We start from the raw sequence: 68314 nt of genomic DNA on the forward strand, positions 1-68314 counted from the left end.
CAAGTGGCGTTTATTGTATGTACAGCGATAGTATTCCTTTTAAAAATGCATACACGTTTTAGTGATGTAACAAATCTGTACACCGTAGGCTTTGTGACTGTACCAACTGCATTTCTACGTACACACACACATAAAAACAAAGTGGAAAAAAAAAGCCACTGTGGAAGAAGTCACAGTTGTGTACTAGAACACAAAAGCGTTACCTCACCTGGAATATCAGAGCGTACTGCATTATTGGGAAATACAAAGCTACGGGATTGGAAACACCTCACACCCATCCTTCCCAGTTAACCTCCACACCATGCCAGCAGCACCTTGCATAGTAGCAGTTTGGATATCCTGAGTGAAATGACATTATTCACCCTCAACTTCAAGTACTCATCCCGCTGACGGAGTTAACTCTGAATTGTTTGTCACTGAGGCTGTGGCTCAGTGAGATGCTGAAGCACATGCTAACTCTAAACAAAGGAATAACTCCTCCTGCGGAGGTCAGAGCAGGAGGTTGGTTGTTCATTCTCACAGCAGGAATGCCTTAGCCTGGAGCCTGCTGGGCTTCGTTCTGTACCATGATAAGCACTTAGCTCTGACTTCAGCTCTGCAATTAAAATGCTGCAATAGAATAAAAAGAAATAGACTTTCACCTTGTATAGAGCTCTCGTGTCTTGTAACACCTAGAACTACCGGAGCTAAAAGAGATGTTAAAACAAGGTTTTTGTTTCCCTTTACAAATTTCACAGCATTTTATGTAGTCGTTGCCACTTTTTCCTACGAAATTTCACATACCAAGAACACCAAAGCATTACATGATGCTTCAGAAAGGAAAAAAGGAAGCTGTCACAACAAAGCTCTTAGGAAATACCCTGTCTGTTCTGCTCTACAGAGGATCCAGAAACACAAAAGCATAAGAAAAGAGGCAAAAAAGAAAGAAGGATTTCATAAATTGCTTCCCAACTGTTGCTCTGAGGTAATTAACTTGGAAGGCAGAAAACATGAAGCTTTCTATGTAACACCGTGCTGAGATTTGTTCTGCTCCTCAAAAACGCGTGGTTGTTTAAGTCACAAAGACTGCAAAAAGTAGAGCTACATGATTCTCTCCGGCAGCCTTCACACAACTGCATGGGACATAATCAGTGCCCAAGAGTGCACTTGCTGGCTCACAGATCCTGCCCTCCCTGCATGGAACAGAAGCTGCGCTCCCTCTGGTAGTCAGCACACAACTGACACAGCTGCTAAGTGACAAAACAAAAAATCACCTGCCCACATCTGATCTTAAAAGGCAACCTCATCATCTGGGTAGGGAAAATAGCACTGGATTCCATGAGCCCTTGGGTTTGGTAGTTTAGCTTGTTTTTACAATGCAACACAAAGTGTTTGTAGGAAGAGATGAGGAACAACCAGCCACTTGTGGAGTTCAAACATCAAACCAAATGCTATTTATTTTCCTGAGGAGTGAAGGCAATTAAAGACCAAGATTCCCTCTTAACACAAGTTGCCTTGCTTTCCTCATCTTAACGGTTAATTCTCTTAATATAGGTAAGCCCAAACCTTCACACAATTTGCAGTATGTTATACATATACACATACACATATATATACATATTGCAGTTCCCACCATCAAGACATGGGTTTAGGCAGCAACCAAGACCTTAACAAGGATCAACCGAAAAAGAAACCAACCCAAATCAACACTTCAGGGCCTGTCTGTTCTTCAGAGTAACGCACAAGCAAACCCTCCTCCTGCAGTCAGCACGTTGTTCAGTGTTATTTCCACCACATTCTACAGTAAATGATAAAACTTCTGTCCATTAAATCCCACTTCAGTAATGCGAACAGACCTCAAGTAGTGTTACGCGTTCCTTCTGCTCTTGAGATGATGCTACCCATGGAGCTCAGTCTCGCTTCGATTTCTTGAATTTGTGGTTAGATTTTTTTCCTTCAGTAAACAAAACTGACCATGTAATAAACTGGAAGGATCTCACCTACCCTGCCCCATCACACAAAGATGGCCTTCGCATGGAAAAAGTACGTGCTGAGGGAATAGAGATTCGGAGTTTTGAATGCTTGGATCAGGAGTCGCTGTAGTACAAATGAAGAGATCCACTTTGTGTTAAACTAACAACAAACAGAAGTGCTGAAGCACATTGAGGCAGGATAAACCCGTATTACTGAACTGGGATTTTGAAGCACGTTACAGCTCCGGGACAGTCGTTTGTAACAAATTCCCAAAACAAAATATACAAATGCCTTCAAGTGTTCTCATAATAAGCAGCATGCTCAGACATACAGCCGTTTGATAGGCTGGACTGCTGTTCTACAGTGATTTTTTCCATACAAGTGATACTTTTAAGCTGTAGACTCAGTTAAAAGATTCTGCCAGTACGTTTATTTACTAACCTGTTGGTAAAAAATAACCAATGAGCATCTAGATTTTCTCTGTAGAAGAATTCACCATGGAATCTGAAGTCCATCTCAAGTTTCAAAACGTGTTTCTGTTCCTCAGTAACTTTCTATTTTTGAAGAATAATTATGTTGAAAACCAAAATACCTGCAAAAGCTTCCTATCTCTTTTAAGGGGCGAGGTGGGGGGCTGAACCACTGTTGGCAAAGCAACATGAATCCATCATTCATTCATGTCAGTAGCTCTAATGGAATGGATGTTTTCCTTGGCTAAAGACAACGGGCTTGGTCCTTTGTCCTCAGAAGGAATGTACAGGAAGGCAAACTACAAGGTGGCACCCGTGAAATCCTGCCCTTCTGTTCTTCTCAGCAGCTCAAACAAGAACTATGCCTTTACTTTCACCAGATTTGCTTTCTAATTTAATGAGGAAAATAGAAAACTCAACCGACCACTCACCACGCGACAACACTGGTGGAGCTACAAACCAAAAGACTGAAGGGAATGCAATCATTATGTTTTAAAAAGCTCTCTTCACAACTGCGTTTTCTAAGATCTCAGTAAATATTTGGCAAGTAAAACAAGCTGTCTAATGAAAAGCTTATATAGGGTTAAATACGCTCTATTCAAGACTTATTGCTCCTAGCTTTGCATTTGATATGATGGTATATATATGCTTGTCTAACAAGTACTTGGGAGAAGGAAATAGAGCCCCTACGACAGGTTTTTATATTAGCAGCAACAGCTTCTCACACAGGGAAGAAAAGCTACAGAGAAGTTGTGAATGTTTGCAAGTAGATTCTTTAAAAAGTCCTGTTTTTTAGAGTATAACTTACGTACAGAACATTAAACAATATGCTAGTATAAGTATTTGCATAATTTATTGATTTATGGCTAATATAAAAAGGCCTCTCTCCACCTACATGGACTGAGCAGTGTTTATAGCAGGCTACAGTTATTACAGTAGGCTCTTCTCTTAATCAACGGTTTAGTTCTGTTTCTGAAAACTTACCCGTTTTCAAATCACAATACAAAGTGGGTCTGGGTCTCTTTTCCCTTTCAGCCTGACCAGAAACACAAGCTGAGACTTGCATTGCTACTGCTCCATGCCACAGCACGGAAGCACAGTGCTATCTTCTCTCCTGACAGTGGTTCAATCATAGAGCAGGTATGACTCTTCAGTTCTCAGCTCCCTGCTTCAGTCAACTAGGTGCTCATGTGCAGCTCCTCCCCACCCGCGCCGTTCTCTGCTCTCCCTCACCTCATATAACACCACCACGCAGTCCTCCAAAAGCTGTCACAATGCAAGTAGTGCTGCTTGTATTTGAAGCAGTAACTTCATAGTAATCAGAGAGAAAGCTGTTCTGGAAAAATAAACAGAAAATACAATCCTTCTGTTCACTCCTGGACCACTGCACTAGCAAGCATCACACTATGCAAGTCATCGGCTGTATTTGTGTTCTCTGGTACTGCTCTGTAAACAACTGATGTGCAAGTACCCCAGCAGAGAGCATTCATTCAACCTTATGCAAACGGTTCTGCCGAAGCACCATTCAATTTGCTCTTGCTTTTGTTCTTGGAAAGCAACTTTCTGTTAAGAATACGTGAAAGAGTGCCTCCCTTCTTGCGCGTTTCCTCTGACAGGGGCTGCTGCAGGTAGATGAGATCGTTGTGCGACTGACTCATTCCCGGATCCTTCTGATGGTGTCGTCGACGGAAAAAGAGCTTTGCACTCTTTCTCAAAATCCCACCTGCAAAAGGAAAGAGCAGAGGCACAGGCACTTTAGACTGACCAGGCTGCTTTCTTCTAGACTGCAGCTTTAGCTATAACTGCATCACTACAGAAAAAAAGCCTTTGTCTCAGCATTTCGAGCTTAAGCACCACTCTCATAACTTTAAACTACATTAAAAAGCTAAGAGAGTGGTGCATCCAGTGCCACAGTGTTGATGATCTGTAACTGAGTGGGCGCAAGGGTACGAGTCCCATGCTGGAATGAAGGGATTTCGGATATTGGCAAAGGCGAGCAGTCAGTGTGCTTTCAGGCACTCGCACACATACATTACATGCTGCTCAATCCGCCTTCCCCCATTCACTGGACCCAGCTCTTTACCAAGCAAACACCACCGAGAAATTCAGGCTTCATGAAATTATGCATTTTTCTGCTTCTCCACGTTCCATGCAAGTATCATGCAAACTGAATCGCTCAGATTCATGACAGACCACGGTAGTTCTCGATCTATGCATATGTCCATGCTCTTACAGTTAGCCAAAGAGTTCAGAAGAGAAGAGCAATAAAGAAAAGAAGTTTTTTCCTTCCATTCTCTCTGAAATGTTGCAGTTGCAAAGGAAGGAAAGCTGCCACGCAACTGCAAGGAATGAAGTGTTAATCCTCTGAATTCAACTTTGAATTCGCACGTCTCATGGAAGTCACCTTCTCTTCTCCTTTGTTTCTAATGCTCTTCTGAAAGCTACAATAGTGTTCACACGTACACATGCACAGCTCTTAGCGTGGGTTGTACGCTGGGTACTTAAATGTCAAACAGGCATATTTCATCCTTCTGGTGCAATAAATGTAATAAGTATTTTATTAAAAAAAGAGATAGAGGAAGAAATGTTCCTCTCTGTAGTTTCAGCAATCAACGAGTTGAAAAGATTAGCCCATTATACACAAAGTGAAGGAGGCATTTTGACATGGAGGATCCTGTTGGTGCCTGAGGTCAGTAGCTGTACGTCAGCCCACATGCAGCAGGCTCATACAGTCAGACTGCCCATCTTCTACCCGAATTCGTCAGCATCACCTACAGCAGCAATCACTTGCTGGTTTAAAATACTGTTGGGAATAACAATTCACCTCAAGCATATTAAAAATAGCATTACACCTGCTTCCAGTAGGCTCAGAAATTTGCCCGAGTCCCTTCTGCGGCAAATTAATCCAGATTCCTTTATTTTATCTTACCCTTCCTCTTGATTCCACATCAAACCTAGCTGCCATTGCCTTAGCTGCATAATGTCAACTCACTGTGGAGTCATATCGGCAACACAAGACACCAGTGGTTTTGCCCTGGTTGGTTTTGCAGCCAGCATCCTACCAGCTCCCACCTTCCCTTCTCCCACGCACTCCATGTGCCTGAGGCACAAGGAACACTGCCTGCTCTTGGTACAACAGCCCAATGTCAAAATAGCACAAGTTCAGTGCAGAACTGGGTAGTGCTGCTGTCTCAGTGAAACAAGCCAGTTTGAACAAAAGAGGATCCAGGTAGCAAGCCAGCAGAGGGAGCCTCCTAGCACTCAGGTACATGAGGACAGTCATCTTCCTGGTTAAGCTTCCACAACTTGTTTCCGCGCAACCATCAGCTTTCCTTACTCTTCCTTTGTTCAGCTCTTAGATCCTGTCACTGCACGGTCTCGGCTCTGCTTTTCTTCCCACTGCAAAGGGATACAAAAAGCAACACGCGGACTCATTCTTGCATGTGACCGCGCAACAGCGAGGATTACGTCACTGTCATCTAAGGACTGGGCACAGGCCGCGTGTCATTTTGCACAGCAACAGCTGCAGAATAGGCAATTCACAGCAGCCCTGGTTCACACAGCCAGAAGCTGTTCAGACTGGAACAGTTACAAACATGTGCTCAGCATTATTACTTTTTTATTTTAAGGACTGAGCGCTCAGCATCTGGGAAGATATTCTAGCGCATTTTGTCTTGCTGTGGCCAAGACATGGCTCACCGGGCACAACGGGATCAATGCAGGAGTCAGCTGAAGGCAACTGGAACGCAGACTTGAATCTTGTCTGCTCTCCCATCACCCCCTGACTGATCATTTTGGCAAGGCAGCACCACTTCAAGCTGTTGTCAACGGCATAAAAGAAACAGTGTTTTACCCTCTGATACTGACAGTTGTTAATATGCAGAGGCTGGGGGGGCTGCTGATGCACTGCTGCTGTGCGGCTTTTGTTTTAGCCCTCAGCTGCTGCTCTGCCCAGTAGCACTGGCAGCTGCGGCTGAAGCTGTGCCAGCAGGAGGAGCAGGATGGAGCTCATCTGTAAACAGCTATTTTGTCCTATCCATTCAGATTGATTTCCCACCCAGGGGAACAGAACCAAACCAAGAATGCTGCAAAACTTGTGCTGGTCACCTGGGACAACTTGTTGCAGCTGAAAAAAAAAAGCAGGCTGCCCCTTCCCTGAGAACAGCACAGCCTCATCAAAAGCAGCATCCCTTGAGGTGAAAGCTCCTTGTGTTTTCAGAAGTACTGAGATCACTGGTAGCTGGAAGCTTCTCACATCCCCACTGCTACCCATTGGTCTCCAGCCAGGTGGGTGCATGCTGCCTGACAGTAGCTCCAGCTTTGTGGAGGCATGCACCCCTGCTAGGAAGGCAGGCTATAGGGCAAATCACAAGCTCGGCAATGCTCGTGCTGTTTGCACACTTGCTTCTTGAGTTCAACAGGATCCACGTGCCAAACTCTGTCCCCAACACCAGGAGATAAGCAGAAAGTGCCTCAAGAATGCTGTACAGACTAGCTGGTCTTCACAGGCAACCTGAGGGCCAGCTCAGGCTGTTCTAACAGGCTGGTGGGGCTAAGGTCACTTCTGAGTCTCTTTTTTTTTTTTTATTGGAGGAAGACTTCCTTCCACATCTATGAGAACACAAATAGACACTGCTTCCCTCCATTCCTTCCTAACTCCAAAGCGGTTTTTAATTGAGGTGTCTGAAAGTACTTGTAGCTCTAGGAGTTCAGCTAAAAAGGAAATCTGAGCAACTGTAAGCAGCAGTGTTTAGAAGAAGTGTTCTGTGTGTGCATATCCAGTTATGAAGTCACACGTGTTTGCATGAGCAGATGTTCAACTGATAATCAGATACAACAGGAATGGGCATGATGGAGAGAGAGCAGGAGCACACAGCACCCCTCCGAGCCTTCCCTGAAGCCTGTTCTGCGTGACCCACTTGGACAGCACATCCACCAGTGGAATGATTTGTTGGGGCAGACAAAGCTGCTAAGGCATCTGAGCACAGGAAGGCAGTTTGGAGGAGGAAAGAAATGGATGAGGGAAGAAAACGGGTGCCAAACTACATTTTGCTCTGATTTTTACAATGAGCGCACCATTGTAAAGCTACGTTTTCTTTAAAAGATAAGACAAAAGCAACTTACTGTGTAGGTAATTAATTCTGGTTGGCACAGTGGTCCTCTTAAGTTTATAAAAGGGAACGGGTAAGAAACAGGAAGTCAGAAAAGTGAAAAACACAGGTATTCTAGAGTAGAAATTATAGTGAAAGACAATGCTAACTTTAAGACATTCATACCATTCAGGAAGCTTTTGGAAGCAGAAGGGTGGTTGTTTTTTGGTTGATTGCTGTTGTTGTCACTGCTCTTGTTTTTCAAAGGGAAAGGGAATTATTTTTGACCAAAAAAAAAAAATAAACTCAAGTACTCAAAGCTAACCAAGGGAAAGGAGGTTGAAATGTTTTCTTATCTCACTCCACTGAACTTACTCAGTTGTAAGCAGAGGTTCAAGACTTCCACAGAGAGATCTGTGTATAAGGGATTTTAGACAGCTTTAGAAAAGCTGAGACAACCGTCTCAATATTAGAGACAATCCATCCTTTCTAGCAGTCCTGCCCTACACTGCGCAAAGACAACTTTCAGAAGGCTGACTTCTGCACCACACTGCACATGGAAAAGCCAAAGTAAACAACAGTTCACCTGCAAACTTCCATTTGCTTGCTTTAGAGTAAAACATTAAACAGTCCAGAGGTTTTGCAGAATCTCATAGAGCTTCCTAAATTTCTCCAGACTCCAGAAAAGTCAGATCAATTAACGCTTAGTTACCTAAATTCATTCCAAACTGTCTAACACCTGATTGTCTGTGCCAAACTGATGGTTGCTGCGCTATCCTGAACTATCAGATGGAACAACAGAGCTGTGAAAAGACCAGAAGACATCAAGCCTTGGTGAAGAGGTCTAGTATATGGCTATGTGAGGTGCATTAGAATCATTAGGTTAGAAAAGACCTCTAAGATCACCCAGTCCAACCAACAGCCCACCCACCTCGTCCCTCAGTGCCACATCCACACAGCTCTTGAACACCACCAGGGATGGTGACTCCACCACCTCCCTGGGCAGCCACCTCACTGTAGTCTGGTACTGCACTAAGGTTTTATAGTATGCCACTTTATACTGTCCCTAAGTATAGAAGTCCCCAAGTGAGAAATGCACAGAAAAGCATAAAGTAAAAGAGGGATGGAGATGGGTGAGAAATACAACAATCTGTCCAACATCAACACGCATCCCATGTAACTGGTGTGCCACCTGTTTGGGGCACAGGTGGGTAACCACTGCACTGGGTTTTCTTCCAGACTTCCTAAAAGCCACATCACAGCCCTGAAGCAGCACAGCAGCCTCAGAGGTTACTGGGTTTATAAAGGAAACACAAAGAATCCTAAGGTATTTTCATGCTGAGGCTATCCAGGTGTGTAACTACACAAGCAAAATGATCTGATCCTTCATTTGCTTTACCCTCCCAGATACGAGTTGGGTTTAATGATCTGTCTTTTAACTTCTTAGGGTGAGTCCTTCCATTTACTGATGGAGAATAATCTAAGAGAGCCTGCCATGTCTCTGGCAACCAGAGAACTGTACTCCGTGACTTCTAGCAAGACAGCTTCCACCAACACCACAATTACAAAGAGTTTAAAGAGAAAAAGCAGTACCAGAGGATAAACTACTACACAGTGTTGCATGACACTGCCAATGATGTATAGACCACAGTTATTTCCTAATGGCAAGGTAAGGATCACATACCTTTAGACTTTTTCACGCTTCCAGTTTCTGAAACACTTAATGAGCTCCCAGACATTTCTTCACAGCTCTGGTCTAAGAGTGTGTTGGAGTCCCACTGCTGGCTGCCATTCTCCAAAGCCCAAGCCTTATGGGCACTCTGCTGTGGGTCAGTATCAGGTACTGTTTCTGAAGCACCTGCAGATAGTTTTTCATCAGAAGTTACTTTTGCAATCACTTCCTCTCCTGCAGGTGGGGGATCCGCTTCCTTGCAGGAACTGTCCATGGCTGCAGCGTAGCCCATCATCAGTGTGGCTTCACTGTCCTGAGATAAAGAGGTCTGCCCAGAGGAGATAAAGAGAAATAAAAACAAAGAGACAACGCTGACACAAAACCACTCTGCTGGAAAAAAGAAAAAAAAAACAACACAAAAAAAATAGAAACAAAACCAAAAACGAGCCTCCCTGCAAAAAATAGGTTCTTTTCTTCTCTTTACACTTCTATTTGCACTGCTCAGGGCTATCAGAAAACCATCATGAGGCTCTCTAAGCTCCACTAAAGGAGAGAAGCATATAACTAAGTTCTAATAAGAACTGATCACAATCTAATTGTCCTGTTGAAGCCAAGTGACTGGAAAAAAAAACCAACAAAAAACACTGTAGTATTTAATACTTAAATACTACACAGCACAGCAATGACAAGGCTCAGTGTCTCAACTTTCTCTCAGAGCTCATCAGGAAACCTGAGCAGAACGGCAAGACAACAGCAAATGTCCACAGAGTACCCTGCAGGGAAGGGACTGTAGGCAGGGACCAAGAGTCAGAGGGAGGCTATGGATAATGAAAGCCTGAAAGAATGCTGTATGCCAAGTGAGGAGCAGTCTTCTGTTTCCCTTCCTCGAGAATAAAGCCCAGAGTGAGGGCTTTCCCAGAGGGTTTTGTTTAAGCAAAATCAACACGTAAAAAAAAAAAATCACTGATATAATTTGTGTGCACGTTCCCTCCATCAGCAAAAACAGAGAAAGGCTAATTTTTGTCTTTACCTAGGCTAGTCTTCCCAAATGCCTGATCATCCCACTCCTGGCCAAGGACACCATGCACTTTTAGTTAAGCTTTCAAATCTAAGTTTTTAAAAAATAACCCACTCTCTAGCAAGCACACCCTGATTTGGTTCAACTTGAAGCAGTTATTGAAATAGGCAGACATAGGTCCTGATGAGCAGGACACTGGAGAATGCACATTCAGATCATGCTCAGTGGAACAAAGACTTTACAGTACCAAGAAGTAAACTTGTTGTTTTCTGCTGTACCTTGGACACCCCTGATATGATAATGGTGCTTTTCTTCCTGGGAGACTTCAGCTTCTGCTTGGCAGACTCACTTAACTGTCGAATGGCTGCTTCTGCAACAGGGTCACTGCCGTTCAGTATCAGCAGCTCTGAAAAGAAAGCATTATTTCAGAGCGAAGAAAGAAACAGAAAAAGCAAAGAGAGACAAAGCTTGTTCTAAACTCTAAAGAAATCAGAAGGAATGATATAAACACCATGTATAACAAAACATTTTCCAATCCACCACCAAGCTACTGAGTCTTGTCTTTCCATTCTTCTCAATCTGATGTACATTATCCATCCTACGCAGAAACAATACAGAAGTTACACTTACAAATCCATGCCCTTCACACTCATAAGACTTTGGAAACCCAGACCAAGCAGCCAATTACTTCAGTACACTGCTACACTGCGGTACATTCTGGCACAGCAAGCACACACTAATCAAATTCGTTGAGCTTAGAAAAACAAATCTAATGAAGTTTCACAGATTTAATTGTTGGAGGTGGGCTCTTCAATAAGAGATCTAACAACAAAGGAATACAACCAGGAAGAGCATGAATTAAACTGAGCAGTGTCTTTTGTCGTCGTGACATTAGTGGACTGAAGGATGAGGCCTGAATAACACCACACCAAGTACCTCAGATAGTTTTGGAACTTAGCAGTACACACACACAAGTAGTATGCACTCCCACATGCGTGCACACTCATTACAAACCCCACTTTTCCATCTTCAGAGCCACTACAAGGCCTCCCGAACTCCTGAGTGCCCAGCACTGCATCAGTGGCACTTGCTAATTCTTATTGTTGTCATTATTTAGAACCATGGAAAGGCCACAGGATCTTTTCCACAGAGCTCGTAGCTAGTCTGGCATGCTGTCTGCAATAACTACCACCAATGCTTCTTTGTATTTCTTCCATTTGCCTCAAGGTTTTGTTCTCATGAGTAATTCTTCCTGCAATAATGTATTAACATTTCACAGGAATTCCCCTGCACTCCCCGAGAAGGGAAAACATTGTCCATCTCAGTGTGCTCTGAGCTTAATTCAGACAAGTTTTCCAGTAAGTGCTTTGCATTTTCAATATCAGAACCAGTTATGATGGAAAACTCAGAAGCTTAGGGCTTTCCAAATTGGCTCAGTAATACCACCCTGCTTCATGGTATCATTGGTCTACCGCTCAAGGAAGAGTCAATAGTTATTGCTTCACTTTCTTGCCCAGATTTTTGCCTTCTGGCCAATGCATCTGTCTCTCAGCAAGATTTCCGACTGTTCCAGAAGCACTCTAGAACATCTCCAGATTGTCCCACCTGCACCAAAATCTATACAAAGCAAATAGAACTCCACATCATGTGCCATTTGCAGCTGCACTACACTGCATCTTTCTCCATTGCTGCCTACAGGTCTAAGGAGCAAATGGCAAAGCCACAAAGGACTGAAGAACGTGCTGAAGATTCAGAGCTGCATCTCAAAAAGGTAAAATGCCACAGAGTCAAAAACAAGCTTAATTCAAATTGAATTTGTAATTAAAGGTGTTACTGAAGCTACCTGGTGCTCTGAAGCCTCTTCAACTGTATGACAGCTCACTTAGGATAGCAGATAAACAGGCTCAGCCAGATTATGTATTTGCATCAGCACAAAAACACAACAACAACAACAGCAGAATAGCAGTGGCAGGGCTAGGAAGAGAATTCAGTCTGCCTTACCTAAAGGCAGCCTCATGCCTTTTCTTCAGACAGATTTCATAATGGCCTTAAGGTTAAATTTTGGAGAGTTTTCACCTTGTGCAGTGTACCACATGCCTTTATAAGGGAAGAGTTTTTCATTCAAAAGCAAGAGGAAAGCCAGCCTGGCTTTTCTGCAGTCACCTCCCCCTTCCAAACCACACTGCTGCTTTTTCAAAATCAGTAATTTTAATCACCAATTAAAAACAGATTCCTATTGCGAGACTGCTATACCCCTAACCACAGTGCTTGCTAATACAAACATCTCAGTGCCTGTTGAAAGCCAGTAGCGGGTTCACTGCTATTTTAGCAGGGTTACATTAATCCCACGCGCAGTCTAGAGAGATGTTTTCTAATGAGAAGCTTCAAAAGGTTTTATTACCTGTATCTGAAGACGATAAAGTTTTGCTGACTGGAGCACCGTGAGAATGGAGAGCTTGAACAGAAAAATCCTTTTCAACCACTTTGACTTTGAGTGGAGTTTTCACAGGAGAACCTGAAAACCAAACTTCTTTGTTACTTGAACTATTTAAGACACTTGCTGTGAAAACAACAAGGATCTCTTGTATCAATTCAAAAGGCTGTACAAATCATAACTGTTTGAGAAAGTTGTTTATAGAATTCCTCAGGGCGTGCTCTCTATAGTAACGTGATCTGAAAAGAACTACGAAACACAGGAAATTACTTCTAAACATCTTCTGCAATACATTCGACAATATATGCCTCAGTAAAAGATCTGCATTGACAGCTTGAAAGAATGCAGCTCTCTGTGAGACTGCACACAAAGACTGCGTAGAGGTTTTACTCTCATATTTATCCCAAGAGGAATCAGTCTGCTCCAGAAAGGTACACTGAAAAGACTGCCACAGGATGACACTCATTCTCATCTGAGATTATAATACACACTGAGGTTAGAAGGCACAGCACAAGACTGCCATCAGCAAGCACTCACGTTTCTGATACTTCTGTCATGTGGAAAGGCACCCACTCAAACCAAGCTGTTCTGCACTGGCACTCCAGCAAGAAATTTAAACGTAAGTGCAAAAAAGCAGCATTAACCATTCCTCTTGTAGCAACAAGGTTTCATGAAAATTAAAAACCTGATTTTGAAGAATCCAAAAAAAAAACCCATCACCATCAATGCCTCAGAGAAGCCTGGACGATGCCTCTCCGTCCATCCCTGTTCCTCCTTGCACCAACTTCTCTTATCTCCTCCCCCCTCCCCAGACAATCCTAAGGGTGAATACAGAACAAACCAGACTTCCTCACCTGTGCTCAATGGGGATGACCTCCCTTCTAGTCGAGGTTTGGTTTTCACAGCAGTTACAGTAGTGACCACAGTCCCACAGGGCATCACAGTTCGATCCTTTTCTACCTTAGTGCTTGGCACTGGAGAAGAAGCTTGCCAAGTCTTTAACTCGCTAGGCTCGATAAACAAGAACTAGGAAGACAAAAAAAAATATTTCAAGGATGTTAATATTTCTAACAAGTGCTCCTTCAACATTTTTATTAACATTCAAGGGCCAGCTAATGCTTTTGATACGCATAAATACAGCATGACGTGTTACCATAAATTATGAATGTGATACTGAAACTGGGCCACATGTTGCACTGTGAACTCACAGATGAGCACTCACAAGGATGTCCAGAACCAAAGGATCCACCATAAAATCATCTTTATGCCATACCTCTGCAGTAATGGATCCAAGCCCAGGCCTCAGCTCTGGCTCTGGGCTACCATCACTGGCCCTGCTGTTCAGTGCAAAGCTTTGGTGGCCAGAAGGTTGCTTCCTGAACAAGTCTAGAGGTACAGCTGCCCTTGCGCATGAAGAACCTAGAAGAAATAAAAAGGCTGAGAAAGCAGGAAAGGAAGCAAAATAACTACAGCAGCTAATTACAATACCTGGTTATACACCACAGGACAGCAAGAGCAGAAACATGGCAGCAGTAAGAGCCTTCTTTACATTTTACAACTACTCCTCAGCCTGGCTTAAATACTGAGCAACAGAAAAGAATAAGATGAAACCTTACTTACTTGCCACTATTTCCAGCCATTTTTCCCCTATGTATGCTGAATGCTTATAGGAGAAGAAAACACCTAGAAATATTACTACTACATTCTTGTACTATCTTCTTAATTGGTTACTTGTGTTTTTCTTTTCAGAGAACACTCCCCAGGCTCCTGGTAAATTGGAGCATCATTAAGAATATTCCTCCTTTATTTGATCTTCGTTGCAAGCTGAGCAGTTCTCTTGCTCTTCCTCTTACCTAATGTCTAATGTAAGCTACATTAGACTGGAGCAAACTACTAGCAAAATTACTGCAGGATTTCAGGGATTAAATCCCAGGGTTCTGCAAAATACAACGACAAATAGAGTTCTACATTATATTCTCATTGCTCGACTTCTCCCCCCACAAATGTGATTCTACTTGGAGTTTTCCATTTTGATTTTTGGGAGAACAGCTAAGACAGTGGCAGGGGAGAAGATGACCACCGGTGCAATCAACAGAGACTTCTTTCTTTTAAACCAGGCTGATAATTACACTCTTAGTAGGATGTGGAATTCTTCTGGTATTGTTTGAAAGACCTGTTATGAAAGGTGATTGAGAATTGGCAGGAACAGATGTTATGTAGGCAACAATATGCATTTGCAGGCTGCACATACGTCTCATTTGTCTCTCCTCTTTTTTTAATAGAAAAGCAGCATCCCTGGCAAAATTACTTCTTAGTATTTGCTTACATTTGACATCCGAATCCTTCACACTATCGTGGAACTTTTGTTTTCTGATTGCTTTGTATCTAAAATCTGGCATAAGAAGGAAAAAGCAAATGGAACCAAGAGGTGAAATAAAGTTACTACTTCCAGCTAAAGCAAAACTCTCTTATCAGCAAAAGGATAAGCACCACAGATGAGAAGAATCTTACAGAATCAAAGAATATCCCAAGTTGGAAGGGGCCCATAAGGATCACTGAGTCCAAATCCTGGCTTCACACAGGACCACCCAAAAATCAGACTATGATTTATGAAGTCATGGCATCACTTCACCAAATGCCAGGTAGTGAAGTATCTGGAACAAGTTTACACAGCTCATGCAAACAGCTCAATGTGCCTCAAAACCTGCTTATCCATTATCCCCACACCAATAAGGCAATAATTCTCCAAATAACCAACATACAATAGTTCAGTGGTGGGATTTTCTTTGCCACTGAAGGCTAATTAGAAATTGCAACAGAATAATTTACCAAAAAATATTATATTCCCCACATTTTATACGTAACGTATAAATGTAACCAGAATAAAGTGGCTTTATAGCTGGTAATTGCTAGGCAGCCTATGGGGCTGGGAACAGAAGGATATAGGATTAAAAAACATGATTCCCCTCAAAGACATGGAAAGCATAACTGAAACCAACAGTACTCGCATGATTTATGAGGAGTTTAAAAGGCCAAAAGATTTCTCCACAGCTGTCACAGCCCCTAAAGGAAAGGCGGACTTAAGGTTTCTTTGTAGCCTTAACTGTGAGGAGGTCACAGACTCTGTAACAGCCTATTTCTCCTCTGTCCAGTTTTATTGGTAGAAGTAACAAAGTACACGGGCAGCGGATGAACCAGGCAAACAAACCACTGCCATTTAAAAACTTCATAGTTTTCTATGAACTCTAGTAGCTAAATTTGAGGACAGACTTGCAGAGTTTTAAAACACAAAGTGAGCTTATGCATTTTCCCCAAACTGCCTGTTTCGTATACGCTTGGCTGGCTATTTTCAGATGATCTCCTTCCGCTGTTCTCCCTTGCAGGGCCATTCTGAAGATGGGACAACCAGGACAAAGCAGCGTCAGACAGCTACAACAGGTTCAGGAGTCAACTATGTTCTTACATGGCTACACTGCAGAACTGAAAGTGGACTTATGTCAACATCTAGCAGTATTCAAGGAGGTGATCAGGCCAAATATTTCAGCTTAAATACTTACTATCCAACTTTCCGTCTTCTACTATTTGCAGTAGCAGTGTTTTCGATTTGGCACTTAGTTCACTGTAAAATAAACAAAAGCGTGTTAGATCACTGCATGCAGGTGGGTTTTCATTCCCATGTGGGTTTTCCCTGCCCAGCCCCACTGCTTCCCCTCACCCCACACTGAGCACAACCCCATGTGGCTGACCTGACAGGGTGAGTGGCTTCTTTTTGACCTGTGAGAGCAACTAAAGGAATCTCAGCCAGAAAACTGTGGTTTGGCTCTCCCCCAGCTCCCATTTCAGCTGCCTAAAATTTCAGAGGCTTTTCTTCTCCCCAGCAGTTTGCAAACAGTGCCTTTTCAGGGTGATGTTGGTCCCTAGACTGACTGCTAACAGCAGCACTGAGAAACCATTTCTTCCCTTGCAGGATCAGCAGTGAACATTGTTGACATTTTTAAGTTAAGATGCTGGAACAGGTCCAGTGCACTGCATCTTCAGAGCTGCTCAGTGTCCTGTCTAAGCAGGAGCGTGCCCTGTAAGGCAGGAGAGAAGCAAGCAAAGAGTCACAGGCTCAAATCAGAAGGGTCAGTATGACTTTTTCAAAACAAGGCTCGAGGATGCTGCAAAATAAGAACTAGTTTCTCTGTGACAAACTTAGGTGCACTATTAGCAGAATTACTGGCATTTGTAATAGTCTGTAAGATGTACCAGACAAGAGATGCAAAACCATCTCTCCAGTGAAATAAGCTGGGTATCTACTGAAGAATCTTCCAGTTCAACTTGTGCATTTTTCCACGTATCCTCTTCAGGACGGTGTTATCTTGGCTGCAGATGCTCCATTTCAATCAGACACTCTGGGACATTATTTCTACAGCAAGTTTAAGTCTTTGCTCTGCCATTATCATTCCCTATCTTGCACCTCCAAAACTTGTGAGCATGCACCTTGAGGCTGCCTATTGCTGCTCTTCCTGTGAAGCTAAAGCAAAGCCTGACACAGTGGTCAGTAATCTGCCGCTCTGAAGAGCAGCGATTTTTGTTTTTTTAATTTTAATATAATGCCTTAATTTAGAAAAGGCAGGAGGGAATGAATTTAAAAGAAAATACGCAGACAAATCCGGACAGCTTGTCTTTCAAAGTTCCCAAGCTCACCTCATGCACTTCTGAATAACAGCGCAGTGGAAAACCCAGCATTATCCCTAGCATCCAGGCTAAATTCCAGTCCACTTAATCACATCCTGCCTACACTCCTTCTGCGCTTTCAGTTCAAAAGGGACTTATTCTTGTAAACTTCCTATCCAAAAGTACTGGGTACGTGTCTGTTCTGCAACAGCATTGGTGCTGTTCCCCCAATAGATGGCTGAAGTGGTTTGTGTACACAAGGAGTAAAGTATTTTGAGATGCTCCAGAAAAGAAGGTTGCTACAGAATTGCATTGTTTCTCTTGCTGCAGAGAAGAAATCATATCACTTTAATTCCTAAGCTGCAATAGCAACACAGTGCGCCGTCACATAAGAATGCTGCCTGCTCCGTGGCTTCCCAAAAGCTGGAGCTCCTCCAACTAAAACCAGACTTTAAAAGACAAAATGTCTTGAGCCATTCATGTCTCAAGGAAGAGAGTTTCCTAGCTGGTTGTCCAGTTGCCAGCAGGATGAGACACAGACTGTATTTCCCCATAAGAATGCAAAAGAAGATGGGACTTTTCAGTGCTGTTCTACGTCACAATTTTTTCTGACTATGGCCACTTCTCATCTCCATCCCCATGCACTGAGAGGCCCAGTGTTCCACACATCCCATCCAGCTTTTGATGAAATTTACATCACAACCCCCGTTTCTTTTTCCTTCAATACTCCTGCTTCTGTGGAGCACGATCCTATAGAACACATGGACACCGCACACTCCCTGCCCCTTGGAGGCAGGGAAACACACAGAAGCACACAAACCACTCCTCAAAGGAGACAGCACTCAGTGCTTACAGGTGCAAGTCTGAACACTCACTCAGTTCCCTGCAAGCCAAGCTTCTGCTGCTTTCCAAAGAGAAAAAGTGGATGGTAGGCTGACTAGACAATGAAGAAAAATGTCACGAAAAACAGGTGGACGTTATCTTGATGATCTTGAAGGTCTTTTCCAACCTACATGATTCTATGAATGAAACTGAGGTGGGACTGGAAAGCTACATCGAGAACCACTACGCACCAAGTGCCTCTCATATTACTAAGCTGGTAGGAGGGAAAAAATACAGCGCCTGCAGCATGTTGCATGGCAGCAGCACTGCCCCATTTCCCTGGGAAGCTGCTTCTGCCTGTGTACGTGTCAAAAATCAGTGGAGAAACACAACCCTGACCACACCATAAGTGGCTCCCCCTATTCCTTCCTCATAAAACAGAGAACCTACCTGATGTTTTCTGCTCTGCCACTAGGAAGTGGAGATGAAAACAGTTTTAGAACAGCTCACTTCTGGCCTTATTTACAGAAGCTGTAAAAATCACAGAACACTGCGCAGGTTGCCCCAAATTCCCATTTCTGTTCTACAGAAAAGAAAAACCTATTTAATTTTACACTGTGTTTTTTACAATAGCCATCGTTCTTTCAGATGGTCAACTTGGTCGCACGTTCACATTTCCCCCTTGGAAGAAGAAGGGTTAGACATCGGACTTTTTCAATGCAGTCTTCAAGGTAAAGTAACTTCAAAACCTTGCTAGTAATTTTTGGCACTGAATTAAAGTACAGGGTGATTTATTATGCCTGGTACAGCTGTCAAGTACTGAAGTCAGATATCTACGAGGGAAGATCCACACAAAGGGTAATCAGTTACCCCGAAATCTCCACCAGCTCTAGATTGTTCTGAGGCCACCTGACAGACCACATTTCAAAGCATCAATCTTTTGTTGAAATCTCACGTAGTGCTGGTTAAAAAAGAAAGAAGATACTTTACTATAAAACATTCGCAATAGGTGAGTTACTCACAAGACAAACTCTTCCTTCCAAAAGGGATTTGCAGCATTTTTGGCTACAGAGCTGGAGAACTTCTGCATAGGGTCATTCAGCTGAGCTATGCACACAAGGTTTGTGCTGCCTGTGAGAACAGAAAGAAAGCTGTTAATCTTCCATCACGGGGAAACACACTTATTCAAATGAAAGCAAAGAACCTCTTTCCTTATATATTGCTCTTTTGAATGGCCCATTTGGAAACACTTCCTCACCTACCCATAGAATAAATTTCTCCCCTCCACTTGTGACTAATTGGCATAATAAATATATCACTACTCCAAGTGCAAATTGCACAGTGTGTCACACTGAAAACAATTCATTGTCTATTTCTTCCACAGCAATGGAAACCATTTCAGTCTCGGGGTTTCAAAAACATCAAGGACAGCAGCAAAAAGTTCACTGCTGACTTTGTGCACAGCCAACAACAGACATGCTGCCTTCAGCTCTCCAGAAGAATCCCGGCTTATATTTATTACCACCAACTCTCAGTTGTCCTCGATGGTGTATGTGGGCTGTGAAAGAGCCCTATCTCGGGCACAGAAGCAGCTTGGGCCTGGCAAGGTTATCAGAGGAGACAAAGCACTATGGACACACAGCTTATGGGGATCCAAGCTAACCCTGCAGTAAGCAGTTTAGCTGCTTTCCCAATGTGCTGAGCCTGAGTTAATGAAGCCCAGGCGGTTTGCTGTCAAAGCAGCCATATGTCCCCACAAGCCCTGCTGAAATGTGCATACAGCCCTGCATTGGAGCCACCCGGGGACTAACACTGCAATGGAGCATTCCAACAGCTCTTCTTCTGGTGCTCGCAGCTAACAATCCTTTAACAGCAGGAATCTCTTTTGCCTTAGCTAACATGCTGTGAACCACACAGCACCAATCCAAGACTACCTATGATCACATGCACAAACTAAGGAAACAAACATAAAGGGGCACAGCTCAGCAGCAAAGCCCAGTTCTGCTGCTGGTTGCTCACCAGATGGACTCATAGGAAAGCCACAGGCTTCTATAGACTATGCTGCCAGCCCATGTATGAGCTTAATGGTCAGAACAGACAACCATCTCCAGTCCCCAGCCCACTATGTTGGCACATAAGCCTACAACAGCACACACCATAGGGGAAGCTTGGAGCTGCAATGGGATGGTTAATTATTGGTACTAGACAAGACCAGGAAAAGGGAAGGGAACAAAAAAAAGCAACAAGATCTGTCCAGAAGCCAGCAGCTGCCCAGCTGTGCCAGTATTGCCACTAGATTTACAGTGACCAACTGAGCACCACTATGAGGCTTTATTTCTCATACTCAATCCCAAAACATTCACAGCGCAGGAGTTGCTAAGGAACAAGCAAAATTTCCTCCACCTCCAGTTAGAAAAGCAAGTGGTGATTTCGAGATCTCCATATCTGGGTTTCCAAAGAAGACAGCTTTAATAGTTCCCTCTTCCTCACACTTTGAGGGAGGAGACTGAGCATCTTCCCATAAGGCAAACCCTCTACTGAATGCACCCTGTGCTTATAAAGGCATCTCATCTCATGACTGTTAATGGCAGCTCTTCTGAAAAGCTTCATTTGCACCATGAAATTGCAGAGTAACAATGAATTCTCAATGAGTTTTCTTGACGCAATCTACACTTTCCAGTACTGTCCCATTTATAGACAACATTTCACTGCCAAGACTTCCAGAACTGCTATAGTGCATATATATATATATATATATATATATATACACATATAGATATATATAAACAGTCTGCAGAAAGCTTTAGGGAAAATACTTCCCATCAGGATGAGCAAAGCAGCACCATGCAACAGTCTAGGGCTGCAACTTACTACATCTAAATGAAAAAGAGTAAAGCAAGCAGAATATATTTATTCAAAACCAGTGCTTTGCCCATTCTAGCAGCTAGAAGCTTCCATTAAGAGGACTGTTATGGAACTGCTAGCAACCGTAAGTCGTAGGGATTCAAATTTGCATTTTCTCTGACACAACCCAAAATATGCTCACTCGTGCCTCAAGCGATGATGCAAGCAAGTTTGCACTTGAAAAAGCCTGAACACTTGTCAGACAGGTTTGGTGCTTTCTTAAACCAGCAGTGCAACTTCACCAGGCTGTGAGCTGCTTTTCGCTTTATTCTCCATCTGCAAGAGGCAAACCTTCTCTTACCCACAGAGATACTCTACTGGGGTAAAGCAATAACAAAACCCCACAAGAAAAGCTTGCATAAGGGAGGAGAGTTACAGATAAATCAGAAAATTGCCCCAAATAAGGGAAAACAGCTGTTAAAATAGGGCAATACTGAACCGAAGCAATGTCAAACTGCTAAAGTCAATGAAGAGTCGGTTCTGAGCCCAATCCAACTTGTTATATCACTCAAAGTGATAACTTCCACAATAAAACAAACCCTAGAGAAGAAACAACCAACTTGAGGAATATGCTCGTTTCAATTTGTTTTCAAACACCACGGATTTGTTTACAGGAAGATCAAGATGTCTAAATAACGAAATAAAGCAAAACATTCACAGTTTTGTACAAGCATGACTAAGCTTGTTTCTGGGAGAACAGCAATTTTCTGCATCTTGTTCTGAGCCAAGCTTGCAATAACCAGAGCTTCCTAATGATTTCAGCTGAATGTAAAAAAAAGGTCAAAAAACCCCCCAACATCCTACTTGAAAACAAGCGGCACCCTCTGGGCTACATTACCTGCAGCACTGTGATCAGTGAGGTTTGCCGTGATGTTCTTTACCAGCAGTTTCAGTTCATGAGCCCTTGGAGGTTTAGGCGGACTGGTGCCCTGAGGGATAGTGCTTGTGTTCTGTACATTCTGTGAAAAGGAAAACAAGAGGGATGGAGCATACGCAGATGCTTAACTTCTGTCACATTAATATTAGGAAGCAGGTGTGATGTGGAGAAACATCCACAAGTAGCCACATGGGAGTTATAATCACAAAACCTTCGCTGCCAAAGGCTGTGTTGTTTTATAGTGAGTGTTTCAGTTGTATCTGATCACTGAGTAGTGTTAAACGTACTGCCTTCTGGGTCATAAACAGGTAACAAAAACACTGCAAAGAAGGAGACTTCTCAAAAGATCCAGGTAGAAATAGGACTTACCTGAACCTCCTTTATGTCTGTAGGCCTCGTACTCAACACTACAGATGGAGTAACTGAGCTAAAGAGGTTCTTCAAAACGTCTCTGAGCGTTTCAGATATTGCACAAGTCCCTTCTCCCTGTTCCTAAAAGGAAACCAACAAACCACACTGCTCAGAATTCAGGAGAGTACAAGTCAAGGCAAAAAAATAAATTAGCCTGGCATATCCAAGCTACAAAACCAACTGCCAATTACCTTTGTCAGAGAGAGACAGTTTATGCTGCCAGCAACAAAATGGACCAAGAGATCATGCAAATAATCACTTACACTTCTACACTAAGCACTAAAGAAAAGCGAGAAATGTACACTAACAAAGCAGCGTGTTGTTCTTCAGAGTTAGGAAGGCAGAGCCCATAGCTGCAAGACTAGGTGTTTCACTAACATTTTACGGTGCTGTTTTAAAGTTGCTGAACTGCTTTGCACTCTGCTGAGAGAGCAGATCAGGTCCCCAGATAAGCAGATAGGCACTGTTTGATTTAATGGGAGTTCTGCCAGCCTGCGACAGCTGAGAATGTGCTAATCCTCTGCTGCGCTGAAGAGTTATTATAGCATCTCTTGGAGGTCTTCAACCTTGCTGAGAAGTGCACGGAATGGACGGACAGTCCTGCCACTCCAAGGGACTGACTAATGTGTTTGCCTACTCAAAAACCCTGTGGCCATCTGCATTACAGACTGCCTGCTTGCATACTTCCTCTCTGGAACATCAGAAGCAAGATCTGTGACAAGTTCTGCGTGGCTTCACAGGAATAACTGTAAAGCATCTGAAGAGAACGAGCCATTCAGCCCATCCCCAGGCTCCTCATGTCATGCTGCTGGAAAGCTTTCCTCTGATCAGTTATCTACATGGGGATGAATCTACAAATGAAGATGTCAAGAAAGGGCAGTTTTGCACTACCTTGGCTGTGGAGGCAGCCCAGGAGAAATCTCCATGAGGTTTGTTTTCTAAGGAAAACCTGACTTGAATGACAGAGGACTCATCCATGCTTTCTAACCTGTTACCACATCCGACAGCCTTCAGTGTTACTGAGCAAGGCTTTAAAATGAAGGGAACTGATTTACAGACACTGAATATTTAGGCAAGTGCAATAAATACATAAAGCAGAAAAAAAAAGTACCCCTCCACATGCTGCTGTCAGATGAGAGCAGGCCTCCAGCAAGCAGTACCAACAAAGCAGACCCAGCTGCAGAAGACAAGGTTCGCTGCTGACAAGGGGACACAGCTTGCACCAGCGGGAAGATCAGGCAGGGAACCAAAGGCCTAATTCCTGCAGATTATCTTGATAATGCTTAGGCTATGCAGCATCAGCTTCCAGCATTCCAGTCAGCTTAAGCAGACCCAAAGGACTGCAGCAGCTCAGGTATCAAACTACAGCCCTGCGAACACAGCAGAGTGGACATCCTGCATCACCATCCTCTGCTGGAGCCATGCCCCTCAGCATGAAGAGCCCTGTACCAGATTCTGTCACTTACAACCTTCAGTCCTCTTTTAACGCACACGAAGTCATTAATGCACTCCTCCAGGGATGCTTGAAGCTGGCGCAGCAGGTCAAACCAATTAGGAGCAACACCCTTTTCCTAATTCCTCAAGTGTTACAGAAACAGCCCAAATGTTTCATGAGGATCCCAGGAATGCTGCATACAAAAATCCTCTTGCACCACCTCCTCACGCACCCACCCCTTGATGATATGCAGCTACTGATGAAAACCTGCAACAATATTGGCAACTTTGTTTTGTTCACACTGCAGTCCCCAATGCAACTGCTAAAGAAAGAGGCAGAGGCACATTCCTGCAGCTTCCAAATAATACATTTGCTTTTAAAAATACTGAAAATATACCTGTTTCAGTAACTTACGTTTTCTGAGATACTTAAATAAGCAGATAAATCATTGGTGGTTCTCACTGCTTTGAGGGAGACTTCTTCCCCCTGCCCTTACCTGCACACTGCTGGATGGAGAATGATGGCAACATGCAAAATTCCAGCCAACCCTCACTCTGTCGCCAACCAAAAGTGGTATTAGTCGTTCAGCAATAGCAGCAACAGCTGTCATTGGGCTTCTATTGATAGGTATTTTCTGATGTTTTTCATCAACAGAGAAATAGGTTATTATATCCCCTTGCTTGACTGACGACAGAACTATTGCATTGATAACCAACAGCAATTAAAGATCACAATCTGTACACAAAATATCTCTTCCCTAAGAGGAATAAAAGAACTACAAACCAGGACAGCTGATATTAAAAGTTTGAGAGCTGAAGGAATTACCATGGGGGAGGCTGCTTCTTGTTTTATCCATTAAACTGTCACCTCCCCACTTCCCTGAATGCTAATACAAACTTCAAAGTGAAAAAGAAGCCCTTAAGTAGTAAGAGCTTAACAGGCTCATTTTAAAATCACAGGCAAAGCACAGGAGGTTACAACTGCTTTGTCACTTGGCATCTCAAAAAACAGGCTTTGAAGGCCCGAGACAGTGCCAGACTCATTTGCAATGCCAGTAAATACTTAGTGCTTGTTCAGTACATGGACAGTCAGCACACCACTCCAACACGTGCAGGTCAGTTGCATGCACAGTAAAATTGTATTACATTTTAATTAAAGCACTAAAGCACACTTCAAAAGACTTTAGTTATGAGCTGTCTTTAGTTATGAGCTTAATATTTTTGTGTGCAAAAACTGTGGTAATAAATTTTTATGATTCTAGGTCACTCAGCTATGGGTCTTCAGTAGCAGCTTTACCATCACAGCCAGTACCGAGAGCTGAGCTTCTGGGGAAGCTCTCTGCAGAGAAGGACCTGCTGGACAAGCTGACCATGAGCCTGTGATAAACCCTTGTGACCAAGAAGAGCAATGATATCCCAGGGTGAATTAGAAAAAGCATTGCCAGCAGGCCAAGGGATGTGCTCCTTCCCCTCTACTCTGCCCTGGTGAAGCCTCACCTGGAATACTGGCTCCAATACTGGGCTTCCCAGCACAAGAGGAATGCAGACACACTGGAGAGAGTCCAGCAAAGGGCTACTAAAATGATGAAGGAACTGGTGAACTGGTGCATCTCTCCTATGAGGAAAGGCTAAGGGAGCTGGGCCCATTCAGCCCGGAGGAGAGAAGGCTCACGGGATCTGATCAACATGCTGTCAAAGAGGATGAGGCCAGAAGCTTCTCAGTGGTTCCCAGCAATAAGAGGGAAAAAATATTTACTGTGAAGGTGACAGAGCTCTGACACAGGCTGCCTAGAGAGGCTATGGAGTCTCCTCATTGGACATCTTCAGAAGCCCCCTGGAGGTGGCCCTGCACACCCTGCTCTAGGTGTCCCTGCTAGAGCCAGGTCTGGACCAAATGGACCTAGAAGGGCCCTTCCCACCTCAGCCATTCTGTGATGCTGTAAAACCCAGTCTTCAGCAAGACCTTCAGTCAGAAAACCACCTTCACATAAAGCATGTGTGCGCTCGCTGTTGTACAAAATGTGTGAGCACAACTACTTGTGTGTGCTTATTTTTTTAAACTGTGAATGGCAGAATACAGTCTCAAATCACAAAGAAACTCTTTCAGGAAATGTGCCAATAAAAACAACAGCACACCAACAATGAAGGAGAATTTATACACTAAGATAACATGCAATTGAGAAAACCTCAATGTATTTCTAGGTAACTTATTTCCTTAATGTGTGTTTTTTCAGAGCCGTATCTGAATGAGGGCTACTGGATTCCTAAACTCATTAAGTTAAGGCAGGGCAAATGACTTTAATGGGAACATAATTACTACTTTCTCATTATATTCGAAGTGCTCTTAAGGCTTTTAGTAACGGACATTGTTCATATTTCATTCAAATTTGGTCAAAAATATTTGCCAGGTCGCTAGTCTGTCAAATCCAGATTTCTCTTTAATGCTTCAGTAATCTTGAGAGATGCTCTTCGATTTCAGAGATGCAGGATTTTGATGGATGAGCCATGGCAAGTTTCACTGAGCCAGTTCAAGAAACCACTGCCAATAAATAACCGCCCCATTCCACTGCTAAATGCGGTCAGCAGAAATGAACAGGCATTTTTGCTTCAGCTGTTCCAGCATCATTCGTTATCTTAGCTCTAGCTACTATTACTGCCGATCTAATGCACTGCATTGGGTTTTGCACTGGAGAGACGCTTTCTGACTCCTTGAGCAGAGGGACAGGGTGACTGCTGGGGGAGCAGCAGCAAGGTTTAGCAGAACTTGTCTAAGTCCTCTCCCAGTCTGAATTGCACCCTTACATTAGAACTTTCACTGCGACAAATAAAACTTACTGACTGACCTCCTGCGCTGTTGGCTGGATTTCAAAGTTGGTTTCATCAGCATTAACAAGGAGCCACTCCACTTTGACATCATCTCCTTTGTCTTTCACATAGAGGTGAAGCTGCGGATAGGAAAGCAGTTATTGGAGTGTGTTCTGATATCCAATAAGGAAATTTTAAGTCAGTCTCCAAACTAAGGCTTGCCAAAGGAAAAATACCAGTTTCTGAGTTGGTACACATCCAAGTGACAGTGTAAGAAAACAAACTAAATACCAAGTAAGAGTGCATGCCAGTCAGAAACGGTACTGCTGTTCGACACATCGGGGCAGTCTATTAAAAGACCTGTTTATTTATCCACTGTCTTTCTAAAGCAGAAGACAGAGCTGTAACATTACTAAATGTTATACTAGAATTAACACAAGCTTGTACGCATTTCTGCCAACAGGAAGTGAAAACCTGACACCACCTTCCAGGCCTTTCAGCTGAGCTGTGGGGTGAGACGTAACAAAAGGAAAAAGAATAATACTTAAGAGGCTTTACCTGCAAGTGAAGCGGAGACAGTTTCACGCTGTACGATTGCCTTCCTGCAGCTGTGGGTGAAGAACTTGAGATGCTGACAATAAATGTAATGGAATCTCCCACAACATTACAAGAAACCACCTGAAGAAATGAAAGGGGAGGAAAAAAGGAAGAACAATTCAGTCTTCAGAAGAACGTTTGGTGAAGGCAAGAAAGGAACTAAGAAAAATAAAGGATATTAAGCTAATAGAATTATGCTGTATTCCACATATGGGTGATTTCCAGTCAGTTTCATTAACCCCCTGCACTTCCTTCTACATACTTGGTTCTAAAATCTGCAGTTCAGCTGTACACTTCTGGACACAGAAGTTAATACCTGGTATTAATTCTGGTGATCTACAAGAATTTTGTGTCGTTGGATATAATTAACTCTTCTCTCTCCTGTTACAAACCAAGCATCCTATCGCAGAACAGCTGGTTTTACCAAACACGTGGCTCGTAAAAATGAACTGTACAACATTTGTTTTAGAGGTATTCTACAAATGAGAAACTTTGACATAGGCTGCTGCTTTTGGAGAGGATGTTGACTGAGTAATTCCAGTGGGGTGGTGACAGACAGAAGACTTGAGAAGTTTATTCAAGTCTTTGACCAAACCCAGGAGAGCACTGAAGTTTGGTGGTGAAGCTAACAGCTTTGCTAGTTGGAAGTCACCTGCTTGTTGCTGCTCCCCCATGGTTAGTGCTCCCACAGCTCCACCACTGGAAAGGTGAGTTAAATGTTCCGTAGATGGACTCAGGCAAAGTTAACCATGCTAATGCAATGCACAGACAGATCATCTGCTGCAAGATCTGTTTGACAGAGACTCTGTGCAAATGCTAGTAAATTATATTTGTGTATTTGTTGCTTCACTTATGCACACTGGATTGGAAGCTGAAGGCTTCAACATGAGTCAGGTACCCTCTGAAAGATCCTTATCAGTCTCCTTAAATACAGTCCATCTCCTCAGACTCTACACACTGTAAGAAGCACCAGAGGGCTTCAGAGCACGTCTGTGAAGGCAGAAATTACAAAGGAGCAGGTGGATGGAGTGAACATGACAAATAACAAACCCAACCGTGCCTATGAGTAACAAGAGTTGCAGAAGGTGCATCTTTTGCAAGCCATAGTTGGGAGGTGGACAGGTCTGCCTTCCTCACCTCTTTCCCAAAAGCTAAATTCCCTCTAAGTTGATTTATGTTCCTTAATCCCACATAATCAACATAAGCAGCCACAGCTCGAACACAACAGAAGTTAGTTAATGACTAACTTAAGTTAAAAAGCTTGACTGCTCATTTTACTTGTAGTTGAGTCAAAATACAGAATACAAGTCATTCACAAGGAGAATGGATTGGCATGGCTTTTCCTCAAGTACAGCAAAAGTAGACAGTTTCCTTCATCTTTCTGAGCTCAGAATGAGGGGAAAAGGACAGGTTTGAGACAAAAAAAACAGCCACAGACACTCGCATATCCTAAGCACAGTGCTTTACCACCCGCATGCATCTGATCCATACATGCATGGGAAGCTCAGTGCATTGGGAACAAGTTGGACTTGCTGCACATGTGCTGCAGAGCCACACGTCTGGAATTTCGGGAGGCCTAAGAAGCAGGATTGGCAGGTAAACAGGCAATTACTGCTTTAAAAACAAACAAACACCACAAGCCTGGCAGGACGGTTGGCAGGTGTGTTCACGCACTACTCTTTTCTCAGGATGTGTTTATTTTCAAGTAAAAGATGGAAACAGAGAGTCTGCAACTGCTACTTCCCTTCTAAAGTGACATTCCTTTAGAAATGCAGCTGATGCTTTTGACAGACCTCAGCAGAAATATATAGGCCATTCGTGTGTCCCTCCCCAAACAGTAACACGAAGAAAAACATTGAAGCTTCCTGGGCTGGACTTCCATTCCGCCACAGCCCTATCCAACCTGCTTCCTCAGATTCTTTGTCCAGGAGCAGGTGAAGAGCAGTCATCAAGAAACCCCAGCTCATTCATATCCTGTGAAGCTCTAATTAGAGACAAAATGCATCTGCTAGCAGGGGAGGAGAGGGTCAGGTGAAGCACCCTTTTCTGGTTGAGAAAGGGCAAATATTCATGAGAAAACAGAGGCACCTGACTGGTAAGCTGCCCTTAGACTTCATTTATCTTCTTAGTCTCTCTTTCCCAATACTCATGCAAGAGACACCTCATCGTCAGCCTTCCATTTACAGTGGAGGTTAGAACAACTGTAGTTTCTGTGACAAATTTCTCATCCAAAATGAAGCTCTTGTGCCACCACACAGAAGCTGTGGCTGGCTAACCAGACTCCCAGAGAGTTTAGAGGTCACCCTGCTATCTTGTATCCAGACAAACTACAAGCTTCTACGTGAGCAAAAATAGAGCGAAGTGAAGCAGCAGCAGCACAACACCAGGGCTCTTCCAGCAGCAGGAACGAGGTGCCTTCTCCCTACAGCATCTCCCTATTCACAGGCACCCTGTCACCAGCAAGGGGTCTCTCTGTGCACTTTTGGGATCTTACACCTTGCAGAGGTTCTCAGGTCCTTCTCTAAAATTGTTTGTACAGTTATTCTAAAAATAAAAAAAAAAAGAAACTCTGTTCCAGGTAAACTTCAGAAAAGAACACTACAGGAAAAGTATTAGAATCATAGAATCATAGAATTACCCAGGTTGGAAAAGACCTTGAAGATCATCAAGTCCAACCGCAGCCTAACCAGTACCCCATCTCTAAAAAAACCTCTGCTAAATCATATCCCTGAGTACCACATCCAAACGGCTCTTAAACACATCCAGGGATGGCGATTCAACCACCTCCTTGGGGAGCCCATTCCAGTACCTAACCATCCTTTCTGTAAAGAAGTTCTTCCTAATATCCAACCTGAACTTGCCCTGGCGCAACTTGAGGCCATTTCCCCTCGTCCTGTCACTTGTCACTAGTGAGAAGAGACCTGCCCCACTCTCACTGTAAGAACCTTTCAGGTACTGGAGGAGAGCGATAAGGTCTCCCCTCAGCCTCCTCTTCCTCAGACTAAACAGCCCCAGCTTCCTTAGCCTCTCCTCGTAGGGTTGAAGTAGAGTTGAAGGTTGAAGTTGTAGGGTTAGGGTTGAAGAAAGAGATATTTTCCTAAGAAACTGAAGTGTCTGGACACGCATCCTCTCAGCTGTTGAAAACCTGTCCCCTTGCTCTGCCCTCCTTCTCTGTATCTTGATTTCACAGTTCTTCTGGACAGAACTGAAAGATTTCATTTTCTCTTCTCCCTGAAGTGACAACAAAGCTATATCAGGTTGCTCGGAGTCCCCTCCAGCCCCACTTTGAGTGTCTGCAGGGATGGGGCATCCACCACCTCTCTGGGCAACCTATGCCAGTGCCTCACCACCCTTACTGTAAAACAACTTTTCCTTATGTGCAGCCTTTCTCTTATTCCTGCCTATCAGTCTTTCTTCTCCATTTCTCTGTGCAGGACAGCGGAGACCCTTCTGTGGTAAAGGGAATGGTAAACGGCTGTGACTTCACAGGGAAGTTCTTAGAGCCCAAAAGAGGAAGTCTTCTACCTTCCTCAAGCCGGACTATATCACATGGGTACGTAAAACTCCCAGCATTATCAGCTCAATTGCTTTTTGAACAGAAATCAGCTTTACTGCACTTTGTTTCCAGAAGGAGAAAGTTACCTGAGGTTGCAAAATATATATAGGTAACATGGAAGCAATAAAAAATTAATACATGAAAAAAAATTAATACCACAAAGCAGCCTTAGTCTCAGCTGCAGGGATCAGGATGCTGTAAGATTTGGGAGCTTCACAATCTCCATTTTTTTTGCTCTGAAGTATTACTGTGAGAAAGAATAAGTTCTTTTCTGGCACAGGAAGCTTCTCTTGTCAATGTCCACCTGGATAAGTTTGTATGCTTAATGTATAACCACTCCGTAAGAAAACTTCCCAGTCAGAAACCTCTGTCTTTTCACAATCATTACACTCAGCTATTCAAAAGAAGAATTACACCACCTGCTTCAGCAACCTGAGCCTACGGATTGGCTTCCTAAGGGGCTTTCTGTAGCTCCTATACAGCTCTCTCTTGACCCAAGTAGTTCACTACATGACACAGACAATATGGAGAAGGGAAGAGAAAAGGCAATGTCTAACCAAGACACTGCTTGAAGAAGATTTTTAGAAGCCAGCATGAAAGCAAGTGTGCCTGCAGATATAATGAGACAAATTCAGGGCAGTACTTTAAAATGATGATAAGCACTGGGGTGAAGGCAGGGTGATGGAATAGGTGCACAGAAGAAGGAGCTGCCTGTGTAAGCAGCAGAAGAAAAACAAAAACAGGATATATCAAGTGAGTCCAGCCATTCTTTTGCAACTGACAGACATGCAAATTCAATGAAGCAAAGGAAGGATTAAAAAAAACCAAACAATTATCAGGGAATACAATCAGACAGGAGAGGGAGAATTCCCAGTAAGTCTACCAAGCCAAGTGAGTATCAGATGGTGGGAGGACAAGCTGCGATATCTATATTTAAGAAGGGGGAAAACAAGTAGCAGAGCAGGACTTGGTACTTTGGCCTCACTAACACACGCGTCTTTGCAAAGAGCTTATTCAGCACAGATGAAAACACAGAGACAAACAAAGACAGTAAAACGCAAGAGGTCTGCCAGTCTACATGTAGTGCCGCTGGGGGCACTGGGTTACCACTGACACCTGAACCGGGCTGGTGGACGAGGCTCAAGCCTGAAGAAGGACCATGCAGATGTGCAGCAGGCTGTCTGACAGGGCTCAAACCAGTAATTCTCACCACCAAAGCAAACAAATTCCAGCACGGATGCCTCCCTTTGACAAGTTACTCAGTTTCAAAGTAGGTTAGATCCACTGCGTTGTCTTGTTTATATTAACTGGGACACCTATTTACAAAATTCAACAGGTCTGAAAGAAAGTGAAGAAAGAAAGCTGAAAACCTTGAGGACTAGAAAAGAGATGCAACTCAAAATACAAAGCATACGTGCAAGAATCAAGAAAAACTCCCCTCTATAGGAGCAGTATATCTCTAAGAAAAAGCCATGACCTGCAAGAGCATGAAGTCAACAACAATGTGAAGCAGCCAAGGGAGAGGCAGGTCAGAATCACTGTATGGGTTGGAAGGGACCTCGGGAGATCACCTAGACCGGCACCTTGCTAAAGCAGGTTCCCTGCAGCAGGTTGCATAGGAAAGCATCCTTAAAGGCATTGGGAGAGCACTGTCAAGAAAGCACAGCGAGGCAGACATCTCAACACACTGCGAGACTCCAATGTAGGCTTTAGCCGTCACATTCAAGAGTGAATCCAACTGGAGCAGCTGCAGAAAGGGATACAGAGGAGGGACAGGCAAGCCAGCACTGAGAAAGGAGACCTGAGAAACAACTTCTTTAGCTCAGCCAAACAAAGGCTGGAAGGAAACGTAACTCCCTTGTGATATACCCACGGACAGCAAGTGCTGGGGGAAAAAGGATCGTGCCAGTACAGGAAGAAAAAAAGGATAAATAAATGAAAAAGCTGCGTGGGCCACGATTCCATTTAGGATTGTGAAAAAACAAAACTAAATAAAACAAACAACACAATCATTAAAGCAGCAAATCCCTGGGACAGCTTCCCAAGCAAAAGAAGGGGTTAAGGGACAATACAGTCTGCACGTGATGGTCAGGGCAGTGCAGCCCACCAGAAACAATCGGAGATAAACACACGTACATAACTGGGGATGAATCCCAGTTAATGCTGCAGCATTCATGATGAGAATGCAGACCTTCCTGGAGAGGAAAGCAGCGCCACTGCACCACAAGGCCCTCGTGGGCTTTGAAACGAGGGGAGATGGGAGGCTCCGCACCACAGCGTGATGCTGGATGAGGAAAGACACACAGCTGAACAAGTGCCTTTTTGGGCACACTGCACGGCCTGTCGGAAAATGAGACCGCACATAAGGCCACAAAGCAGCCCTCCTTCTGCTCCGCCATTTGCCCCCATGGAATACACAACAGAAAAACTGACACAAAGCTTTACTATCTGCTCTTGCCTGTTGTGCTGCAGGACAACCACTCCTTGTGCAGCAGCTTTTCACTACTGCTTATCAAAGGAAAAGCAAACTGTGGGCACTCGGAGGGCTTCTTCCCCTCTTTGTTTCAGCACGAATCAGGATGAAGGGGGAGACTTTTGCAGTTTAACAGTCGGGAAACAGACAAGTTTTCTCTGTCCAAACCCATTCGTGCCAAGCTCCCAACAAGAGAATCATCTCCTCTGTTGCCTTTTATCGCTGCTGGGAAGTTCAAAGCTTCTGGAAATAGATTCTGGTAACGGAAAGGTTGGCAGAAATAGCTGAGAATATTGCAAATGTTTACTTGATTGAAACAGAACAGCCAGCCCCACACAATGAAAACAGCCTGCTCCATTCTACATATTTAGGCTCTGGCCCAAAACTGGAGTGAAGATTACAACCAAGCATAGGCTCTGCCCAGGGACAGTGTGGTGCTACCTCCCTGACAGAGCAGCTCTGTCCAAAGGCAGTGCCACCTGCCAAGCTCAGACCCAGCAGCTCCCCTACTATGTCTGCATTGGCGTGCTGTGGAACGCATGCCAGTTTTACAGCCTCCAGCTCCTTCAGCACAAACACAGCTGTACACACCTAAGGGACACGTGTCAGCGCGTGTCCTGGTCACAAACAAGTCTGACAGCAGCAATGCAGAATTACAGCAGGCTGGCAATCTCCTGTCAGTTCGGTGTGGATGTGTGCCAGGCATGAGGCTGCTCCCAGCACCACGCAGTGTGCTCAGGAGCACAAGACTGTGCTCCACAAAGGACAAGTACTACAGGGCTCCATCAACAAACACCCACCCGCACTAAAGCATTACACCCCTTACAATCTTTAATGTTGGAAAAGACAACTAAGATCATCTAGTCCAATCACCGACCTATCACCACCACAACCATTAACCATGTCCTTCCCACATTCGCTGCTATTTTCATCCCTCACTCTCAATCCTCTGCTTCCTTTGATGACCAAAACTTCTTTGAAGCAAAGTGCAATAAATCTACCTTGGCTGCTGAGCAAGGTGCCTATACACTTGCCATCCTGATTGCAAGTGAAGAAGCAAGACGAACCAGTTACAGGACAACAGCCCCATGTCAGACAATGGCCCAGGCATGTGCTGAGCTCTAAGGGATGCTGCAACATTGGTAAGCAATCAGCATGTGATCACCAACCACATCAATAACGAGCCAACAACATAGGACCACAGAATGGTTTGGGTTGGAAGGGACCTTAAAGATGATCCAGCTCCAACCCCCCTGCCATGGGTAGGGTTAGCATGCATGAGCAGACTGCATCCAGACAAGCTGCTACCAGAGATTTCAGTTTCATTTTGCTTTTTTGGAGGTACTTGAAGAGATTAAGAGTTTGAAGTACAAGAAAAAACGAAAAACATGAAACTTGAGCTTTGGATGCTCAATATTACCCAAGGAGTATGTACATGAAACAGTGAGCCTATGAGAGAACTCCTGGGGTGTCCAGAGGTGGGTACGCATCAGAGTGCCACTCTGAGGTTATTACATACTGAAATAGAAATACATTATTCAGCTGTACCTTAACAGAAGGAATAGGAATCATTCAGAGAATTTTTTTCCAGCAGCTGTACACAAGATTATGGAAACGGGTTTTGGGGGAATACAGAACTACCCAATTACGTAAGCAAAAGTCTCTTAATCCAATACGTTTTTAAATGTGCTTATATTGCCTTAAGCTGCTGCGAAACCACATCAGATCGCTGGCTGCAATACTAACAGCTTGATTAACATATTGAAATAGCTCAACCCAAGGTCAGACAAAGCAGAAGGGAGTGTGCCAGGCCACAAAGCCCCTGGCAGAGGAGAGCAAGAGCCCAGCCACACCACAGCTGGTGCTGCCCAGCTCCTGCTGCCCATGCTACCACAGCTTTGCCACAGCAGCAGCAGGCCCCACAGGCAGGAGAGAGCCACTGGAGCAGGGAGCATTAGTATGAAAGGGAAACATTGGGGAAAAAAAAAATAGCAAAACAAAAGGAAAGAAAAAACAGAACTGTGGCTGGAGAACAAGTGCACAAAGAGCTTTACATGTTGGCAATCCCCAGCTGCCACCAATTAGGGCGTGACTGTAAGTTGGTTATCAGACAAGTACGCATAATTTTCAAAGGAATCATAGCAGAGCTGCTTAACATCTAAATGAGACGAGCAAACTGAAGTAAAGAAGCAGAACTAGAAAAAAAGTAATGGGTTCAATTGATTCAGGACTGTTAGCTGAGCTAACAGTCACTGGCTAATAGTTACTGAAACCAAGGTGGAAATACAGGAGCTATCTGTGCCAACAAGTACACATACGCTCCTCTTAGTGCATTTGTACATTGATATAAGAGCTACATTCCACCTTATTCTAACACTGCCCACACTCAGCAAAGGAAAAGCAACTTCCCAATACGTGTTGTGGGGCTGGGAGAGGAAGGCCCAGACAAGCTCTTAAGAATCACCTGGAGTACTCAGCACTTGCCCCACTGACCCTGGCTGGCTGAGAGCCAGGAAGCAGGCCTGCCTCAGCCACAGCACAGCAGGAGGCAGGCAGGTCTTTCAGCCCCAGGGCATTTCCTCCTGCATGAATCGCTGACCACCTTCCACAACAGGACAGGGAACCGCAATGGCAGTAGGAGGGTAATGGCAGTAGGAGGGCATGGAGGTGTTTCTATCAGCTCAGTGCAGCCCTGGCTGTTGTTCATTTGGCAGACGCCCCGCAGCGCTTCGCTCACGGCTTGCTCAAGAAGTGAACCAATGCAAAGAGGTCCCTTGGAGGCAGTATGAAACCAACCTTTGCTAACTTTAGGTACTGCAGAATAAAACTCCCTCTGGCACTCAAACAAAAAGTGGCATTTTCTACCAAGAGTACTCTGAAGCACAATTAGGATGTTTACCTTCTCCTGAACAGACTTCACCACGCTAACAACTTGTTTGACTGTGAGCTCGAGTGGTTCTGCTGGGTCATCTTCCTCAAACATCAGCAGCTGTGAGTCCTAGAAAAGAAAAGAGGAGCACTGTCAGGTGGTGAACCTACCCCTTGGAGACATGGGATGAAAATACAAGGAAAAGCCTAAAAATCTGCACTTAGGGCTCACATCTAGGCCCAACTTTACCTCAGCCTCCCTAGAACACATGTATGACTCTGAAGGGTCATTGGACACACTCCAATAGATCCACATCTCTCCTGTACTGAGGACTCCCCATCTGGACTCAGTGCTCATTGGCCTCACCAGCACAGAGCAAAGAGGCAGCATCACCTCCCTCGCCCTGTTGGCCACCCTTCTTGAACGCAGCCCATGACACAGCTGGCCTTCAGGGCTGTGCGGGCACAAAGCGCGCTAGCCACACAACTGTGTTAGGCCATGCCAAACCTACCAAATCCCCAACACTCAGCTCGACGAAGTGGGGAGCGGAGCCCCTCCTTGGCCGTCGCTGTGAGGGGACCCGGGCAGCGCTGACAGCCGCTCGGGGCGTACAGCAGTTCGGGCGGTGAGGTGAAGCCGACCGGTGACCGCACAGCGGGCGCTGCCGCTCGGACTGCGGGCCGGGACCTGACGCCTCCTCGTGAGGAGCGCGGTGCCACGCTGCGATCTCACGGCGAGGAGCGGCTGCGGCGGGGCGTGCGCCGAGCCGGCGCTCAGACTGGGACACGGGCCGTCCGCCTGTAGCCCTGCGCTGCTCTTCTTATCTCTCACACACACGCTTCCCGGCTCTTCCTCCTGCCCCAGCCTTCCCTCCGGGGCCACCGGCTCTATCAGACCGGCGCTCCCCCCACACGGCCGCCCCGAGGGGCAGCAGCAGCCGCACGCCGCCCACGGCCCGCTCCCACGCCCCCCTCCCGCCTCACCTGCGGCCCCGCACTCACCGCCCGCGCCGCCGCCTCGTCGCGCAGCGCCGCCACCCAGGCCCGCCGCCACTGCCGCCGCCAGCTGCCCAGCGACAGCGCCCAGGCCAGCGCCGAGCCGCCCTCCTCCAGCAGCTCGTCCCGCGGCGCCGCCGGGGGCTGCTGGGGGGGTCGCCGCTTTCCCCTCCGCCGCCGCAGGGCCAGCAGCGCGTACTGCACCAGGTAAACGGCCAGCGTGGCCAACGCGGCCACGAAGAGGGCGACCAGCGCGTACCAGCGCAGCTCGGCAAGCCCGCCCGCCGGCCACGCCATGGCTGACCATAATGGGAGCCCCCCTCCCCGGCAGCCGCAGCCCGCGCAGGGCCCAGCCGGCAGCCGCGTCCGGCGGGCAGCACGGGGACGCGCCCCAGCGCCGCGCCGCCCCCGCCGCGCTCAGCCCCCGCCCACGCCGCCGCCGGGCGGACGGGGAGGTCGGGGCCCGGCCCGTGGCTGGCCTCGCGTCGCCGGGAGCGGCTTCACCTGCTCGATGCCTGAGTGCCCGTGTCGGGGTGCGGAAATGGAGCGGGCGGGCTGACCTGACGGCAAGTGCTTGTTTGCTTGGCGCTTTCGGGCAGGTTCACAACTGGAAGCAAAGGCTGGAGGAAAACGGGAGTACAGTACAGAGGCGCCGCATGGTTGAGGCTGGAAGGGCCCTCTGGGTCCGTTTGGGCCAACCCCGGCTCCAGCAGGGACACCCGGAGCAGGGTGCCCAGCCCCGCGTCCCGCTGGGGTGTGAAGGTCTCCGAGGAGGAAAGCCCACAAGCTCTGGGCAGCCTGTGCCAGGGCTCCGTCACCCACACAGCACAGCAGTGCTGCCTGATGCTCAGGGGGAGCCCTTGTGTTATCCAGTTCTGAAAAGACCCTGGCTCCATCTTCTCACGTGAGAGATTCTCCAGACCCTATCTTGCTACTAGAAATATTTTACATATTTTTTTTTCTTTGAAACTATAGCAAGGCTATGAGTTAGCTAATATTTAATTACTTTCCTTTGCCATGTACCGCTGAACTTGGAATAGCCCTCTCTGAGCATCCAGAATCGTACTCATCAAAGTATAGCTTTGGGGATGTGATTAGTGAAGTAATTAGTCGTGCTTTGAAGCTGAGAACTGTGTTTCTGACTTGCTTCTAGGCTGTCTATTAATCAATCCTTGTATTTCCCAAATCCCAGCTTTCCTTTTAATTAGCGGGTACACATCTTTCTTAGTGATTTTGTCAAAACAAGCTTGAAATAATGTGAAGTGAGTAAGAATGATACTGAGTTGATCATAGAATCACAGAATATTCTGAGCTGGAAGGATCCCACAAGGGTGACTGAATCCAGCTCCTGGTTCCATGCAGCACCGTCCAAAACTCAAACCCTATGTCTGAGAATGGTGTCCAGATGCTCCTTGAACTCCAGCACTGGGGGCCGTGCCCACAGCCCTGTGCAGCCCATTCCATGCCCACCGCCCTCTGGTGCAAACCCTTTCCCTGATCTTACAAGGATTCTGGAACAAGAGAGTTACAGATGCATCATTCATCACAGTTCCATCCCGTGTCCAGTTTTGGTCCTTTGAGGTATGAATTCACTTACTTTGTTAGAAACGCAAGAAGAAAACCGCCTAAGGAGAATAGGTTTCATAGTAAAGTCCAGTTTATGTTGCAGGTGGATGGAACAGCAGTAAGGACCTGGAACAGGGAAGGGTGGGAATGGCACGTGCCAGGGTCCTGCCCTGCCTTAGACTGGGACACAGCAGAGTGTGAGCTCAGATGGAGGATGGGCTCAGATGGGAGGTGACCCTGAGTCCTGTGGCGCCGATGTAAGCGAAGGGAAGATGAGATCATCGTTTGTGTTGGGTTTTTTTTTCATCAATCTCAGTTTTAAATCTGTAAGTAGAACAAAAACAAACAAACAAAAACAAGTAAATAAAAACCCAACCCACAAACCAAACAACAACAACAAAAACACAACCAAAACTGTAGGCTGTTACTGCAATTAAATGATCACTTACACAGCTGCCATACACGGGGATAAAAACAATTCAAACTTCCCACTAGTTCTCTGAGCTCTACGGTATTTTCATGCAGATGTAGGAAAGAAAAGATTCAAGTGAGGCTCCTCCTGCAGTCTAACATGAAGTGTGAAACAAGGCTTTTGTTAGGACAGTACAAGTGTGAGAGGGGCTTATTTGCAAAACTGTGCATTGCCCAGCAAGGCTTCTATCCAGCATCCCAGGACATGGTGGGATGCCATTCTCACTGTGACATGCCTATAACCACGTCTTCCCTGGGAGATTTTGCTAGCCCAGCAGTCAGCCTGAAGTGAGGCCATTTCATGCTTTCCACTGACAGCTCCACTGGGAGAGGTAGACCTGTCCATTTTCGTACATGGAATGTGACTTCTGGGTTGGGTCTCAAATGAAGGGGACCATCATCCCTTTCACATGTAGCATTTCAACCTCTCTCCCACACTCCTACAAGCTGTGCCAGGGACAGCTGACAGGTCTGACCTTTGCAAGTCTGCTCAAGGGTTATGGGCAAGGAGAGGCGTGATCCTAAAGCTAGATGAGCTCCTGCATTCTGACCTACCCTTACTTGTACTCTCTATTCTGTTTTCTGCATCCTTCTTCAAGGTGAGATTCATCTGTTTTGTCTCACATTGCTTGATATACTAGAAATGTTTCCCCTGTTTTGTGACAGCTCTCTGAGAAAGAGTGATGGGCGTGCAGAGGGCTGGGACAAGGACAGGGTGAAATGCCCAGGGAAGCCTTGCTGGAAGACGGTCAGCAGTCTGCAACCAAAGGTGTGACTAAACAAGCTTTAATAGCTAGGTGCTGGCCCCATACATGGCTAGTATGGGGCTAGCTCTTGTCTGGGAACAGCTCCTCACACCTCTTGACCTGCAGAGAACACCCTCTTCTTAATAAAGGAGTCATGCTCCATAAGGAAGGGCTATGAGATATTGACATCATTAGAACTTCAGTTTGACTGGTTTGTTCTTATTTTTGGTTCTTTTGTGAGATCAGGAGATGTCCGATCTATCTATCACGTATTGATGCTTACCAATCTCCGATGACAAAAATGTTGTATTTCCACTGTGACCTCAGTAGAAAGACCTCATTTAGGTCATTTAGTTCTTCTTCAAATGCCTACATCTCTTAAGTGCTTAAGAAGGCGTAGTGCCAGGAGCTGAGTTTTCCATTTAATCAGGAAATTGCTTTTATAGATTTGTTATTACATATGTTATTGATATACAGGTATAGTCTCAAAAATAAACACCTTGAAAAAACAGCCATGTCCCATTAAATGTAACTGTTAGCAAATTGGCTAAGTTTCAAAACAAATTGGTCATAATGTTTTATTTTGACCAATCATTCCTTTCAGTACAGAATAGAATCATAGAATCACCAAGGTTGGAAAAGACCTAAAAGATCAGCCAGTCCAACCATTCACCTATTACCAATAGCTCCCACTAAACCATGTCTCTCAACACAACATCCAGTCATTCCTTGAACACCTCCAGGGTCGGTGACTCCACCACCTCCCTGGGCAGTCCATTCCAGTGCCTGACCCCCCTTTCTGAGAAGTAATATTTCCTAATGTCCAGCCTGAATCTCCCTTGCCACAGCTTGAAGCCATTCCCTCTAGTCCTAATGTATAGTCTAGTCCTATATGTATTCAGGTGTAAAGCAAAGCTGTAAAGCCAATGATGGAACCAACTTGGTACACTTTGGATATTTGTTCATTCTTTGGAAACCATTTACCCTCAAAGAACAGTGATAGGACATGGAGAAATGGTTTCAAACTGAAAGAGGGGAGATTTAGTTTGGATATAAAGAAAAAGGTATTTTACAGTAAGGATGGTGAGGCACTGGCACAGGTTGCCCAGAGAGGCGGTGGATGCCCTGTCCTTGGAGACACACATGGTGAGGCTGAGCAGGGCTCTGGTGTAGCTGTAGGTGTCCCTGTTCATTACAGGGGAGCTGAACCAGATGAGCTTTAGGTGTTCCTTCCAACTCATACAATTCTATGTGACCTGCGGAGGTTGAGATTTGGTTGTGCCTAGATGTGTGGGGAAAAACAAACAAACAAACCAACCCAGAAATAGTGGCACTGCCTTGCTTGTATTCATCAAAGCGTAAGTACCTCCTCCATTACTTGTAGAAGTCTTTTATAATTCTATTGTATTATAACGGCTTTTCTTTGTGGGGTTGCACCTTCCCATCATCCAGCATCTGGGTACGCGGTCTGTACCTGAGTGATCATGACAGATGCCGTCAGCTATTTTACTCTTTATTTTCGTCCTCTCGAGCCGATTACATTCTATCCACCAGAGAGCGCCAGTAGTACCGGAGGCCGGGAAGCTCCGGCTCGGTCCGTGGGAGATGGCTGCGCTCGCTTGAGGTGCTGTCAGCTGCCTCGCAGTAGGTGATGGGTGACCTCAGCTGCACAGCGCTCGTGTATGAGGATGCCATGTGTATGGCATAGGCAAAGGCGAGGGACCGGAGTATAAGGAATTTTTCGGCACTGCTCTATACAATGAGTACGGAGCCAGGAGTTGGTCTTGATCCTTGCGGATCCCCTTCCACCTTAGGATATTCTATGGTTCTAAGGGAAATATATATATATATCCTCATTCATGAGTTCACTTTGTGTGCAAGTGTGTTGACTATACGATATCACAGTGGGTGTTAAACTATAACTTATCCTCTTGTATTTTCTCAGACAACTGTCTGCACTGCGGAAACCACTGAGGTAAACTGGCATCTGCCGTGGCAGTTCCAATGGGGGACAAAGACTGAAGAGTCTGGAGATGCACCTCACCTCTCTGCTCCTAAGTGTCACTTGAGCAGAAAATGTGGTTAGGGGAAAAAGTACTGAAGAGGACGGCTTTTAGATGAAAGTCTAAATATTTGACCAAGTAAAATCTAAAGTATTTGACCAAACAAGGAATCTTCACCAAACTCAGCAATTGCCATGTCACAGAGCCAACTTTAAACACATTCACGCTTCTATGTACAGACATACATATATAGAGAGAGGTCTCCTTTGGGCTGCGTTCCTGTAGGGCTCTTCTGCTGGATGTGGTGTTGCAGTCTTTAGTTTCTGGCTCCTCCTAGTGCCCGTACAGAGTTAGAGGCATGCAATAGATTCTAAGATTGTTTCTGCAAAACTAAGGCTTGATGTAATTTTCCTCCCGAGCCTCCTGAGCTGTGTTATACTTCCCAGAAAGCTATCTATCTAATTTCAAAAGTCAGCATTTCTATTAGTGATTATTCCCCCAAACTTATTTATGGTGTGATTCTGTAATGGTGAGTTTGCTGTTTTATCATATTTCGTATTCTTTTTAAAAAAAGCATTTGCATGCTTCAAGTTGTGTTTCTTCTGAAGATGAAACAAGTGGCCCGAATGAACGCTAACAAAGCTGAGTTTCTTTCTGGTGGCATTTAGCTGCAGCTGACTGATGTAAAGAGGAGGCAGCAGCAAACAGCAGCTGCCTTGCTATCACTGCGCTGGGCTGCCATGCAAAGAGGAAGGCTTTACCTTTCCCCTTATCAGCAGAGCAGTGGTAACTGCCCTGGACTAACACCACACAAGGTGCCCCACACTACAAGCGATGTGCTTGAAGGCAAGGACTAGCCACCTGTGAAAGGAGAAAGGGGGATGGTGGCCAGCAGAACTGTGTTTACTGCTTTGTACAACCTCCTCTTTTATATCCCCATCTTTTTAGGACCCACGGGCACAGGTGGTGAGGTGGCCAAACTGCTAATGCATTTCCACAGGTTTAGTTGCCATGCCCAGGGATGTCCTCAAGGGTGAGCAGATTTTAAAGCTTGTTCTAAAAGGATTCAGACTTCCTCCAATGCAGTATTGTAGGGAAAGTATTATTATACAGTGTTTTGGGAACTCTTTCTTCCATAAGCTCTGTGATAGACTTTATAACTTAAATGAATGAATGCAGTTTCTCATCAACCAAAAAGGCTTAGGAGGTGTCAAACCCTAGGGACTCCTAGCTGTTCATTAAGGAGGTAAGGAAAAGGCAGGAGCCAAGGAGCAATATTAATCGCAAATGACACCTTAGAACTGAGGCCAATTTCTTGTTCTCAGTTGGGCTACTTCTGGATCTTGTGATCTGCTGTCATCCTTCTCTCTCCCCTCTCTCCCACCTCTTCCTGCTCACTGCTGTTTGTTCCTACAGGCACCCACTGTGGTGTCTGCAAACCTCAGCACAGTCTCCTCCTTCCAGCAGTAGCATCTCTGGATGCTAGTAATCCCACCAGGCCACACTGCCTCATCACTGCTTCATATTAAACTTCATTGGCTTCAAGCAGCCTTCAATTGTGTATGGTATGTTGCTACTTAAGAGCCTGTGCCCTCACGTATCAGATTAAATCAATGTATGCAGCTGACGCTCCGTGACTTGAAGAGCTGTACCCGCCCTAGGTTCTGAATGACATAGCATTAAAATATTGTTGAGGGTTGTATTAAAATTGCAGAGACAACGTTAAAGAAAGAATCTGGCTTTGCTTTCCATGTACTCCTTCAACACACGCAAACAGAAGAGTTGGGTGTGTTGCTTCATTGCAGCCAGCACCTTGAAATTTTCTATTGCCAGGGCATTTCAGAACTGGACATAGAAACATTATCCATGTGGGTCTAACAGTAAAATGTATCCAGTGTTTGGAAATGAGAAAATGGTGATAACTGGAAGCATCCTATGAATAAGAGTAAGAAAAAGCTGCTGGATTTGTCTGCAGAGCAATCGTCTTAGAAGCACACCGTTAGGATTAGACCAAAAGATAACCACGAGGTTATCTTCTGTTGTGCCTGAAAATAGGCACAAAGTTTATGGCATTATCAGTAACTTTTTATCATTTTGGCTTCCTTCTTGACTTTCACATCAAACAGAGGTTCTACGGTCTCCAGAGCAGACAGCTTCCATGCAACATTTAATCAGACGTTAGTCCACTCTGCACAAGTAACAGAGGGGGAACAGTGTATAGATCTTGACTGGTTCCAGATAAACCCTGGAGGCTAGTTCCCTATGCATAGAGGGAGCCAAGCACCCAGCAACTTACCCCTCTCTGGGTCAGACAGCAGCTCCCCCCACTCTGTGTCCACAGCTCGCTTACTTTCTGACACACGGGATGGTGCTCCGTGGAGGAACAGGCCAGCAGCTCTTTGCCTCTCTTTTCACAGATGTAGAGATTATCAAAGGCAGAAATCCTCTTGACCCTGGAGACTCCTTTCAACCCTTCATTTTGAGCATTTGATAGACCCCATACTTGAACTGTTCCAGAGCTTTTCACCACACCCATTGCCCCTCCCAAACCACAACAAGACCACGTACACAGAGGTGAAAATATCAGGTAAGTGCTAGGCACATGCTCTCACTGCAAACATCACCCTTCCCACCCACAAACGTTAAAGATCAACTCTTTTTGAGACCGTGGCTCTTCTTATTAAATGTGATTTAAATCAGTGCATAAATGGAAAATGGTAAAGGACAGAAGATGGGAAATAGGGAAAATTCAGTATACAGCCCAAAGAGTTTCCAAAGTCAGGTCTCAGCCACATTGAAGAGAGGAACTCTGTCCCCCCAAAATATAATTTTCTGGATCCAAAAACTGCACTCTCATCTACAGGTTTTTGGAGAAGAAAATACATGCAGTGAAACTGCTTTTGATGACAGCACTGTGAAATACCATAAATATTCCTGCCAGTGTACGTTCAAACTCTGAACTCAGTTTTAGATGAAAGAGACGCTCAGTTGATGTCACCTTGCTTCCACAAATTCTATTTGAACCACTGATTGAGAAGGAAGCAGAGCATGAGCATCACTCAAGCACTTAGCAGACTTTCTAGAGCAGTTGGTTTCCTTGTATTCTTGAGTCAAACAGTGCAGGGGCACTTGCTGAAACAAAGAGCCCCTATTTCAGTAATGTAAAAACTATCATTCACTTTCAGCAAATAGATCAAAAGAAGCTCTTTTGTAAACAAAATTCTCATCCCACAGACACAATGGTATGCACAAAAACGTCACAACTTGCCAAGAGATTCCAGTAGAAAACACAGTAATTCCAAAGAAAGAAAGTGTAAGTTTATTGGACGCCAACATTTCTTAGTCAAGATCTAAGTAAAGAAAACATACAGTAGAAAAAGTTGTACAAAGCAGCAATGGATTTACATTGCGTTAAAGAAAAAGTTACCCTAAGCTATTAAGTCTCTGTCCTAAAAAAGTAAAAACCCATTCTTAATTACAATCCAATACTGGTGTATCGAATTGATATACAACGACTGTAAGTTATACAGGATTAAAAAAACAGCTTCTTTTGCCTTACCTCTATAATGCTTTAAAATGACAAGTGATTTTGTGTAACGAATTGGAAAATTCCATAGCAAATACATTGGATAATTCCAATTTCTAGAAACTGCATCAAACTACTTCCCCGCACCCAAATACTACAAGTGATTCCATTTTCCTGCTTTTTAAAAAGGGACACTGTCAAGAATAAGCTTTAAAATGTGTGCTTTGCTTGTATTCTGCAACAAAGATTGGGGTCTTTTTCCCCTGCTTTTACACGCACACTTTAATTAAGCGCGCCACAGTAGTGAGAAGTGTGTATCTTGAAAAGGTACCACCAATCGCTGACAGAAACAACAAAGGGAAAATAGATCAAGTCCTTTATTCTGGGATAGAGAAAAAGCAACACGACAGTGAGCTCCACCCACAGAGTTCAGATCTATTTTTTCCAGCGCTTTTACAACAATTTAGGAAAATGCCTTCAATAGGTATTTTCGCGCCCAACTAGCTCAAGTGTTAGAAGTCAGTTCATGTTTTCTTTGAATTTATTCATCTCAAGTATTTTTAATACAGCTAAGTATATTTATAGTATGTGCTCTTTCTCTTGATAGTGTCCCTTTATGTACAACAGTTATAGTACAGTTTTTCCACGAGTTGTTTTAAATAAACAAGAATCAATGACATTAAAAATACTATCAGGCTGCGTTCAACCAAAAAAAAAAAAAAAAAAAAAGTAATAATAATTAAAAAAGTTAACACTGATTAATCAACAGCAACATTGAAAAAATCCTAACCTTACTGTGATTTTTCTCTAAATCTTCTGGTAGGAAAATGTAAACAATTTTATTGAACAGTATAGGCACACGCCAGACCTACAGGCTCATGCCAGATATTTGCACCCTCATTGTCAGCGCCAAGAAGTTCAGCGTAAGTCTATCCTTATCCCATGTGCGAAACTTCTAGTTTTATCACTTGAAGTTTGGAACAAAAACAGAGTATGTGTAACTTCAGACCAAACCCGCAAATACTACTTGGGGGGTGGGGGAGGAGGGTATGGTGGGTAGAGAAGGTAGCAAAACAAAACAAAATGCATTCTACTGGATGTCACCGGAATGCTTGCCTAAACAGGAAATGCAGGAACGAGTCTCACAGCTGCGTGTTTTGGTTCATGGATAAGGCTACATCTCCATTCTGAAAGACTAGAGAAGTCTAGTGTCACCCGCTGCTTCAGAAGGTTATCTTCTCAGCTGTCAGGATGTTTCTATTCTCCTTATGCAAAATAAAATGTAACAAAATACAAGAAGCATCATAGCGTCATAGAATGTCTTGAGTTGGAAGGGACTATGAAGACCTAATTTCAACCCCCAGCCATGGTCAGGGACACTTCCCATTAGAGCAGGCTGCCCAAAGCCCCATCCAACTTGGCCCAGAACAGTGCCAGGGATGGAGCATCCACAGCTTCTCTGGGCACCCTGTGCTAGTGCCTCACTGCCCTCTAAGAAAATTTTCTTAATATCTAATCTAAATCAAACATCTTTTAGTTTAAGGCTTCTCCCATCACTATGTTGCCTCATAAACAGTCCCCCTCCAGCTTTCTTGTAAGTCCCCGTGAAGTAGTAGAAGGCTGCAGTGAGGTCTCCCTGGAGCCTTCTCTTCTTCAGATGGAACAAGCTCACCACCTTCAGCCTGCCTTCACAGGAGAGGCAACCCAGCTCCCTAATCATCCATGTGGGCTCCCCTGGACCTGCTCCAACAGCTCTATGTATCTTTTGTTCTGGGGGTCCCAAAGCTGAATGCAGTACTGCAAGTGGGACCTCACAAGGGCAGAGTAAAGGGACACAATCTCCTCCTTTGCCCTGCTGGACAGCCATCTTGTGATGTGAAGCCCAAGATGCAGTTGGCCTTCTGGGCTGTAAGTGCCCACTGCTGGCTTGTGTCAAGCTTTTCATCTACTAGAACCCGCAAGTCCTTCTCAGAGCTGCTCTCAATCCAGTCATCACCTGGGCTATACTGAAATTGAGAACTGCCTTGACTCAAAATGCTGGACCTTGCTCTTGGCCTGTGGAACTTCATGAGGGGGCCTACTCCTCAAGGACCCTCAGATGGCATCTATTCCCTCTTAAATTATCAACAAAATAAACTGAGTAGCTTTGCATCATACACAAACTTGCAGAAGGTGTGCTCAATCCCACTATTCCTGTGAAGTCTCAGTATCCATGAAGATACTAAATAGTATTGGTCCCAATACGGACCCTCAAAGGACACCACTTGTTACTGGCTTACACTTGGACAATGAGCTGTTGACTGTAACTCTTTGCACGTGGCCATCCAGGCGTTTCTTTACGCATCAAAATGTCCTATCCTCACATATATACCTCTTCACTTTAGTGGCAAGAATGTTGTGGGGGACCACATCAAAGGTCTTACAGAAGTTCAGGTAGACTATTACTTGTTGCTGTCCCGCGTTTTTGTAAGACTGCGGAATTATATTTTAGGTGTACATGCAGTTCTTATGCAGAGGAAAACTCACTTTAACTTTTCATTCTAGAGCATAAAGAATGAAGCCATAAGTCATTTCTCACTTTCAGTGGGTGACTATGGTCCCAAATTATCAAAAAAACCTTCACTTGTTTAAAAAAAAAAAAAAAAAAGTTAAGACCGATCTCATTGGAACTCAATCACATGCTTAGACCTTGCCAACACAATGCCTCAAAGGAAAAATAAGTCCCAAACCAAAATACATTTCATGGCTGAACCTCGCTTCTCTTAAATGCAATAGAAGTTTTCACTGTACTTCCACTGAAGCAGTAGAGATCTCTGAGATGTACCTGACAAACTATAAAAAATAACCAAAAAGGAAAGTAGTAAAAATTCTAATCTCTATATATTAAAACATCTGCACATTCCTGTCACAAATCTAAAGGAAAAAAAAAACCTTTTTGTATTTAGCAAGAGCTCTATATTTGCATCGCTTCAGCACACAATTACAAGTTTAAACAAAATATGATGAGGACAGGTTCTTGTATCAATAAATTTGCCTTTTATTTTGGCTGTGGCCAAGCTAGACACTCTTCAGAAGATATTTATAAACGAACAACTAACATTTTTTTTTTCCATAATTTAACTTTTTAAACATATATTAAAGTTATATAAGTGGAAGCATATTTATTCCGTATCCTCCAAAATAAACACTTCTATCAAGGGTTTTTTAAAGTACTGTATAAAAGCTAATAGAAAACCAGAACTACTATATAAACATCTCATATTTAAACTTCAGATATCCTTAATTCCTTACAAAGAGGAACTGAATTTAAAAAGCAAAACTAAACACAGAACACGCTTAAAGTTAAATTGAGACCTTAAGAAAATCTGAAGAAAAGCTTAGAAAGACCCAACTTTTTTTCCTTTGTAAATACAGCACATAGCATACTAGGAAGAAGCTCAGCGTTACTTCAGAGATACTGTATGAGCTTTTGATTTTAAGTGTGGGTTTCTTTAATCATCACACCATGTATCAGATTCCCACTTGGAAGTTCGATGACTGTAACACAGCTGACTAGTTGCCATTTTCCTTCAGAAAGTACCCTGATTTTTGAAAGGCTGGATATGAACTACTATGCTGTTGTAAAGAGGAATAACTGGTGAAAACTTAGGCATCAGTTTGCAAGAACATCTTCATATTTTCTATACACACATTTCTTAAACGCATTTAAAGCACACCGGGCAAGTCTTTAGGCTTTTCTCATTTTGTAAAGTCAGGTCAAATGCAGTAAGCATTTGACTTCTTTTGCTTGTAAGAAATCAATTTAGTCTGATCAGGGTTTCTAAGAATTTAACTGATAGTCACAGATTAACAAGACTAAACTGAGATCAAGTTTGCCTGGAAGAGCACAAAAAGGATGTTCAGCAACAAGTTTATATTTCCATCAAAAAATGAACCAAGAGGCTTGAAGGTAACACTGCCTTTTTTTTTTTTTTTGCTTTTTTTTTTTTTTTTTCTCTTCTTTTTTTGGTAGCTAAAAAATAAGTCATTGGTCCACTCTGAGCCTACATTCTTAAACTTAACTGAAGGAAAAACACTACACAATTCTGTTAGGAGAAAACTAACAGTGGCACACTTGGACTGCAACTGAGAAAAACCAGTGTGTGCCTAAACGAGGGTGCTCGTCCTCAGATTCTGAAGAGTTTCACAGGTGCTTTATTTTGCTAAATGCTGGTATGAGCAAGCAGTACTTTTTAACTTTGAATGTAGGATGCTGAGGAAAAAAAAAAAAAAAAAAAGAAAAAAAAAAAAAAAAAAGCACTATTAGAGCCAAATAGAATTAATGCCTCACTCACTCCTGTTCCCACTGAAACTCCTGCTCTTCTCAGTGAGCAAAGACTGGGCTCTGACTAGATAGTGTGGATTGCAACCCCAGTTCCTCAAATTCCAGGGTAAAGTTCTCAGGACCATTTGCATCACTGATGTTCTCGCTGTTCATTGCACTACTCCATGAAGTTTAAATTCCAGCACAACGATTTTTCACTTAATTTACCACAACTTCTGGGTAAACATTTCCTTGAACAGAGTAATTTTGGACCCTTGCTGTAGTTTCTGGTAAATATCTATGATTCTACTTTTACTAAACGCTCCAGTTGTGACTTGTGGTAAAACAATGGAACTGCACAAAGTATCTGCAGCACATATTCTCATGATTTTCAGCAGATAAGAAAACTGCAACACAGTACCACAAAGGATAGGAAGCAGCAGAAAGAAACATTCTAAGCATTGTATTCATAAAATACAGTGATAGTAATGTGATGGTTTTTCCTCTGCTTTGAGCTGGATATGCACGCTTAATACAAATTTCAAATACGTACTTCTTCATTTATACAGATGTCTATATAAGTATTTACATTTTTACTTTATGTCAAAACTTATCTTTGTACTCATGGCCAAGCTTATCACTGAGCATAGGAACACAAATCATCTTCTATCCCTTAACGAGCTCTTTTTGTTGTTTTTTTGTTTGTTTTTTTTTTTTTTTAAAGTTATACATTCCTTTGCAGTTAGAATTACAAACAGTTGTACAAATAGAAGAAACAAAATTATGAAACCTATCTGACATCCATTCAGCCTTAGTTCATATTACAAACTGTAACATCTGCGTTATGATGGCTGTTAATGCGATGACTTTAGCTACTGAAATATCCATAGTAAATTAGTCTTTGGGAAGTTATATAAAGCGACGTACCCCCCTCCCCCCACTTCTCCTTAGAAACTTATAATTTAATGGCTGAAAGCAGGCTTGCTGCTATTTTTTAATATAAAATCTTATTAATAATATTGCTGATTTTAAATTCTACTTTAATTTGCACAAGTTCCATATAACAACAAAAGAATTTTATGTTCCCTTAAAATATCAAACATTCGTATCCAATAATATCGGGATTACTGAAACATGAGGTTTATTCGTTATTGCTAAAGATCTCTAAGACCTAAGTCGATACATTAAGACACTCCATCCACTTCCTCTCTAACTGCAAGTGCATGGCAGCTATTTATAAGGAGCTTCTGTGTTGGTTTCTTTAAGGAAAAAAAAAAACAAACAACAAACAATGAAGTTGGTTACAGTATTTCACCACTATAAACTCACAGTTAGAATCCAAATTGTTGTTGCTCTTCCATTTAATATATAACTCTATATATAATACACACGCACACACCAACATCACAGGATGAAGATCCATGCATACAATCCAGATGCGATTGCATTTCAGTGTTAAATGAAATCAAAATTTTCTGTTACTATTAGATCCCAGTCCATATTATCTTTAATTACCCAGCTTTCTACCTACTAACAAAGTTAGTTTACCTTAATCTCCAAATCCAAGCAGCATCACAAATTCAGAATCTTCTGTCATCGCTGTTGTTTTGATCTTCTTAAGTTTCAAGTTTACATGGCATACATCCAAGATCCTGACAACAGCCTCCATCAAATCAGCTTTTTAAGGTATCTCTGAAAGCTAATTGTGAGTCTGCTCATGGCTCCAAAGACTAAAAGCTGTCTTGAAAGTCCTGTGACAGAGTTTACACATGTACTGTCTTTTGAACGTGATTGCTGAGAGTGGTGGAGCATGATAGAAGAGCGTATCTGACTCCTGCGGTACAAATAATTTTTCAGTAGTAGTGGAGCTTTCAGACAAGCCCGTTGGACTATCAGGCTCCAAAGGCTGGATTTTGGGTAGTGGCGGGGGTGGAGGTAAAGGTGGTGGTGATGGGGAATTAGCTGGTGGACATACCTCGGGCTCCTTATTTGCGGACTCCTCTGCAGCCTGGGACATGTGGGATTGGAAGTGACTCCACAGCCGGAAATTGGTTCGGAAGGCCTTGTTACACACATGACAAATAAACGGCTTCACAGAGCATAAGAGCTCTTGGTGACGCTCCAGTTGTTTGCGTACAGTGAAAATCTTCCCACACTTTTCACAGGGCCACAAACCAGCATCTTTATTGGAGACTACTTCCTTTGGTTCTCTGCTTGTCTCAGTGACCTCATCCTCTATATCGTCTGCAGGCTCTTCCTTGATTTGAATTTTAAACTGCTTGGAAACGCTTAAATCTTCAGGCAGGCAGGAGGAATCTTCAGAATCAAAATTGATCTGTTCTGACGAGTCACTGAAAACTCCATCTTCCTTCGTGGCAAAATTGTTTATTTTATTGGATTCTGATTGAGGAGGCAATCTTGATGAACTAGTTATGTCTCCATTGTGATCCAGGATAGGTAAAGAAAAGTTCTCTGATGGAGCCATTGTGTTCTGATTGTGAACTTCAACCTGATGACGCCAAATACTAAAGGATGATTTGAAGGTGCGCATACACTCAAGACAAGTAAGCTTCTTGTATTCACACTTGCTTTCATGCTCATGCTTCAGCTCCGGGGATGAAAATCGAAGGCTGCAGTAAGGACAGACAGTAGCATTTCTACAGAGTCGCTCATGATTTCCCTGTTCAATAAGTGAAGAGAGCTTAGCATTACAGAGACGGCACTGATAAACTTCCTTGTTTTCTACAGGACTTTCAATATGAATATGGTCTTTCTGCTTAGGAACCTTATTTCCTCCAATTGGTTTTTCTCCTGGATGCATTTTTATATGTTGTTTGAACTGCGAGAGGAAACGATAAGCTTTTCCACAGTAGACACAAATATAGGCTCCTTTGGTTCTTGATCTTAAATTCCTTTTGATGACTTGTTGTGCTTGTGAAGTAGATTGTCCTTGAAAACCTTGCTTGCCCCGTCTTAGTTTAACTATTAGAGCTTTTTTAATTTCTCTCTCTCTCACTATATCGATGAGTTTTCTTTGGAATTTCTCATCCAAAACAGCATGCGAACTGGAAGCTGGTGAGGGATTCTTCACAATTCCATGTTGTGTCTGGCAGTGTGTCCACACTTTGAAATTCGTGTGAAATCTCTTGTGGCATATGTCACAAGCATAGGGCTTTTCTGGATTATGATACATGTTAATGTGACGATGAAGACCTGCTGTTGACCTGAAAATTTTAAGGCAGTGTTTGCATTTAAATTTTTTATTTGGTCTTGCTTCTTCCATTTCACTGTATTCATCTTTACTGACATCAGAATCAGCAAAATCAGCATCAAGGTGCGTAGGGCTTGAGCCTTCCTCAAAGTTTTCTTCCGATTCAGGAGAACCCTCTTCATTCACCTTGAGTTTCTTGAATGGTAGCCTTCTATCAGCTTGAAATCTCCTTTTTGCTGGAAGTCTACTTGGTTCCTTATGATCATCCTCAGTTTTAAAAGGAAAGTCTTTATTTGTAGATACTGATGCGTCGCCCACCGTAACTCTTATTATTTCAGACGGATCTGAAAGCGGACTGCTAGGTTCAGTTTTTATTCGCACCTCTGTGAGAGGGGAAGAAACTTCCCTATCAGTTGTCTGAGAGGCACTGAAAGACCTAAGGCGATGTGGGTGCATTACCTGTGGCTTTTCATCTAAGACTAACTTCTCGGATGACTCTTTCAAGCACGACTTTTGAGATGAAACATTAAATATCTTCTGGGAATCAGTAGTTCCTGGTGAAGAGGAAGATGATACCTGCGAAGGTTTTAGGTCAACAGGTGAATAAATAGGAACCTGGCTGTCCATAGACAGTGACCTTCGAAGGAGACTTTTTACAAGTGGACCACTTCTGTCAATGCTTTGGTTTTCAGGACCAGATCCACTAGATGGGATTACTAGTCCTAACTTGGAGTAGTATAGCAAGTTCCTATCTTCACCTTGACCATTTCCTTTTCCTGCCTCTCGCAACAAAAATGTAGATTCTGATGAGCCACGTAGAGATAAGACTGGTGGCCGTGGTCTTTTTAATGATAACTCTGCAGCCTTTCCTCTTAAAAGCTGACTACTGCTTCCTGGCTCATCACTTGCAATTTCTTTCTCTGCCAAAGGTTTTTGAGGCAACACTGTGTTCCTTTTTACTAAACCACCTCTGCTCTGATCCTCTGCAGTTCCAGAAGTTTCGTGAAACTTGGTATAGCTCACAGGGTTTTCTTTCAGCCACCTCCTTTCAGTCAATGACAAATTGTGAAGGGTTTCAGTTGGCTTTGCTACTTGTGTTCTAATGCTAGTTTTGATAGCAGCGGAGGGTAAAGGTTTAGAAGTATGGCTTAAATCATGCTGTGTTTGATTTATACTCTTTCCTTGTGCTTCGCTTCTGTTCTGACAAACAATGACACTCCTCTTCTGAGAGCTAGTTTCATCTTCATCTTGATACAGTATCTTCTTAATGGGGCAAGATGGAAAGGGAGCTTGAGGGCTCTTAGAAATAATATTTGTAAGAAAGGATATTCCAAGGCTGTAGCCCAGTTCTTGCACAGCTGCAAGACTGCCTTTCTCAATAAACAAGGATGAAGAATAAATGTAGTTTAACACATTATCAAAAGCATCTGGTTCACAAAAGTCGAGCTGAAACACTGACTGAGACTCATTCTCCTTATTTGTGAACAGAGTCTGGAAGTATTCGCTGCTGGCAGCTAGAACGTTTTTATGAGCTCGAAATTTCTGATCTCCTACTATAAGAACAACATCACATAGCTGTCCCTTTAGACGCTCCTCATTCAGTGCGCTTAGAAGTGAAATGGCATGTGCTGGATTTATGTAATGCAAGAGCCCCTCCATGATTCTGATGTTCCTGAAAAAGAACAATAAGAAAAAAAATTATGTTGCTTTGTGTAGACATTTGTTAGAGATAACGTAAATAAAACTAATTTCTCTGTATTTCATAAACAAGCTAAATGACTATCAATGTTGCCGAAGAAAACTGCTTGTTTGGAGGAAAGGTATGGGATTTAACATAATATTGTTTGCTTCAGCAGATGTACAGGCATTAGAAGCAGCTCATGCTACAGAACACTTTCAAATACTTTCAGTTGATCTTACACTAAAAATAACACATTTAATTGGGGGATAGGGATACTGTGTTTTTTACCTACAGCATAGCTGTCTACATGAAGGAATTCCATGTAATGACTTCAGTTGATCATCTTTTTCTCAAGTTTGGCTTTAAGAAAATCTATCTTGGCAATTACTTCAACTTCTGAATCAGATACTGTTGTGGTCTAGCCCACTGGGCAGCTAAGTACCACATAGACCCTCACTTACTCCACTAGTGTGGAATGGGGGAGAAGTGAAAAAGGTAAAAATGCGAGAGCTCCTTGGTTAAGATAAAGACAGAAGGAGCAAAAGGAAAAAAAAAAAAAAAAAAAATGGAAAGGAAAAAAGACAGCAAGTGATACACAATGCAATTGCTCACCACCAGCTGACTGACGCCCAGCCAGTCCCCAAGAAGCAGCCGTCCCCCTGTCCAGCTCCCCCAGTTCTGTTGTTCAGCGTGACACCACGTGTTATGGGACATCCACGTGGGCCAGAGTCAGCTGTCCCGGTTCTGCCCCCTCCTAGATCCCTGTGCACCCTCAGCTTCTTACAGGCTGGGCAGCATGAGGAGCTGAAATGTCCTTGGCTCTGTGCAGGCACTGCTCAGCAACAACTACAACAACAGTGTGCTAACAACATTATTCTCATCCTCAATCCAAACACAACACCATAACCAGCCATCATGAAGAAAATTAACTATATCCCAGCCAAAGCAAGGACACACACCTAAAGTTAGTTATACTAAGTCACTTCTTAAGGTTAAGCAACCCTGACAGTCTCCTGATAACTAAACAAATAAAAAGGTTTTTGCTGTTATTTTTTATAGGGTGATGAAAAGGACATTAATACTGGCAGAATTATCGCCTGTAATCTCGGCTAATTCATTACGCCTGCTTATATTTAATGAGTGCTAACATGCATACACTTCTAGCTAGGAAATATGTATTAATTCTTATACCTGCGCTAACAGGATTATTGGTTTCTCAGAAATTTCATAATTTTAACTGAACTATCCCAGCAGCACTTCGCTCCTGCTAGAAAATAATCAGTTAACTGAATTCTCCATCTTATTCATTAGCTTATATGTGGACTTTACACCCATAACCTACAGTTACCTACCCCCCAGATGCATCCAAGAGTATAATAAACACAAATAAAACTGCAGTGCTGAAACCCCCACACTACTTCAAAACACAGCCCACCCTGTACTGTAGAATGCCTCCATAACTCAACAGGCTTTTCCTGACTAGGTTTTAACAAGAGAAGACAAACAGGTTTTAAACTAGTCTGAGCAAACAACTTCTGTCATATGCATTGAATTTTATATATCAGTGCACATGTACACATGCACAAAAATCTGCAACATCCAATTTTATTTTGTTGCCATGGACACACCTACAATTCTATTTAAGACAACCTGCAGTACAAATTTTTAACTACTTTCCTCTATGGTGATGAAAAACAAGTAAATGATGTGTCTGTTAAGAGCAATTTTTTTTGCAGCTGATTTAAGAGACTTAAAATGTTTACATATGATACATGCTACAGTAACAAAAAGGTTTCACTATTCATTGATTCTCAATCAAAGCTGACAATTTTATCAAAATAAAAAATTAAGAAGATATAATCCTGTAATTATTGAACTAGAAATCTTGAAACCAATGAACTTCGATCACAGGAACTGATTGAAGTCTAAATTGATAATGCTGAGAAGATGACTTAAAGTATGCTGGGTACGGTGTCTCAGGACATTGGTCATATCATAGGACTGAGCTACCACTTCTGCATCTGAAACTACCAGATGAGTTTGTAGTATCAAGGCAATAGCAAAATTTTGTTTCTTATTCAAATCTGCCTCTTAATGGAGTGTTCCAGCACCTTGCAGCATTATTTCATTAATGCTAATTTATCCTTAATTCACCTCAAATAGTTATAATGCATAATGCCTCCACTCCTCTCCCTAAAAAGGTATAACAGTTATGCTTCTATGTATGTGCGAAATCCATATGTTCTGCTTTTTATGTTTGACTTAAAAGTACTGTCTAAGGGGGGTGAGCTATTTTTTGGACACTTCTGCAATGTAAAGTGGTGGTGTCTGAAAGGCCCTAGTCCAGCCTGAATGTCTGTGCACCCGTTAACACTTGAAATATTAGCAAGTGCTCCAAGAGTGCATTTTTCCCTTTAGTTTTATCTTAAACAGAGTTTGTACACTCAAATGATTTGTCTGTGTCACAAATTAAATAGTCTACAGAGATAACAAAATGTATTTCTGAAGGAAACTTGAACTAAAATATAGTGGTAGAAACACCTACTAAAAGTTGCAACTGAACCCATACCTCAAGGACGCGCTGGGTAGGAGACGGTCAAATGTTCTGAAGTATTTTCAAACCTTTCATTTTAATCTGCTTTACCCAGGCCTTGAGTGTTCTGTAAGACACCTGAAGAATAAACACCGTGCAGTTACTATGTGTTCCTTTATTCGTAACACAGTAATGCTAGTTCTACAGACTGATATAAAATCCACACATCTAAAACAAAATCCAACAGCCCCCCATTTTTCTTCCTATATACGCCTCCTTATTCGTAGGACACCTTGAACGCGCTACATAACAAAAGACAGAGAAGAGCATCCTAGTACAATCCTCCATTTCATTTGCAGAGCACAGTTTCTGTGTGCCAGAGGAGGCAGACCTCTTTGGTGCAACTGGCACTTTAACAGTAACCAAGGCTGCAACATACACAACTGGCAGGGGACCAAATTAATCCTGCAAAAGCAGCTTTAATCCTGGTCTTCCCTGCTTCTAGCATTTGACTTTCAGCTCCATAGCCTTTAAAGACAACGTTCAGAAATAAAACACGTAACAGTATGTTAAAAGACAAATCCAGAGGCAGTCACGCAGAACCATTTTAACACTTTTACATATCATCAGAAAGCCTTTAACACAGATTTAAAAAATAAAACAAAAAACCCACAAGATTACTAGTGTAAACGTACAGCATGCTAAAATTTCACTGCATGAACAGCTCTCAGTAACAAAGTTAATCGGAGAGTTTCCTGCTCCCTTTGGTTCATCCTATCTGCATGTCGCTGCTCACAACTCCCGCAGCTGCACTAGAACAAATATTTGCAGGTCTGCGTTACAGAACAGGTCAGACAATACATAGAGAACAAATATTTCTTTTCAAATGCTGGTCATTTCTCATAGTAAAGCTCAATCCCAGGGACAATTGTATTGGCATAACTGAAGAGAAAGCAAACTGTGGGAGTGGAGCAGCTCTGGGAAGACAAGAGGTTCTTAGAGCAGTTTGCCACTAAAGCTGACGTAAGGCTGACAGCACTCAACCCCTTTATAAATGGCATGCCTAACAGTGTGTAAACAACAGATTTGATTCCAGGTGTTTGAGGAATCATACTTCCTCAGCTGAAGATCATTCTGCCTCTAACTGCCTAAGCCCCTTCCTGATAATCTGCTTTTTTTATTATTATTATTATTTTCTAACCAATTTCTCCAACCCTCTTCAGTACCAGCTAGAAACAAAGCTATTTCCTACTTTGTTCCCTGATGCCTGGGTGGTGTCAAGGAGACAGAATGTACCAGATCTCTCACTGTCTGTACTCCGGTGCTATGTGCTACTGGTCCTCAGGAGGAACAGTGAAAGCAAGCCTCCAGATCCAGGAGAGGGAGGCGCAGCAGGAGCACCTCTGGGCGGCGAGGAAGGGATTTTACTGTCAAATCTTCAACAGCCCTCTACTGATATCAGCCTTCTGAAGCTGAAGTACCACATTTGACACAAGATAATAATAACAAGAGCAATTGTTTTGAATAAGGACAGAAAAAGATACCCCCACTATTTCAAATGACTGCAAAAAAAAAAGGAAGTCTCTACTCACAAAAGCTCTTCACAAGTGAACGGTGAAGAATCTTTCTCTTTGGCTCAGCACTTCATTGATTCTCACCAGCTCCCTGCCATCACACTGCAAGATCCCCTTCCATCCTCTGTCCCTCACTTTCATGCCTCCTGCTCCCAGCCCTGGGGTCCTCTGCCTTTTACCAGTGACCTCCTACTAAGTTGATTCAGCTCCCTAAAATGAAGGAAAAAGAATAATAAATCAATCCAACTTTTTTATATATTTGCTAATTTAGAGGTGAGAAACATAATCAGCTCATGCAGGGGTCAGATGCATCAGAGCTGCTGTAAGAGAAGCAGTGAAACTGCCTGTTCTTTGTCAGCAAGTCAATCAGCTTTGCCATCTGAAACTTCACTTTCAGAAGTAATGAAGTCACTCAGTCTGAAAAAGTTCATCACAACAACTAATACTTGTAAACATGCAACTGGAATAAGACATTGCTGTTGTCTGCTGACTTCCCTTATAACCACGTCCACGTAGCTGTCAGCTAAAGATGCATCAATAGTGTCCTGGAGGTGGAGGTAGGAAAGACTGTTCCAAAACACAGAGTGCTGCAGCAAGAATGTGCCTGGGCTGACAAACTGCAGTTAGAATAAGAAAACACAGGAGAAGAAGATATGTGCACAGAGGAGACAGACAACGAGAGGAACTTAACAGTGGTTCTAACAGAGAAATACACATATAACTGTGGCAGGAGGAAACCCACTAAAATGCAGAGAGATATGAATGGTGAGGCCCAGCCTAAGAACACAAAGAGGCTTCCTGTGGTGTCATCAGGTAAGCACAGGCAAGTTGTGCCTGGTTATGAGTGCTCTGCAGGAGCTTTGAAGGCTCTCCTTGCTCACGTACTGCTTCTGACCCAAAGTGGAAAGAAGCCTTATTATCAATCAAGGCACCAGATGCAAAACAAACCCACATCGCTTAAACTTCTACTTGACTATCCTGTGCTGGATTTTATTATTTGAGCTTGACTACAGCTTGTCAAATGCCTTTTCACATAACAAAAACTTGTGAGTAAAAGCTTTGAGCCTACAGAACAGGATTGTTTGCACCTCTGTAATTTTTTTTTCCTAAGTAAATATTTGAGCGATCTCTTGCTGCAAGTTTGGGGATTTTGTCTATCTGGATTTTGAAAAATACCCTTCACATTCTTGTTTACAAACGAGCAGCACTTAAGGGTGTGATTTCACCTTAGTTTCAGTCCAATCTAATCGGGGATTGAAGGGATCAGTCTGCACCTCCTCCCCCTCTAAGGACAGACAAGTTCACTGTCAGCTCAGCAAGCTGATCCAGCTCACCAGGAGATTGCACAACCACTGGATGTAAGGGAGAGGGCAGGAATACGTGCTGGCTGGGAGCTCTTCTCATTCTTCTTGGAAGAGTTCATGAAGATTAGCCATGGTTTGATACAATATTTGTCCTGGCCTCAGCACCTCAACTGCGAGGTATGAGGCTCATCATCCAGACTGCTGCAAATAAAAATCAATGCATTTTAAAATCCCATTTCCTAAGGCAGTCTTCGGTTTCCATTCTTCTGAGTTTCTTAACACCACCATCAAAATCCCATGGGAAAAGCCCCAAGACTTGATGGCAGAACGTACACTACAATCACTGAAAGAAAGCTCAGCCCCAGCAAGATTTCATCTGACTTTTTTTCCTTTTCTTTTTTTAAATAAGAGATGCATGAAATCAAGAATGTGAAGAAGGGGAAATGCACGCCAAAGCTGGACGGCTGCACTCTTCCTACAAGTTGAATTTATTATTTTATTGGCAATTCTTAGATACACTCAGCAAGTTGAATATTTGGTCACCTGTTTTGCTGTATGAGCTGCTCTTTGTTTAAATGCTCTAATTCACAATAAAATTCTACTTACACACTGCTTTCAAATCTGCTGGCATAGTGAAAGTGACAAACCATCATTATAATAATGGGAATATTTCTTTTAATACAAAAGTGCTTTTTACTGGCATAGTATATTTTGCAAGGGAACCTATGTAAGATTAGCCCCTATAAACATATTTTTTTACACTAATGTTTGTGCAAGAATAAAAGTATAGGAATAAAAAGTCGAGCACTTAATCTGAAGCATGCTGAACTACTATAATAGCTGAAGTGTGCATGAAACTAGAAAATCCCAAGTGAACAGCTTGTTATTTTTCAAGATTCACAGAGTGCAGGTATCTCACTCACTGAAGTGACCCCAAAAAACTCCTTTCAGCCACTGTTAACGATGGGCAGAATATGAAGCCAACGTTTCCAAGGTTCTCTGACCACTCAGTGTAGCAGCATTCACTAGGAAGCAGTTCACTTGCTCTAAAGTTGACAATTAATTTTAACAGAGAGCTGAAAACAGCTGCAACTATGGCCTATGACTCACAACTCTGCACCTCCCAGTGCAGCACAAACTGTGTGGTAGTTACAGCCCCACTTCCTCTACCCAGCTCCTCCTCCTTGCCCCCAGTAAGACCACACTCATTAACAGACCGGGATTATCATTACTTTGCAGACAGAACAGCTTTCGAAACCTGGAAAGCTAGAAATGGAAATTACTTGACGTTTTGAAATAGTAACTGCTTTACAGCTACCGAAGTTCAAAAACAAACAACTTCAATGAAGCACAATGGCTTTTGAAACAATGAAGCAATGGTCAAGTTGTTCATTTAAACCCAAACGTTAGCATGCCTCTGCTTGACAGCAAATAACTGTAAGGAAAGCAGAGCCAGCCACTGCTGAGAAAATGATCACAGCACCAGCTGTTTAATTCTCTAGCAATATTCTCCAGCATAACATAGACACAAAAGATGAGCCCAGAAAGCACCATGTCTTAGCAATATCCAGCTTCTCGTGATTCACGCAGGAGAGGGGACACAAAAGGTTTCATTTATGATCTTTGTGTACAATTATACATATAGCACAAATGGCCTCTGAAGCTTCTTACAAACGCCTGCTTCTTTCTGCATTAAGTTAAATTACTAATATTATAGAATGGCTTGTATTGGAAGGGATCTCACAGCCCACCCATCCCAACCCCTGCTGTGGGGGCAGGGCTGCCCCCCACCAGCTCAGCTGCCCAGGGTCCCATCCAACCTGGCCTTGAGCACCTCCAGGGATGGGGCACCACAGCTTCTCTGGATGTGCTAAAGGATAAGTTACGCTAAGTGTTTAAATAAAGCACCAATTTTATAATGATTTGATTTCCAGTTTGGATCAAAGGTAATGTTGAAATTGGCGGAAGAGCAAGAACATGGTGGAGGGAAAAATAAAAAAATAATACAGTCACCCCTTTAGTTTTCATCCACAGGGGTGACCTTGGATCCAGCAGGCTCTGGGAAGCCCACAGCTGGAGAGATCCCTGATAAACCCTCTTCTGGCACACATAACCATAGCTGAAGTCTCCAAAAGTTGTGATATTTTCCCTCAAGTCCTCACTGAGGGACATGAAAATTCTTTAAATGCTCACATCTAGCCATCCTGGTTGGACTTTCCATAGGAAGAAAACACCACATGTTCTTCTGAGAGGACAACACTCTGTCATGAGTAGAATAACAGATTCAGAGAGAGAAGTATGCAGGATCCTATTAGGGACAGATAGCCACATCATTCGTGTTTTGCAAGCAAGGTTTATAAAAGCAGTTGCTAAGGTTTGCTAAGAAGTTCTCCCCCCAAAGAACATCATAAGGCTGGTGGAAAATTTTAGTCAAAGCAGTTAGTTTGTCAGTTTGAGCAAAGTCAGAACAGAACATAGTAACCATCAGCCTTCAGGTAAAACAGATACAGCGCAGAGCTCTCTTTTATGTGCAGTGCAGATTTACTACTCCTGATGTCATATCGAAAGCACTGTTATGTAAAAATGTATTAAAAAAAAAAAAAAACAAACCACAACCTGTACTTCCACAGTAATATTGCTTTAAGGATGAAAACTCAGTGTATTAACTACAAGACCTTCACTGTACTTGAGAAAAAAAAGGTGAGATGATATAATTCACCACAATGTCATATCCACCTATGTACAGCTAACTTCTCCCACTGCACTCCCCCACCAACAGGACAGCTTTCAGAGGTGTGCCATTAAGCTATTATGATGTGCTTGTTGAAGTTCCACACTATGCCCTTTTATCGCGAAAACAAGTCATGGAGATGGAAGTGTTTCGGATCTGTGATATTTCACCTGAGCCACATCCAGTCAGGACATATAACGAGAGTTTAACATTAAAGAGAAGTTCGGACGTGCACTGAAGGGCTGGCCCCACCAACTCCTTCCCACCCTGAAACTCGCAACCTAGAGGGAATCCCCGTTCCAGCCGCAGCAGCAGCTCACGTCCCCACGCTCCCCACACCACAACCGCCATCTGCCCTCCGTGCCGCACCGCCCCTTCCCCTCAGGCCTCCAACCGCCCCTGAGGACAGCCGGGAGCCGCGCGCCCCTCCCCGCCGCCAGCGCCCCGCGCACGGCCGCTCCCGCTCGCCCGCGCCGCGCATGCGCCCTCACAGAGGCACCGCCCCCTTTCCATCCCCAGCCTCCGCGCAGGCGCAGCTCCGGAGGGGAAGGGGGGGAGACAGGCCGGAGGCGGAGCCGGGGCGCCGCGCGTGCGCAGAAAGCGTCGCGGCGAGCCTATGTGGCGGGTGCGTGCCGGCGCAACGGGCGGCCGCCGCCTCCTCGCGGCGTAGGGCGCGTGCGCGAGGCAGAAGGGAGAGGAGTTTCGTAACCGGCGCAGGCGCAGTGCTCCGCTCGGGGACCGCAGCCCCGTTCGGTGGGGGGAAAAAAAAAAACCACCTCAGAGTTACGTCAGGAAAAGACGCCTTTGTACACGGGGAGACCCAAGCGGCGCGGGCGGCCCCCGAAACGGGCGCGAGACGCGGCCGTTACTCACCCGCTCCGCCGCCGGCCGCGCCCCCCCCTGCCGGCCCCCCTCGGCGCCGCCGTTCACGGTTCGCCCGCGCGCGCTGCTGCCACCGCCGTGATTCCATCCATCTTGAATTTGACGTCATCCCACACCAGGGATGAGGTCATCGAAGGGAACGCTCGTCACGTGCGCAGCGCTCCGATTGGCCGCCGGCGGAGCGGGGGGCGAGGCGCCGGCGCGGCGGGGAGGGCAGCGGCTGGGGACGGCGACGGGGGATCCCCCACCCGCCGCCCCTCCCCTCTTCTCCGCTCTCCTCGGTCTCTCGCTCCGCGGGCGGGAGCCTCTCGCCGGCGCGGCTCTCTCGCTGCGGCGGCAAAGCCCGGCGTGGGGCGAACCCCCCTCCCTCCCAACGGCTGCTTAACGGCCGTCCACGCGAGGGGGGGAAACTGAGGCAGAGGCGGCGTGGGGGCGGTGCGTGGTGGGGTGCAGCGCTGCTCTCCCTTCCCCCACGCGAAAACACAACCACGCACTCTTGCTTGTAATGCTCGTTTTGCCCAGAGGCAGGGCAGGGCCCCCTGGGGTCGGGCTCTGTGGAGCCGTTCTGAGGGACTTCCGAAAGCCTTGAGGGGTTGCGTCAAGCGGCGACTCTTGGGGTTGCCCGCTGCGAACGACCTACTTGTAGGGGGGTTTGTGTGTAAAAATGCAAGCGCTAACGCCTCAGTTTTCCTCTTCAATAAAATCTAAAATCGCCAGACTTCTCTCTCGTTCCCTCTCTGCTTTTTTTGTTGTTGTTTTGTTTTGTTTTTAGAAGCTAATCTGGCCCCATTATCTCTTCATTAAAGACAGCTCACTTTCTGGAGATTAACATCTAATCCGCACGCTGGTTGCTTTTAAATATGCCGCTCAAATACTCCGAAATAGCCGCTGGAATCTCTGTAATGCGTTTAGCGTTGCACTGAAACTTGTTTCCCCCAAGGATTCAACACAAATGGGCTAAACCCCATGACAGAAAACCCCATTACGAAAACTGTCGATGTACCTCTACAGTTCCAGCCTAACGCTTCCCTTTCCAGGTATAATTTTGTGAGCTCTTTCTGCTGGTGGTGCAAACTTTTTTAAGCTGCCTATAGAAGGAGGATGCACTGACGCTGCCAGCGCTGCCAGCGAAGTGCTTGTGAAACCAACCTGAGCTCATCCATCCAGCAAGGCCCCGCTAATGCTTTTCAAATGTCTGCAGTTATATCTCTGCCAAGTAGAAACAAACCAGCCTTGCGTAATTATTTTCTCATCTGCCGCTCACCAGAAGAGCCTGTGTCACAGATGGAGAATGTCCACTCCACATTTACCCTGCTGAAGAACTGCGTGCTTCGGGGTCTGCGTGACATGCACACCCATGTAAATATGTTTTAATGTGGAGTTGTTATCGATGCTTTTTTTGTTGATATCTAGTGAAAGTGTATTTATTAAAATAGAGCCTGCTGGTATCATGTTGGTACTGGAGAGCAGCTAGTTCCTGTAGTCCATACATAGATACTTACTTGGAACTAGCTAATTGTTCCCTTCCAACATAAGCCATTCTGTGACTTCATGACTTAGAAAAAATTTTGAAGATGGTTCTCAAGGGTTTCATGGTTTCAAGGGACATAGGACTCAATCTGACTGTAGTTCATAGAATCATAGTTGCAGAATCATAGAATGGAATCATTAAGGTTGGAAAAGACCTGTAAGATTACCTAGTCCAACCAGCACTCCACTATCACTGTGCCCACTAACCGTGTCCTTCAGTGCCACATCTCTATGGCTCTTGAACACCTCCTGGAAGTGCCTCACCGCTCTTCCTGAGAAGAAATTGTTCCTAATATCCAACCCTGTGTCGTGTTTGAGTCTCATTGGCTTGACATTAACATTGTTTGATGATTTAATTCCTCGTAAGTTAGATTTTTCTTGATTATCATTAAATGTAGACAAGGAATTTGTGAGTTAGAGTTAGCTGAGGTTCATGTTGTCTCTCAAGTATGTTAATGTTTTCAAGTGTATTCGTTCACAGTTGTTTGAACACTTTCTCATTCTTTAAGAATAGCATGGTTATGAACTTATGATTTCAAACAGCTCTAATTTTATGTGCTTTGATGAAATACTTTGATATCTTTGTTTCATCTACATATATGTGGTTGCAGCTGTTATTACCAAATGCGTGTTTGTTGAGTATAGGGTTTGCTTTCCATTCGGGTTATCCAGTAGCTGCTCAGATTAAGTTCTCTTGACTCTTGCCAGCAAATTCAGTCACTGGAGTTTTGTTCAGAACTCCTGCAAAATACCAACTGAAAGCAAACTATATGAAAAATACAGGTGATTATACATGGACTTTGTGAGAAAAGGACATCTGAAAACTAAAACACTTGGCAATGGTTGTATGTGTGTTTATCGGAAGTTACCCTTCTCAGATGCAAATGCTGTACTCTAGGGCCAAATTGTGTACACTGTACAGTTTTTTTAGGTTGCCATTTATTGCGTTTTCAATTTAGAAGTGTTTGGAATAAGGTCATATCCTGGAAGCAGGCTGTCTTTTTCTAGATCTGTAGGTTCTAGATTATCTTTGATCTACAGACCCCTAAATTTTTTATGTGAAGCTTTGATTCTCATGTCATTAATTTAAAACTACTGGCATCAGGTTATTTTATCTTACAGAGCTAAAGGTGCATCTCAGATAGCCGTAAGCAACTATATATCAGCAGCGGAGAACACCTGGTTTTGGAGGGGAGAGGATAAATAATGGGCATCAGAAGGAATGACGTGCAGACTTGGTGGGGGAGCTTTGACCAGGTAGAGCAGTAAGATTTTTTTTCATCTTGGTAGATTCTTGAGGCTTATGGCCGTTCTGTCCTCCAGGGGCTTTAGATACTCTGTATATATGCCACATATACAGCAGGATACACTGTTGCCACATGCCCCCCTCTCAGGCAGCGTGGCTTCACAAACATTACCATTCTCATGTAGCTGCTGTAATAGCAGAAATACAGTACTGCGAGGGCCAGAGTATGATGTCTTTGTTGTTTCCAGGAAACAAGAATCTGGAATTACTGCAAGGAGAAGTATTGGAAAGGGAGTTCATTTGTTTCTAAAAAAGTGCCAGCTCTCTCAGCTGGCACCCAGACCTTACCGGTGGAGCACTTGCTGGTGCTGTAGAGCATACCAGCTGCTCTATACTCCCTCCCGAGCCTCCTGAATCACTGGGCAGTGTAGCACAGAAAACAGCCACATGAATCACTTCCTCTTTGCCACTGTGGTATGCTGCAAATGTTCCTGGAAGTACTAGATGTCTATCTTCTTTGACTCCAAATATTCTGCCAAAACACAGGTAACTTATGTCTCGCTAAAGTACATACATAATTTTTCACCTATCTCTCATTGCTGACAGCTGTCCATGGAAAAGAACAAATCTTATCTCTAATTATTGCTACAGTCATACAAAACTTGCTATAACGACTGTTAGTAGGTAAAGAGAAATCTCATTGTTGCTAGCAAGAACCTGTCACTTCTTGTCACAGAAATACTGACATCACCAGTAGTGAGAGAGTAGGAACGGACTGACTACCAGGCAGAAAGATATGTAATGATAATAGTGCAAGATCACAGTGTTTCCATAACTTGTGTTAAGTATGGTGTGCAGATGAAACCCTGGAGATTTAAATTTATAACAGGAAAATAACTATAATAAAATATAAGTAAAGCTCGAGACTCCACCTGTGGTATTGCAATTTCTGAGTGCCCGTTTTCAAGCTATTTTATCTGTCCTTCTCATTCTGCTGCAGATAGCAGCATTTAGTTAATATTTTCCACTCAGAATCCACGTGCCCAGCAGTTTGGGCAGTTTCAGATAAAAGCTGCCAGATAATGACGAGCTGGATAATGTTACCGTAGAACACTGCTCAATAGGAGGAGGTGCATACCTGTTTAAAAAGGAGATAGATAGTTCCATGGGTCAAACAATGATTCAGAGAAGAGTAAGCTTCAAAATATTAAGGCATTCATTCTCTAAGCTGGTAGGTCATCACAGCACTGCAGTTGTTGTTTAAAAGAATAATGTAAGCATAACGTATCTTCATTTCAGACTAGTGAGACGTTCATGGATACTTTTAAAAGTATGCTGACTGAAAACCAGCAGAACAACTGGAACGCACAAATTGTTGCGTGCAACAGATAGGGAGTGATTTCGTGTTATCAGTTTTCACAGCTCCACTTAACTTCAGCTGGAGTTTGTTTTCTCAGGTCTCCTGAAGATAAAATGCAGAGTATTCTAATCACAGTGGATGTGTGTGAGACAGGTTTATGAAGTAGCTTGGCTTTCCTAGTTACACATGTGTATGTCCTGGCTCCTTATTTTAAGCGGACTGTATGTATAGAAACTCATGAAAGAGCCAGTGGAAAGACAGGTGATAAGAACCATGCTTAGCAAAGTTTATTTCCAGGAAAAATAAATGAGTATAAACGGACTGATAGTGGGAAGTGTGCATTAGCACATTAGTTATGTTTATTGACCAATTTTCCTGTAAATGTGGCTTTAGGGACCAAGTTTCTTGGCAGGAAGCACCGTGACTGTAATCTCTTTTCTCTGGAAGGTGTACAAGTGAATCAGAGAGTCAAAGAGTTGTTACTGCTATGAAATATTTAACAAGTCAGCTTGATGATCAAATTCCTCAGTAGCAATCTGACTGTTTGGCCTCAGACAACAATCTTCTGAGGGTAGGAGATTGTGCAAAGATGGACAGCAGTTTTCAGA

General features: G+C 43.8%; 2 protein-coding genes and 1 long non-coding RNA gene across 8 annotated transcripts; 1 reads left to right on the top strand and 2 right to left on the bottom strand.

Annotated features, from left to right (window-relative positions):
- Positions 1–2315: 2315 nt before the first annotated feature.
- Positions 2316–37434, bottom strand: C2CD2 (C2 calcium dependent domain containing 2). 2 transcript variants are annotated; one of them, XM_072357975.1, is made up of 15 exons: positions 37046–37434; positions 36075–36173; positions 27108–27227; positions 26588–26689; positions 22269–22391; positions 21861–21981; positions 19141–19249; positions 16195–16256; positions 13911–14056; positions 13492–13663; positions 12605–12718; positions 10482–10609; positions 9198–9513; positions 7548–7584; positions 4012–4146 (listed from the first exon to the last, which is right to left on the bottom strand). In XM_072357975.1, exons 1-14 carry the CDS (start codon positions 37334–37336, stop codon positions 7559–7561), a joined length of 1929 nt encoding a protein of 642 aa, XP_072214076.1. In that variant the 5' UTR covers positions 37337–37434; the 3' UTR covers positions 4012–4146; positions 7548–7558. The 2 variants fall into 2 exon arrangements, with proteins under 2 accessions (XP_072213993.1, XP_072214076.1); XM_072357892.1 differs by lacking the exon at positions 7548–7584 and having other exon boundaries at positions 2316–4146.
- Positions 8759–16187, top strand: LOC140263246 (uncharacterized). Its single transcript, XR_011905890.1, has 3 exons — positions 8759–8865; positions 8961–9182; positions 16021–16187. It is a non-coding gene; the product is annotated as an uncharacterized lncRNA (long non-coding RNA).
- Positions 37435–45606: 8172 nt separating the features above from the next.
- Positions 45607–63692, bottom strand: ZBTB21 (zinc finger and BTB domain containing 21). Of its 5 annotated transcripts, XM_072350026.1 has the most exons (5): positions 63562–63674; positions 58672–58863; positions 57116–57217; positions 51630–54537; positions 45607–51488 (listed from the first exon to the last, which is right to left on the bottom strand). In XM_072350026.1, exons 4-5 carry the CDS (start codon positions 54522–54524, stop codon positions 51354–51356), a joined length of 3030 nt encoding a protein of 1009 aa, XP_072206127.1. In that variant the 5' UTR covers positions 54525–54537; positions 57116–57217; positions 58672–58863; positions 63562–63674; the 3' UTR covers positions 45607–51353. The 5 variants fall into 5 exon arrangements, with proteins under 5 accessions (XP_072206127.1, XP_072206091.1, XP_072206101.1 ...); XM_072349990.1 differs by having other exon boundaries at positions 45607–54537; XM_072350000.1 differs by lacking the exon at positions 63562–63674 and adding an exon at positions 59988–60258 and having other exon boundaries at positions 45607–54537.
- Between the last annotated feature and the right edge of the window lie 4622 nt (positions 63693–68314).

Source organism: Excalfactoria chinensis, chromosome 1 (genome assembly GCF_039878825.1).
Source record: "Excalfactoria chinensis isolate bCotChi1 chromosome 1, bCotChi1.hap2, whole genome shotgun sequence".
NCBI classification, from domain to species: Eukaryota; Metazoa; Chordata; class Aves; order Galliformes; family Phasianidae; genus Excalfactoria; species Excalfactoria chinensis.

Bases quoted from the DNA above. Each gene is read 5' to 3' on its own strand.
- C2CD2 (XM_072357892.1), bottom strand. From the start codon at position 37,336: ATGGCGTGGCCGGCGGGCGGGCTTGCCGAGCTGCGCTGGTACGCGCTG. The intron at 22,392-26,587 runs GTCAGTCAGTAA...GTTTCCTTTTAG, and splicing joins TCCAGCCAACAGCGCAGGAG to GAACAGGGAGAAGGGACTTG. The intron at 21,982-22,268 runs GTAAGTCCTATT...TCCTTTTCACAG, and splicing joins CAGACATAAAGGAGGTTCAG to AATGTACAGAACACAAGCAC.
- ZBTB21 (XM_072350018.1), bottom strand. From the start codon at position 54,524: ATGGAGGGGCTCTTGCATTACATAAATCCAGCACATGCCATTTCACTT.